The sequence below is a fragment of the Furipterus horrens genome, unplaced genomic scaffold (assembly GCF_987537825.1).
Source record: "Furipterus horrens unplaced genomic scaffold, mFurHor1.1.pri manual_scaffold_15, whole genome shotgun sequence".
Taxonomy (NCBI): Eukaryota; Metazoa; Chordata; class Mammalia; order Chiroptera; family Furipteridae; genus Furipterus; species Furipterus horrens.
The window spans coordinates 21,248,889-21,319,918 of NW_028327185.1; the positions used below are offsets into that span (position 1 = coordinate 21,248,889).

The 71,030-nt window shown below is 51.4% G+C and overlaps 2 long non-coding RNA genes across 3 annotated transcripts; one reads left to right on the plus strand and one right to left on the minus strand.

Annotated features, from left to right (window-relative positions):
• The first annotated feature begins 27,404 nt into the window (after window positions 1-27,404).
• LOC149992506 (uncharacterized) lies at window positions 27,405-30,250 on the plus strand. Its single transcript, XR_016508299.1, has 2 exons — window positions 27,405-27,754; window positions 29,212-30,250. It is a non-coding gene; the product is annotated as an uncharacterized LOC149992506 (long non-coding RNA).
• Window positions 30,251-32,459: 2,209 nt separating this feature from the next.
• LOC149992507 (uncharacterized) lies at window positions 32,460-33,866 on the minus strand. 2 transcript variants are annotated; one of them, XR_016508297.1, is made up of 2 exons: window positions 33,545-33,866; window positions 32,460-33,408 (listed from the first exon to the last, which is right to left on the minus strand). It is a non-coding gene; the product is annotated as an uncharacterized LOC149992507 (long non-coding RNA). The 2 variants fall into 2 exon arrangements; XR_016508298.1 differs by having other exon boundaries at window positions 33,512-33,866.
• Window positions 33,867-71,030: the final 37,164 nt, after the last annotated feature.

Here is a 71,030-nt window from a genome sequence, read left to right on the forward strand (position 1 = left end):
CGGTGTTGAGAATCAGGTGGCTCTGCCCAGAGCAGTTCTGAGAGAAACTGGCCTGGCCATGTGGAGCAGGACAGATGCACCCTAAATGAGGCGCATTCGTCAGCACTGCTGGGGGGGGAGGGCACCCGCAAAAAGGGAGTCAAGGTGACACTACTAACACGTGACAGCTGACACAGAGGTGGCATCGCTGAGGTGAATGGATGACTCAGAGGCGTTATTTATTATTGTTATTTTTGCCCTCCCTCCCAGTGGTTTATAGGAAGTGCTTTGTCAAGATCTCCAGGACACATGACATGAGGCTGGTCCTCAGTAGAGGTCCTTCGGTTGCAGGGCTGCAAGGTAGATGGCGGCGTCGATGGAAGCAAGAGGTAGTGAAGGGTCAGCCTGGCAGCACCAACCCAGAAAGGTGAATGATACCACAGCCCAGAGTGGGAGGTGGGGCTTGGGGGGCGGATGGGTCAGGATGAACCCTGCAACCCTATGGCTGAAAAGGAGTGAGCATCATCCAAGAGGACCAGGCCTGGAATGGTTTAAAAATATGGCAAGCCCAATGCGGCATTAGTGAGTTGCATCACACCTGGAAACACTTGCCAAGGGATTGGTGTATCCCGTGATACACCCAGATGATGGTTGGTGGTTATAGCCACAGAAATGGTATAAATTCCAGGCCACTGCATGGCAAGTTCGATGTCTGCGGTAAAGCTAGGCTCTTCTCACAGCATGACACAATGCTGTAAGGAGAGTGATACGCTCAGTTTTCTCCTCAAGACTTCCTCTCCGTCCATTATCAGCTATTGCTGGAGACCAGTGGACCAGGCAGGAGTAGGAGGTATTGCCATGGATGCATATCCATACATAGAAAAAGGGGCTTTCTAGAATCTTAGAATGTTCTCCTTAACTTGTATTTGTTCCATTGTTTCTTTTGTTTCTTAGCTTTTCATATCTTCCTGAGGCTCCAGGCCTTCTTCTAGGTTTGGAAACCCAAAAGAATGAGCGGTCGTATTAAGACTTGGACTTTTCATTCTCTAAATCGGAACATACTTATTAATATGCTACTGTTTGCCCAAATTACTTCTGCACAGAATTCACCACGGTTTTCCAGGAACCAAGGAAGCCAGAGTGGGTTTTGTGATGCTCACGAGCTAACTATGAATAAGATCGTTGAGCAATGCAGGCTTGCCTGAGCTATAAATATGTGGGGCCAGCTTCACGAGTCAGTAATATCCTGGGGACACAGCATCTTTGAGGGGACAAACCCACGATGAGAGGACCAGGGGTCGAGACATGCTTTCTGTTGGGCGCCATGGTGTGGTTGGCCAAATGTGTCTACCTGCATGGCCTCCCGATGAACAGGAAGTCACCTCCAGCAGCTCCTCAGGGACACTTGGCGCCTGCAGTCACCGGGAGAACAGTGAAGGAAGAGTGAGTGGCCCACAGGAAGCAGGGACTGGAGGTGGGGGAACAGAGGGGCCCATCTGCCAAAACTGACCTGAGGAGATTTTGAGAGTGATCCAGCTCCTTCTTATGGACCGGGTTTCCTTCCATGGGGCCCGGTCCAAACTGTGCTTCTCAGGATGGATAATGGGGCCTGAACTGCACACACACCTCCCTGAGCCTGTTGGGAGTGGAGCAGAGGAAGACCTTATGGAAAACCACAGTCCAGGCTGATGCTGCAGTGCAGCCCAGCGATCTCTCGGCTAAGGGGCTGGAGGGGGTGAGGCTGGGAGGAGAGGGAACAGAACTTGAGCTCATGGTACCAAAGGGACACAGCCTTAAGGACAGCAGTGTTCCAATCACATGATAACATGACAGGAAACAACAGATGACGAAGCCCATGAGAAGGCCCAGGACACTAACAAGGCCCTTGAGCATCAGCCAGGATTATACAGGGCTGTTCACAGTTGGCTGGAGAGTTGGCTCCAGGGAGAAGTCAGGATCAAACGCCGCCTGCATATGTGCTCAGAGCAATGATGAACACTTGTGATTCCGGAGCTGCTCTGGGGCCAAGCAGAGCTCCAAGGTCTCTGTGGTCCAAGTAAACAGGGAAGAGGGCCTCCCAAACTCCTGACCCCGGCACACAGGGAGCCTGTTGGCCCATGACTTCATTTTGGCTGGGCCACACTTCTCATAACATTCTGGACAGCTCTTCTTGGTGTTGCAGACAGTAGTCATCCCAGCTGGGCTAAGAAAAGGCAAACAGAGCCAGTGGAGAATTCAGGGTGCTGGGAGACATTAGAAGATAGGCCCCATCAGAGTAACCAGCGCTTTCCTGTTTTTAGGGCATTTAATTACAATGTCTGTATTCCGCGTGGGATCCTGCTTCCTGCACTGACTCAGGCCATATGGCCCGCCTCCCTCTGTATTTCTGCAGGTCATGTATTGCCTTGAATCATTCCTGAACACTTCCTGTCTATACCACACTCTTTCCATTTTCATAATTCTGCACTGTTCCTGCAATGGGATTCAAAGGCAAGTATATAATGTCAGTCTTTGTCCTCAAGGAACTTGAGGTCCAGTGGAGGAAACACGGCTGTGAAAGCAGAGGTAAGAGCCTGCGCCTGGCTTGGCCAGTGGGGTTCACAGAAGTCGAAGTGGACTATGATCTCTCCCCCGAGAGACGAGTATGCATTTACATACCAAACTAGAGGCATAAGCCAGGTGGAGAATCACTGTGGAAAAATCACAAGGATATCTAAAACCAATGAAGCCAGAGTAGCCAGAAATGGAAAATAAAGGGGGAGCCCAGGATAGGAATCGGGAAGCAGAGAACTGAGAACAATGAAGAGGGGCTCCTGCCTGACATAATGTCTGTTCACAGCTTTGGGGGTGGCGAAGACCAAGTGGGTGGTGGGTCAGCTGGACTGAATGGGTCAGGGGTGGAACTCCCAGAGGGAACAGATTTAAGAGATGATTAGGAAGCAGCTGGGTATGAGACACGAAGGAGAAGCAGGCATCACAATGACCCCAAGGTTCTGGCTTGGAGGCTGCCTGCTGGCTGGGTGACAATGACATGAACCACCATACCCACCAGGGGAGAGGTGGCTTCAGGAGGAAGGCAGTGAGTCCAGTGGGCATCTTGAGTTTCAGGTTTTCAGGATGGCCAGGCAGACTTGTTGCCAGGTGGGTAGTGGGGAATACAGTCTTTGGACCCCAGGATTTGGGTCTGGACTGGAGACCCGCTCTGGGAGTTACCAGCCAGGGGGTGAAAGGGATCACCCACAGAAAGTGGATGGCAGGTCTCCAGAGCAAATGTGAGCTCATCTACATCCCAAGAGCATGAGAGAGCCATCCAGTGGGTGCTGGGTGAAGCTGAACCACAGGGCAGGGGAACAGTGGAAGGTGGGGGGGTGGAGCCCGTGAACGTTTCCTTCAAAATGAAGATGAAAGGGAAAGCGTGAGAAGGAGCGCTAGTTTGAGAAGGAGGGTTTTAGAGTAGGGGGTCTTTGGCAGGTTTGAAGGACGTGGGAAAGAAGCCAATGAGGACATAGGATTGAAGGTTCAGAATAAAAAGATGATCAAAGAAAGCCAGAGGTCTCAGGGGAGGGACAGGGGTGGGGCCGGGTGGCAGGGCAGCTGTAAAGGGTCATGGCCCCTCCTCTTCTGGGGCAGAGAGAAAGCTTTCTGACAGGCGGGCAAGACGGTGGGTGAGACGGTGGGTAGGTGGTGGAACTGTCGGGCAAAAACTACAACCTTGTTCTCAGAACTGTGCCTGCGCACGTGCGTGTGTGCAGTGTCTGCGTGTGTATGTGCATATGTGTCTGTGTGATGCAGACCATGCTGTCTTGCACTTAGGAGTCAGTTTTCTCTGCATGTTTCAAACATGGAAATGTTCACCCCTTTAGAAAGTCAGCTCGTCGGAGGCGAGCGCCGAGTGAGCGGTGAGGGAGCGCGGCCCCGCCCATCACAGACGGCTTTTCTCTCCTGCTCTCTGTGCAAGTCAAGAAATGCTGAGTGCCAGGCACGCTTCACTCCTGAAATCTGAGCTGTGCCTTTAAAGGTTATTTTTATTGACTGGGAGCATTTGGCAAGCATTCATTTAATATGAATAAGAGGAGGAGAAAAACCCAACTTACCATTAAAAATAATAATAAGTACTTGGTGAAAAGAGAGGATATATTTAAAAGACAGTTTACTTTTCTCTCTTTTAAATTGCTGTCTTCTTTAGAGTCAGGCTGAGCTGTAAGGTCCCAAGGTGGCAATTTGGTCTCTGTTCTTCTAGCTTCTCTCCAGGTCTTGCTACTAGACATGACAGGGCACATGGCACACTGTCACCAACGTGTGACTTCAGGTCTGTGAGCCTTCAGCAGCCTCAGAGAGCAGGGCACGGGAGGGGCCTCATCACCTAGCTTTGGCTAGATGTTCAACACAGACCTGCAAGAAGTTTCCTCTGTATGGCCACTGGCCCTCGGCTGTTCCCCTCCGGCCCCTCACAGCCTTTGAGGTTCACCCTATTCATTTATAGGGCATACTTCAGTTAGCATCTTAATGGTGCTCACAGCTTCCTATCACCTTGTAGTTATTCATGTTCACTCACAGCTTACCTCCTTCACACATCGAACCCTAAGTTCCTCGAAACCAAGGTCCATGACTTATTGTCTTTATATTCCCATCACAGCAACCAAATTAGACTAGTTCTTAAAGAACTAAATGGTTCACTGTTTCAAGTGCTCATGCTTCTCTGAACTCGGCTTTCTCAGCTGGGAGATGGGGCAGCTGAACTAGATCCCATAAGGTCCTCGCAACTCCACATCCAAGTGTGTTATGGGTCTACAGTATTTCCGTTACTTGGTGCCAACAGAGTCATTGCTGAGAGTTAACCAGTGTTTTAGCCCTGTGCTAGGGGAGTGGATTTAGAATTTAAAATCTAATTGGAGACAGAAGTAACCCATCTTAGAATAGCCCCAAATGTGACAAGCTGCTTTTACTGAAGTTTGCATTGAGTGACAGACCCTGGAGGTAAGAGGACGAACAGGACACCAACGCCAGGGTTACATGGCAAACAGCGTCCCTTAGGGATTCTCTGTTGTCGCAGCCAATGCCCTGGGCAGGACAGCACTGCACGTGGCATCAGCCCTTGCTGGTTACAACTGCAGAGAAAGGAGAGGCTACAGTCGGTCATCAAACTTCTTTCTCAGTGGCAAGTGGAACTAGGACCTAGAACTGTTGTGTTTTGATGGCAGAATGGAGAGGGACTGGTCTGAGGAGCGTCTGGGTGTTGGGGGTTCTGGGAAGAGCCCAAGTGGCAAGAGGGTACTGGGACCTTGGGGGAGGGACACAGAAAGTCAGATGTCAGGGAGAGAAAAGGGAGTGACAGGGCACTACCAGGGCCAACGTCATTCATTCTGTACCTGCCTCTAGGGCTGACTGGCTCACCAAGGTCACGAGCAAGCTGGAACAGAACAGAAGTACTTACCTTACAATGTGGAGCCAGGAAGTGAGCTAGTGTCCCTGCCGCTGTCCTCCAGGGACCACATGGGATGGGTCCCAGGACCCTGAGGATACCCAAATCCACGAACGCTCAAGTCCCATATACAGACTGGCACAGAGCCCATATGTGCATACAGACTGCCACTGAGTGTGCCCCCCATCTCTTCATTCACGTGGACTGGCCTTGTGGTGCTGGCAGAGCAAATTCAAGGTTTGCTTTTTGGAACTTTCTGATTTTTTCTTCAAATGTTCTGCTCCACAGTTGGTTGAATCCACAGATGGGCAACCCACGGATACGGAGGGTTGGCTGTACAATGAGCAAGTACTCCCTGTGCCTCTGGGAAATGGAATGGATGTATGGGGTGGGCAAAGTAGGTTTACAGTTGAGAGTACACAGAACAGTTTATTCTTGTATTATTGTTCATTACTTATTGTATTATTTTCCATAGGAACAACTGGGGACCTACTTTTGCCCCACCCTGTACATGGGTGGACTAGGTTCCAGCTCCCTCCACCCCACCCCTCCTCCCACATATACCTCCCAAAAGCCTGCTGGAGTCAACCCCAAGGAAATTGTTTTTGGGTGGGCTGGTGTGACCATGGGCCCACGGCTTCTGCATCCCAGGCAAGGGAGCCAGTGCCCTCTTCCCCGTCAGTCTGAAGGCATCACAGTTCACCCGGGCTCCTCCTGGGCCCGGGAGTGAGACCGAGCAGCAGAGAGCGCAAGGGGAAGCCCCGTGAGAGGGTGGACTTTTCAGTTAGCAGGGAGGTCTTCTCAGGGGCTCTGGCTCTTCTTAATCAGGAGGCACTAATTTCAGCCTCTCCAGACCTCGGAGATTCTGCAGACAGCGCATGAGGTTGTTCTGCAGGCTTTGCTGAGATAGATCCGACGCTCCTTCTGCCTGGTGACCAGCGGTGGGCGCTGGGCCCAGTGGTCCGTGGCGCCAGGCCTCAGAGCGCGGGCCCGAGGCTGCGACCTCGTGCGTGGTCTCTCTTTGGGGGGAGAGTTTCTGTCTTGGATATTTTTTTTGTCTGTCTGTTTTCATAACCTATTTGGAGTGCCGTCTCATTCCCAGCTACCCTCCTTTGCTGGCGAAGGTTCACCAAAACAGCGTAAGAGGGAGACCGCGATCCCCGAGGCTGCGAGCTCTGCACTGGAGCCCGGCTGCCGGTCGTGGTCCCGAAGCGCTGCACAGCCCCAAGGGTGGCCCTGGCCGTGGGGAGGGAGGGAGTCTGAGACAGAGGGAAACACCACTGGCCACCAGTGCTTTCCCCTTGGGCCCGGTCCATTCTGTCCAACTCGCTGGGCACATTATGGTCACCTTGAGTCACTTGTGATATCCAGGAAGGGCCCTTGAGTCTTGGCCCAGGGCTTGTTCGGGCTCACTCCCGAAGCTCAAGTACTGAGGGCTTCCTTTGTGCAGGTATTTCCAACAGTGTGTCAAGTTCTTTTCAGCTCTGCAGATGTTTGGGTTTGGGGGCCAGGACTGTGTGTGTGTGTGTATAAATATATATATATAAATGTGTGTGTGTATATATATATGTATATATATATATAAAATATCACAAAGACTCTTTAACACAGAGTCCCAAGGCATTTGTAGTGCAGGTGAGGGAAGGTACTCATTAGAGTAGAGGTAGCTATGTAACTGTGACTCACACATTCACTCCACTTACATTCTGCTGGGGCACATACGGTCCCTGTCCTTGTCATGCCCACAGTCTAGTAAGGAGGTGGGAAGAACAGGAGTAAACAAAGAAGGAACTAGAACAGCGGTTCTCAACCTGTGGGTTGCGACCTCTTTGGGGGTTGAACGACCCTTTCACAGGGGTTGCCTAAGACCATCGGAAAACACACATATAATTACATATTGTTTTTGTGATTAATCACTATGCTTTATGTTCAATTTGTAACAATGAAGATACATTCTGCATATCAGATATTTACATCACGATTCATAACACTAGCAAAATTACAGTTATGAAGTAGCAACGAAATAATTTTATGGTTGGGGGTCGCCACAACATGAGGAACTGTATTAAAGGGCCGCGGCATTAGGAAGGTTGAGAACCACTGAACTAGAACAATGACTAATTGTGCTAAGTGCTATCATGAGCAATGATGGGACACCGCTTTTAGACACAGGAAGGCCCTTCTGAGGTGACATTTGAGCTGAGACCTGGGAGATCAGAAGTGAGAGTTCCGGGGACAGGAGGGGCATGTCCTGTGCGAAGGCCCTGAGGCATGGGGAAGAACTGAGGAAGTTCCAGGATCACCAGCAGGCCAATGGGGCTGTTGGGGGAGGAAGCAGGTGTGACGACAGTCAGCCAAGGGACACGGGGTGCAGGACTTCATGCCCGGTTTCAAATGATTGCTCTGGTCTTGTGTGGAGAATGAGCCAAAGGGAACAGAGATGGCGCACCCGCAGGTGCTGTGGTGGCCATTGGGCATGACAAGGCTGTAGTCATTGCTGTGACGGTGGTGGCAGTGAGGCCTGGGATGATCTGAGTACATATGCCCCACCCCCACCCCCAGGGCAGGAACTGGTAGCTGCGACAACCTCTCTGCCAGAGGCTCAGGAAGCTGTCACTTCAAAGAGCTCACCAGGAGAGATCCAGTGGGACACGCAGGCGTGTTAGACATCATACTTCACCTTTTTGGTTCCAAAAATGTCTATCATACATCTTTCTATTTTAATTTTTGCTAACTTACAGCATCGAGCTTGCACAGAAAAGGCAAATAATTATCTCCTGAGTATTAATTAATTGCACCATAGAAATACCTTCCAGATGAGTGAAGATTGACTTTAAAAGTAACTTGGTGTCGCAGCCGGTTCACTGGGGGCAAGTAGAGTTTGACAAAGGGCGAGATGCTGTCGCCAGAAAAGCTGGGGACCAGTGATCTGTGGTGGGACGGGCCTGAAGCCCAGCCATGACCCATTCAGGACATCGGCTTGCTCGAGGCACGGCCCAACTTCATATATTCTCCTCTTTCCATTTCCAAAGCTGATGCAAAGACTGATTTGAATGAACCGTGGTCATGGTGACAACCAGAATAGACCAAAGTTGAGATCATCCATTTTTAATAGTCAGTGTCCCTGTCTTAACGCTCTGGCTGGCTCGGCTTTCGTCACTAGCTAGGAGTTTGTCTGACTACCACTGAATGATACGTAAGTGTTGGCAGGAAATGCAGGATGGGAGAAACGTGCAGGTCATCAGATCACTAATATGGTCGCACACAGTGTTAGGTTTCGGGGGTCAGCGGAGGTAGAGAAGGCCAGCAGCCAAATGCTGAACAAGATGGTTTACTGTGTGTGAGACATGGCAGACTGGGGTCGGGGCAGACACCAGCAGCTCGGGTCAGGGCAGAGTAAGCTTTTAAGGAGTTCTGAGACGTGGAATACGTAAGCAGTACAGGATGGGCGGAGTTGCCCCCTTGTACAGCCAGCAGGTTGGCAGTTGTCCCAGTTGCCATCTCCTGATAGTCGTCTGAGTGTAGGGCAGCTAGGCAGGTGGTGGGGAGGTGAGCTGCCTCATAGGGGGCTTTTGAATGGCAAGCTTCTACCTCACATACAGCTCTTTCCCAGCTCAGGTGGCATCCTGTCAAATTCTGTTGAGTCTGCCACGTGTCTCCCTAACTATTCTATTCTTGTCTATAAGGCTGAGGAGGAAAGCAGTACTGTCCGCACCGGGGGAAGCTGAGGATGAAGTGCTTTAATAGCATGAGCAGCATACTCAATAAAGGTCAACAAGTAGTATTAGAAGAGGCTCGGTGTCCCCCTCTGGACAATGAAAGACAGAACCATTCGAGAGCCAGAAAAACCTCTGAACCGCTCATGTTTCTGAATGAGCCGTTGAGTTTCAATGGGAAGCAAAATTGTGTGCTGTTGTTTGTTTGTTTGTTTGTTTTTGGGCAGGAGGGAGGGGATGTGGAATAGACAGGGAGCAAACAGACTGGGACACCCAGGGCCAAGGATTTGCGTCTCCAAAGGTAAGAGAGATCTGTGTCTTAAACTTTCAGGACCTGGGATGGGCCAGGACTTTGTGGATTCTAGGGAAGACTGGGTCCCCAAAAGCTTGGTCTTTGGGTTCAGTCGCAGGGTTTGCAGAGAGGGAAGAAGATGACCATGAGGCAAATCTCTGTGCACCCCATCTCTGACCAGGAGTTGAGGGACCAACACAGTCTGCCCCACAGTCAACCTAGAGTTTTCCACAAGTTCTAAGCCAGACAATTGACTGAAAGACTTTCTAATCTGCTTTATTAGAAAGAGCTCAAACAGTCATGATTTGCTTTAGAGAAATAAAGAAAAGGGAAACATTTCTTAACCTTCAGTGTTTTAGAGGAATATATTACTTGTGTGTTACTATTGTGATCGAAATTAAAAATTCATTTAAAAACCACAAAAGTTGTAGCAATATTGTTAAAGTATATTTTATTGATTATGTTGTTACAGTAGTTCCAATTATTTTCCTCCTTGCTCTCCTCCACCCAGTACCCCCCTTCCCTCCAGCAGTCTCACTCCACCTTAGTTCATGTCCATGGGTCGTGCATATAAGTTCTTCAGCCTCACCCTTTCCTATATTATTCTTAATTTCCCCCTGTCTATTTTGTACCAATCAATTCTGCTTCTTAATCCCTGCACCGTATCCCCATTTCTCCCCTTCACCCCTCCCAGCTGATAACCCTCCAAATGATCCCCATACCTATGATGCTGTTCCTATTCTGGTTTGCTTAGTTGGATTTTGTTTTTATTTTTTAGATTCAGTTGTTGATAGTTGTGAGTCTGTTGTCATTTTAGTGTTCATAGTTTTGATCTTCTTTTTCTTAAGTAAGTCCCTTTGACATTTCATATAATAATGGCTTGGTGATGATGAACTCCTTTAGCTTTACCTTGCCTGGAAAGCACTTCATCTGCCCTTCCATTTTAAATGATAGCCTTGCTGGAAAGAGTAATCTTGGCTGTAGGTCCTTACTTTTCATCACATTGAATACTGCTTGCCAGTCCCTTCCTGCCTGCAAAGTGTCCTCTGAGAAATCAACTGATAGTCCTATAGGCACCCCCCTGTAGGCAACTCTCCACCTCTCTCTTGCTGCCCACAGGACTCTCTCTTTATCTTTCACCTTTGTCATCTCAATCCTGTTGTGTCCTGGTGTGGTCCCCTCTGGGTCCAGCTTATCTGGGACCCTCCATGCTTCCCGGACCTGTATGTCCATCTCCTTCACAAAATTTCGGAAGTTTTTCTCATTTTTTTCAATTCTTGCTTCCTCATTCTGCACTGGTTGACTTTTTTTTTCTTCCTTATGTTCCAAATCATTGATTTGAGCCCCAGTTTCCTTCCCTTCCCCATTGGTTTTGTGTGGATTTTCCTTCGTTTTACTTAACATAGCCTTCACTTCTTCCCTTATGCATCTGCCATAGTCAGGCATATCTGTCAAGCCTGTGAGCATCTTTATCACCAGTGTTTTGAATTCTGCATCTGTTAGGTTGTCTATCTCTTCATCTGTTAGGCTGGCTATCTCCTCATCGCTTAGTTCTCCCACTGGAACCTTGATCCGTTCCCCCTTTTGGGCCATACTTCTCTGTCTCCTCATTCTGACAGGCTCCTGTGTTTGTGTGCCTCCAAGTCCCAGGAAGCGCTGTTGCTCCTGTTATGTTGTAAGGGGCGGAGCCTTAGGGATGTGTCAGTACAGGGCGACCTGTTTCACCACATTGTGGTGCTGTATGTAGGGGAGGGGTCCAAGAGGGGACAATGCCGCCTGTCCAGCAGTGGCCCCTTTTCTGGGCACCTCTCCCACTTCTGCACCAGACTGGCACCCCTCTAGCTGCTGCCCTGGCTGTCATTCACAGAGTGGATGGGTCTGTGGACGTTCTAGGACTGTGGGGGCCCTTTAAACAAGCGGACTCTGCTGAGACACCGTCAGTTTCTTCCTCTGCCCTAGCCCCCACTGGTCTGCACAGTCAGAAGCAATGAGGCTTGATTTTCCTAGGTGCTGGGACTGTGAGTTTCGAGATCCGATGAGGAGCTGGGAATGGTCCCCAGGTGTCTCTCCTGACTTTTTAAAAAGTGTGACTGTGCTTTCCACTGGCCTGCCACTGCTGCTGCCACTGCTGCCACCACCACACTGCATCCTCTCTGCCCTGGCTCCACCCCTCCTACCTGTCTGGATGAGTATTTCTTCTTTATATCTTTGCTTGCTAGACTTCCATGCAGTTTGATTTTCTGGAACTTCTAGTTGTTTTTAGTTTTGAGGTAGTTGTATTCCTTCTTAGTTGGGGAGGGAGATGCAGTGTGTCTGTCTATACCTCTATCTTGGCCAGAAGTCCCACATCTTGTAGCAATATTTTTAGTTTATGTGCAGTTTCTCAGTCCGTGGTACCAAAAGTACTACTGTTACTGTACAAGGGCCTGAGAGAACTCTTTTCCCATAAATATGGGTCCTCAGTCTTGGACTGGTTAAGAATGACTAGCTTACAGGTCAGGTCAAAGTAACATGGTGCAGAATCCATCATGACAGGGCTCGGTTGGCCTCCTGGTGCTCCTGTGCCCTGGGGAAGGCCATGCTTGTGTGTTCATTCACTCATTCACTCATTCACTCACTCACTCATTCACTCATTCACTCACTCACTCACTCATTCACTCACTCACTCATTCACTCATTCACTCACTCATTCTCTCACTCACTCATTCACTCACTCACTCATTCACTCGCTCACTCACTCATTCACTTACTCACTCATTCACTCACTCACTCATTCACTCGCTCACTCGCTCACTCACTCACTCACTCACTCACTCACTCATTCACTCACTCACTCATTCACTCATTCATTCACTCACTCATTCACTCATTCACTCACTCATTCACTCACTCACTCATTCACTCACTCACTCATTCACTCACTCACTCATTCACTTACTCATTCACTCATTCACTCACTCACTCATTCACTCACTCATTCACTTACTCATTCACTCATTCACTCACTCACTCACTCATTCACTTACTCATTCACTCATTCACTCACTCACTCATTCACTCACTCACTCATTCACTCACTCATTCACTTACTCACTCATTCACTCATTCACTCACTCATTCACTCATTCACTCACTCACTCATTCACTCATTCACTCACTCATTCACTCATTCTACTAGCACTTGTGCACACCTGGTGGTGTCCAGCTCAGGTCCAGGCTCTCAGGAAAAAGCAGAAAAGACCCAGAGACCTTGCTCTCCTGGAGGTGGTATTCTAGTCTCCTGAAAAATGATGCTGCTTCACATCAGAACACTGTCCTTCCTGAAGAAATGTCTTGTGCCCCCTCTGTTTGCCTAAGTCCCACCAAAACACAAACCACTGAGGCACTAACCTTTGCAGTAATGTTTTCATGGCTCTCCCAGAGAGCAGAGTCCCTGCACTGTGCCCCCAAGTCATGTGCCTCTGCATGAACCTCAGAGCACAGCCAGGGGGTACAGAAATGGCCCTTTGTCTGTCTGTGTCCCTCCTGTCAGGTAGAGGTGCCCGTGCTCTGTGCCATATTGCCAAAGTCCAGGCACAGAGCCTGCAGAGTGAGCTCCTTAATGCTCTGAGAAGTGGCACAGGCATTGGCACGAAGCCACCTCTTCTCCCAGAGCTACAGCCACCGATCCAGCAGTCCTCAACCCAGACTGCATGTGAACATCATCTGGGGAGCTTTCTAAAAAACATTGTTGCCAGATATCCTTCTCAGAGACTGATGTACTTAGTCCAGGGTAGGGCAGGCACAGGTATCATTTAAAAGCTCCCTAAAGGATTCCACTTGGCAGTCAGAGTTAAGAGTAGCCGCTACAGAGGCACAAAAATAAAGGCCACATGATTTGGTCCTTCAGAAATCTCCTGCTGCTTTCACGGGCATATCGAGGACATGAACTGGACCATTGGGACAACATGGGACTTCAAAGCGCCTTGCCCAAATCGCTCAGGGGCCTGTCTTTGGCCTGAGTCTAGGTTAGCAGTGATGGAGCAAGGACAATGGCAACAAAGGACTGGGAGTCAGAGGCTGGTCCATCCCAAGGGGCAGTAGGCAGCAGCAGCAAATCCACACTAGCCTTGTTGCTGGGAGGAGAGTCAGTGAGGATATCACCACATGTGCCATCTTGTTGGGCATTTCTGGAATCTTCTAAGATGGGTCACATGCAGTTGCTCCATCTCAGAGTAGAGTAACTCTAGAGCCGGAGCCCAGAAAAACGTGATGTGCGTGGCACAGCCCAGCCCTGCTTACTGTCCACTGCTTGCTGCAGGGCGCCGACTGGGAAACCGGACATCAGGCCTTCCGAGCAGATCGAGAGCCCACGTTGGGCTGTGCTGCCAGGGACAGAGGAGAGTGGAGTCTTATTTAAAAGGAGCACAGAACAAAAAGTGTCCCAAGACCACCACCCTCTGCTCCATGGTATTGACCCTACACGATTAGAACAACTACAAGGAAGTGGTACACCTGCTTTTGCCCCAGTATCTTCTCCCTACCTCCAAAAAAATATTTAAAAATGCACTAAGCATTAGCTATTTTCAGGTATCTAACCCACATAGGTCTGGGGCATCTTAGTCTACTTTCATTTGTGCACATTTAGCGGTAAATGATGGTATATAACCTCAACATAACGCCTCATATGCTTGTGGACCAATTATTCCATCAGCCTCTGGTTCTTCAGACTAAACAATGTAACTTCAGTTTGCATGTGTTCACTGGGTTATTGCGAGAAAACCTGTTTTGGTGCGCTCGAAGGAGAGAAGAGTGATCATTTTTAAACCACAGTCAGTTGCCCAGCTTTCACTTGAATGAAATTCAGGTACCATTTAGTTCACAAGATCATTTTACTTCAAGATTTACAGAGGTGCCTCTCGTCTGAAGCAATCTCGCCCACCAGCCCCCAGCCCTATTTCTTCCTTATTGGCCCTGAGACCCACAAGGCTACCTTTAAAAATGATGAATCAAGACTCAAATATAGTGGAAATAGCTGCTGTATAAGAAACATGCACTAGGAATCTTTAAAACCCAGAAAGAATATATTATATGTTTCTTTTCTAACACAAGAAAAGGCAGCAGTGCGGTCTGTGCTGACGCGCACCTATGGGGCCTGCTCCTCAGGCCTGGGTGTGTCTTTGCCCTAAATGTTCATCATTGTTGGGGGAACAGGAGCAGCTCTCCTGGAAAGGCAAGCCACGTGGGGCCTCTGCTGAGGCCACACTACACAGCTCTTCCTGACCTTCGGTCAACACATAGGGACTGTCTTCTGCTATGACAACAAACTCAGGCTCGGGAGACAATCTGCTGCTCGTCAGATTTCCATTTCGTTTGTTGTCCTACTTTTGGCTGGTCATTTCCAGGTTCCACGTATGAAACGGAGACAGGTGCACTTGCTTCCCCACGGCAACAGGGGTATGAAAGGAAATACGAATGGAGAGTGGAAACCTCATGGTCTGGGGAAAACACCATCCTTGCCCTCAAGAATGTCACCATTCAGTGTGCCCAGAGACCGTTACAATGCAGCAGATGGAGAGGGCTCTAGTCCAGGTGTGTTATACTCAGGGCACCCAGAAAAAAAAAAGAAATACATTTTAAGTGAGGACTGAGGAAGGTCTCCATGAGAAAGCGGCATTTGACTCAAATCTTGAACAATGGCTCTAAAGACTAATGGGATGGCAGAGATGGTCATTTCAGGCAGAGCTGGCAACATTTTAAGGAGAAGCATCTGGACACACTACAGACGTTAGTGAAGGAGGAAGCATACAGAAAAAATTCGGAGTACAGTCAGACTTCCCAGAAAAATTACTTAAATCTAGGCCTCTCCTATACTTGCTAATCACCCAGATCCACGTTCCCTAACTGATCTTGGACAGAAGGCTGCCTCCATACCACAAAGAATGTTCTAACATTTTGTCTTCCATGGCATGTTCCCGTGGCTCCGTGACAACAGCGGTGGGACAAGCCTGCCCTTGTGTGTCCACATGTGTGTGCGTATTCATGACAAATCTACCTGTATTCTGTGACCTCCCCCCCAGTGTTCCTTGGGCAATTATATTACATTGGCATCAAGGAAAATAAAGCAAATATGTTAACCTGCACAGGATAAAGGCCATGGAGCAAACCTGCAATAAGCTCATGCTGTAAGGTTCTGTGTGTGACTTCCTCATGAAGATCACATACTGCCTCTTAAAGAGACCACATGCCTCGATCTGTGTTTGTTTTTGAAAACATTGTATGGTATTGAAAATATTGTAGAAAGATAGGCCTTGGTACAAAATATAGGAATGTGAGGTTTAAACATAGCTGCATAATTTTAAAAAATTATATCCCAACTTTAATTAAGGCAATGGATCTTAATTTAAACAAATATATGATTAGTGTGGACTACCAACTATAAACAAGACCATAATTATCAATGTAATTATCATTCTTCCCCTTTCAGACATCCTGGTCTGAATTCCTACTCTCTCCCTACAAGGGGCTCAGTGAGCTGAAGTGCTGGCCGGCTTCAGCAGCCACTTTTTTGGCAAACAGAATGCCCAGCAATGGGCCTGGACATGGTGGCGCAGCTTTGGGCCCACGTAAGCTTGGCCTGCGTTCTCCAGGGCATGAGCCTGGCACCTCTGTGGGTCAGTAAACAGCGTTTGGAACAGCCCAAACAAGCCATAAGGAAATCCTGCACTCTCAAACAAAATGTTTGAAAGCTACGTAAAGACACACAGTGCCATTGTTTGGTTTGCCAGGATGTGAGCCTTGTCCTGGCAAGAAAATCACATGAAAGACACCCTAATTGCAGGGCTGACACCATGAGGACAGGTCCCATGAAAACGGGACAAAAAATAGCAACAAAGACATGCTCCCGGCTTTCCACTGGGCCAGGCGGAAAAACCAAAAGAGCAACTAGCTCTTGAACTTGTTCAAGAAATGGGGAACCGGGGCGGAAAAGGAGAAAGGATACCAAAGCTGAGATCCAGTTTTCAGGAAAAATATAAGGGCTGGAGAGAGAGATAAAAAAAAAAAAAAGGCAGAGTATTTTAATGCCAGCCAAAAGGGAAGAGGGTGTGTTTTTATAAATATGTTTCCTTTTTTCCCTTTTATTTTTTGTTCAGGGGAGAGTGTAGAAAAGAAAAAAACGTGAGCCCATTTAATGAATGAGGAAGGAGTTGAAAGCTAAATGGCTCCACATTAGATGAGCTTTTAAACTGCTTTTTCAAAATTATCTTAAACAAGAAAAATGAAGATAAGGGTTAAGGACAATAGGGAAATAATGAAGATGGTGTCAGTAGACAACTGGTAAGGTGGGGTTCAGGGAGTATCCAGAGGAACTGAAGATGGGCAAAGGAGAGGTTGAAATAACATGAGTCCCAGGGTCTTTAGGGGGACTAGCTAAACAATTGGCAATGCCCCAGAGGCAATTATTCTTCAAGTGCCATTTAATATCTATGAGGTAGTAAGAACAGGAGTCTTAACATTAGATCACATCTCCCACTTGTGTGATAAATTCGCAGAGGCACGCATGGATCCTGTCTTCCCTCCTCTCTCAGTAGCCATGTGACAAGACTGATTAAAGCAAAAGATGTTTAAAGTACCTTTGGTATTAAATAGAAACAGAACACATCTTCCAATAAAAAGAAGGAAACTAAGGCATTGGGTAATCAAGGAAATTTTTGAGGATCAAAGTCCAAGTTAATGCCTAAGTTATGGCCCATTTTCTAGAATTCAGGTAGCTCAGTTCAAAAGAAGAGAGTGTAGAAGGTGACAGTTTCTCAGGTGTTAATAATGCAGGCTTGCCAATGGCAGTGGGGGGGGGGGGGTCTCACATTATAGCAGGAGCCACCCACCAGCACTGGCAGCAGTTGGGAATAAGACCACGTCTGCATTCCTAATGTGACCACGGCCTTAACTGTCTCCTTTCCGGCCATTTTCCCACTCCGAAACACACTCAGTCAAAGGCAGAGCTAGAACACCAATCACTCTTTCACTTCTTGCCCCAACACTTTTCAGAAGGATTCCCGATGTCCTTTGTGAATTGCAAAGCACACCTGTGCCTGCCTCTTTACGCTGCTAGAGCTGCACAGTCAAGAGAGGAGTGGAGTGTTTTATTGGTCTCTGCCCATAGACCCGACCAAGGGAGAGTTCACCTCGAGCAAGCAATAACCGAGCGCAGGTTGGGAGAGTTTAGATGGCCAGGAGGTGAGGGTGGACTGTGGGCGCCCCTGTACCCCGCATAAGCATCTCTTGCTGAATCACCCAGTCCTGAGCTGGCAGGAAAGAGATCCAGGCCTACACTGTGTCTCAGATTGGTCTCTGGGGCCCCTTCAGCTCCAGTCCTTACAAACTGGGCAGTGCATTTAGGGTCACCCTGCCTGCACCTCTCACTCATCCCAGCCACCCGATCAGAAGCTTCTCCAGGGTCAGAGTTTCCATTCTGCCTGCTGAGTTGTGCTGATGGGTCAGTGACAGTCAGCAAAGAACAAGCTGCCAAAGAAGAATGTCCTCTTCTTCTAGGCTGACTCAGCCTGGGACAGGAAGACACGGGGCAGCTGGCGTTGGGTGAAGCCCTTGATCGTCCCTATGAAATATTAACTGAAAAAGGCTTTGTGTTGGCCTGGTGCTAAGAAGGTCACCCAGGCTGAACTTGAAAGGCAGCGGCACTGTGTCAACAAAGGGAAGTGATAAGCAGCATTGCCGTTTCTCTGAGCTAACGTGGCTGATCGAGTGCCATGGAGGCCGGTTTTATGTATCTCTCAGATCCGTGTGTTTTATGACAACCATCTCCATGACAACCAGGTGTCTGGACACTAAATGGATCTCAGGGATATTAAATCCGAGCCTGGTGAGGGGAGCCCAGCTGACTGCAGCCTCCACAGAGCCATTCTTGCAGAGGCGGGTAGGTGGGCTCAGGAGAGTGTGGGGGGCTCCCCAGGGCCCAGCGGGAATAGGGAGGGACAGCATGAAGGGCGAGGAGCCTTTTCTTGATCATTTTTACTAATGAGCCAGAAGAAAGGGTAAATAGCAGGTAAATGAATCACATGAAATTAAATGCGAAAGTGTTACAAGCACCACAGAGGCTGGAGAAATGATGTCAATGGCCGTGGAAGAAATAGCAAAGTGAGAATTGTCCTGGAAAGCCCCAAATAGGTACATCTGGGCCGAATGTTCCCAAGCGAGAAGGGAGGACTCAGAAGGCAGGTTGAGGGGGAGAGAAAGAAGATGATGAAGTTTAAAGCAGGGACACCACGCAGGAGCACAGAGCAAAGAGCCAAGGTCCACACCCTTCCCCCTTCCCTTCTCCCCAGGTTGTTCAGGTGACCCAGAGAGATGGCCCAGCAAAGCACAGCAGGAGGTGGCAGGCACGTGGGAGGGGATGTGGGGAGCCCAGGAAGCGGCGTCTTCCTAACGCAGCTCCATTGCTAGAGGCAGCGAGACCACGAGTCACATCAACTTCTCCCCAAAAGCAAGCTGAGCCCTGCTCGCACCCTACAGTCACGCTGGGGCTGGGGCTTGTTTTGCTTTGAAGTGATGCCCAGGCTCTAAGTGCACAGGACAGGGCAGCGCCATTCCAGGCAGAGCTGATAGAAAGGAAAGGAGGAAGGAAAGAAGGAAGGAAGGAAGGAAGGAAGGAAGGAAGGAAGGAAGGAAGGAAGGAAGGAAGGAAGGAAGGAAGGGAGGGAGGGAGGGAGGGAGGGAGGGAGGGAGGAAGGAAGGAAGGAAGGAGGGAGGGAGGGAGGGAGGGAGGGAAGCAGGTCTGATGAAGTGGAACAAAGGGCTGGCTATGCAGTTGGGGCCCCAGTGACACCCGAATAGGCTGCAAATGGCCTTTTGGAGGGAACTCCCATTCCTGTCATAATCTAAACCAGGACAGGACAGGCGGCGGGGACACGGGATAGTAACCCATGGGTGTCAGAGAGGGAGGGGTATGACCTGCCGTTCACAGAGCTGAGTTTTAAATGTGGGGTTCATCTGCTGCGTGAAGGCATGGCCCCCCAGAGCTGGTGTGTTCAGTGGGGAAAGCTGCCAAAGGAAAGGGAGGGTCAAACCTGTAACCGTCAGCACGTCTGGCAGCAAAATAAAAGGAAACCACATTCTCTATGAATGGAGGAAGAAGCAGGGGGAAGGTAGTGGTTTCTTTTTCTTTTTTAAAAACATGAGTAAGATCCTCAATATGTTTGAAATTATTTAGCAAATTCCCTGAAAGGGGCCTCTGGTCACTAACCGGCCGATCACAGAGGCAGAGACCACAGCCTTCCTTCCGCCTTCCCGTCTCTCCCAACCCCAGAGATAGCAAGCTGGGCATCATGGGGGTCTCTTTTTAGTTAACCATTAACAAGTCGTAAAAGTCCAGACCCCAGCATGATCAGTCCAGTCCTTGGAATGTTATTAGAAAATCCTATTTCTGGTCTGTTATGAAACAGAGGTTTTGATGCACTGCCAGGTTTATGGGGAATTCTGGAAACGGCACGCTGGCTGCTCCAGAAGCCCAGGCCAGTGGGTGTTACATAAAGCCTTCCTAGCAACTCAGGTTTATCACAGAATGTGAGGCTGCAGTGGGAAAAAGCTAATGGGTTAATGCAAAATACAAGCCAACCACTATTCCCATTTGCTCTGAGGCCAGCAGGGAAAGCGGGGGGGGGGGGGGGGGGGACAATTTAACCCTTGGCACCCTGGCAGCCCGAGCGGAAGGGCACCTTCACGCAGACCTCACAGAACACAAGCCAGCTCTGTTGGCCTCTGAAGCGACTGCTCTCCCCTCTTGGGCTGCTCCCCGTGCACTGCAGAAATACAAGCAGTAAGGTCACGTCATCCCATCCCTGCCAAGAGAAATGCATCTGCCGACGAGGCTGTGTGTCTGAACTCCGGAGATGAAAATCTCACTTTTGAAAGCTTGGATCCAAAATCATGCCGACCAGGATCAAGGCCTTTTCTGGTAGTGGCTCTGCCCACTTTTGTGGGGTTTCTGAAAAGCACATGTGGTCAGTTGTTTTACATCCCTCAGGGCTAGAGGGGGAGCAGTGGTCCTGGAGACCTGGGAGCAGGAACCACACAAAACATCATTTCAAGGCTGCAGATCAAGGCCATGATGCGACCTGCTGACACATGACAGACAGCTCGAACTGCAGGGTTATGAGTCTCACGTGCTGGGCTGGGTGGGGACTCAGGCAGACGGAAGAGAGGCCTTTGGAGACAGGCAGGGGCGTGTGGTCAGCTGTTGGAGGCCCCTCTGGCCAGTGCCCACTTCCTCCACCATCAGGGAGAAAAGTGTCACTTCGCTTGGGAAGGAACAGAGTGATTTTATAAGTGCCAGAGCCCTGGGACTGTATGAAGGCGGTCACCCAGTGGGTGGGCCACCTTTCCTGGCTTAAGTCAGATCACCACAGATCTGGAGGGTCCGTACCCCGGTCCTTCTTTGCTGAAGAGATTGCCAGGGGTGGAAAGGGTAAAAGCTACTTCTGTACTTTAAAACAAAGAAACAAACCCAAGACATTCCAGTTGGATATGAAGTTGAATCCACTTAGTAGGAGATACATTTTTACTTTAGACTGTCCTTGAGAAGTCACCAGAAATCCAGAAAACAGTTTGCACTGAGATGCCTCTTAGAAGATTAGACATGAAAACACTAGATGGAGAGGACTAAAAGAAGGCCACAGACCCGTCCAAGGAGGACAGTGGGGTCCAGGCACAGTCCCTTCCAACAGTAGATCTTACTATACCCACTGGATACTAGTGAGAAGGGGGCCCCCAGCCTGCCCGCGGGTGGGCGCCTGCCTGCAGACCTTGGCACTGGCGTGCCCCGGTCTCAGAAAGCTGTCCACAGTCAGCATGGCCATTGTTGAGCCAATTTCCATTGAAATGAGATCAATACTACTCATTTTTCTCTAGCTGGCTCCCGAGTGATTCATGAATCTGAAAACTAGTTCATGAATCAGAGCGGCGGGGCTGGGCGGGGAGCGTTTGTGCCGCCGGGAACCTCCGTCGCTCCGTGAACCCAGCCATCAGTTGCATAATGCTCGCCTGCCTGCGCGGCCGACCGGCCTTTTCAGAAGCAGCTTTTGGCTTTTACTAATTCACCGACTTTCTTCCTCAAAAGGGGAAGAATGACACTGGATACAGACTGTGTGTCCTTCTGTCTTGGTGGGAGTCTTCCTGCCCTTTGTCTGTGTGGCTCTGAGTACCCGTACAACGGTGTTTGTATGCACACCATGTGTGTGTGCGCGTGTGCGCGCGCATGTGTGTCCCCCCCGCCCCCCCGGCTGTGGGCCCTTTAAACCTGAATGGAAGCCAAGTTCATTTCTCAGCGGAGCTTCGCGAGGAAGCAGGAGACGGGCAGTTGGAAACCACAGGCTTGCAAGTGCTGATTACAGCCTGCTAAGGAAAATGAGATTTCTATCTCACAGGAATTCAGTTATAAAAATAAAATACAACGTCTGGCTTGATTCAGCTAAATGGACAAGCACCAGGGCGTTTTAATTTAACAGCAAAGCTGGACAAGAAGAATGACCTAAAACATTGCGTTTAGAGAAAGTCAGGGGAGAGGGGGCGGCTACAGGAAGGAAGTGGGAGTGTGCATGCGTGTGTGTGTGTGTGTGTGTGTGTGTGTGTGTCTGAGAGGCAGAGTCAGAGAGCTGGGGAGAGAGAGGGACAGAGGGAGGGAGAGGAAGGGAGGGAGGGAGAGGAAGGGAGCGAGGGAGGGAGGGAGAAAAAACCACCCTGCTGGCAAGTGCGTGCAGCAGGGATGATGTCATTGGAACAGTTGGAGGAGAGAGCAGAAAAACAGCTCGGGCTGTGCTAATCCTGTTTGCTGCCCTGAAGGGAATGGACTGCGGCCAAGGCAGGGAGTTCTGGGAAACCATATAAGGCTGCCAAACAAGCTTTGCCGCCAACGTGAGGAACTGACAGCTTTGTTCTTTGTAACCTGGCTGCCCGCCAGAGGCCTCATTTCGGCTCTGCGGCGTGATTAGCCTGGCCGGCCGCCAGCCCCGCGCTGAGAGCTCCTTTTCTTCTCTCTGCGCTTTCGCTCCCCCCTCTTTCCCTTTGCCAAACATGCAGCAGTTACCATGGCAGTCGAAAGTAAAGTTTAAAAAAAACACAGCCAAGTGGGAGGCACGCCTTTATCCAGATGTGCCACATGAGCAGAGAGAAAAGGCAGGGGGCCTATTCGCCAGGCTTTGCCTGAGGAAGAAAACACTGGCCTAGCTGTCAGCTCGGCAAGGTGACTCCGGGGTAAACAGAGGACGGTGGCAGAGCCGCCGCCTGGCTGTTTACAGAGAGGGGCTGGCTCCCAGGCCTTGTTTCCCTTCTCTCTCTTCCTGAGGCATTGTGCAGTACGTAATGTGAAACGGAAAATGTCATGATTTCCACTGGGAATGTGTCCACAATTTTGAGAAAGCTCTAGAAACACAGGTCCATAAGCACTTGGAAAGCAGGAAGGAGGGGAGAGGGTGTGGATGGTTGCAGTGGCCCCTGGTCACCAAGGTGACCCTAGTGTGCAAGAGCTGGCCCGTGGCCATGGCCCAAAGGGCTCTGCTAGCTGCTGGAGCCCTGCCGGCCATGACCCTGGGGCTCTGGGCTGTGCTGGGTCTGGGGTGCAGCAGAGGGGTGTGCCGGGTCTCGGGTGCAGCAGAGAGTGTGCTGGATCTGGGGTGCAGCAGAGTGTGCTGGATCTGGGGTGCAGTAGAGGGCTGTGCTGGGTCGGGGGTGCAGCAGAGGCATGTGCTGAGTCTCGGGTACAGCAGAAGGCTGTGCTGGGTCGGGGGTGCAGCAGAGGGGTGTGCTGGGTCTAGGGTGCAGCAGGAATCTGATTGGCCCACGGAGTCCTGCCACCCGAGCGACAAGGCAGTCTTTTCTGCCATTTGCAGCAGCACCAATAGTTTCAAGTTACAAGGGGACCCTGTGAAGAATCCACCCCACTACTTTTAATACGGTTCGTTTTTCACCTGCTTGGAAAGTGGAACATCTCCTGGGAGGTGACAAGTCGTGATCAAAGGCAAGTCTCCAGGCGGTTAGCTGGCAGGTTCCAAGGCAAAGGTTACTTAGAAGGGGAGGCTGGTTGCCAGCTTCCCCCCAATGCAAAATTTGACACTCCTCACCCTTGGGGTTCAGCGAGATTCTCGGAAAGACGTCTTCTGGTTCTAGAAGTTGCCTCAGCAGGGGCTGACTGGGCTGTTTCCTGGCTCATCAGAAGATGGAAAGGCCAGAGCAGGGCTGTTCTAACGAGCTCCCCGGCTCTGCCCCGTGACACAGACAGACCACAACTGTCCCTCTGAAGGGCCTCCTTCGCCTGTTGAGCGCATGTGTGATCACTGCTGGGTCCAGGGAGAGGATGGAGGTGGCAGAAGGAAATAGCTCAAGGTCGTGGGGGGAATACCGGCAAACAGGAGCCCCTGACGCTGCTCCTGCTCCTGCCGCTCCCATCACAGAGCCACTGCCTGGCTCGGGAAGCCTAGTGACCTGTTTGGGGGTGCTCCCGAGGCAGAGTGGCGCCAGTGCCCTCCGAGGGCAGTTGCCTTCCCCATCCCTGCCTCTTCCAGGCCCCCCGGGCCTCACGTCCCCACGCCCAGCTGTCACCTACGCTAAAGACAGGCTGAGGAGACCTGGAGTGAAGACAGAGTGTGCAGTCTGGGAGGGTGGGCACTGCAGGCTGACAAGGACACGCTGCCCCTCATGGGGGACACCAGCGCGTGAACCTGCTGCTAGGCAGAACCCATCCGATGACAAATCTCAGTTTCTTACGGAGTAGGAAGGGACGACTGGCCTGGGGGCAGAACCATGGCGTCCCTCACCTCCCCTCTCCTTAAGCAGTGGCTCCACACCCTTGAGCCCGAGCCGAGCTGGGGCGAGCTCCTGGAGTCCTGGAGTCTGCCCAGGCAGCCACCTGCATAATAAGGGGGTCACCCTGCTCAAGGCCTGGCGAGCCACATTCCCGTCCTCCGGGCTGACTCCCATGAAGGAAACACTTATAGAAGGTGACCTTCTAGAAGCAACGCTGAGTCAGAGGGCTTCGTGTCTATATTGGCACGTGGGAGACACAGTGACACCGTATGTGTCAGTCTATGAAACCCTGAAGCTCCCCCAGGTACTGCCCAGACCTGCCCTGCGTTGCCCTGCCCTGCCCTGCCCACCTCAGATGAGGGTGGGAATCTGCCTTGTTTACAGAGCTCCTGAGCTCTACTCTGCAGTCCCAGGAGCCGGAGAGGTCCAGGGTGGGGGAGGGGCTGTTTCCTGGCGCTGGGCTGGGGGGAGGGGCAGGTGGCTAGGCCCTGCAGAGGTACTTTTGGCTTCCCCTGGCTCCTCTTTCCCCAGTATCCGTGTATTTGACGTAGCATGCATGAAACAGCAGAAAAACCATTTCCCCTCACTTACAGATTAATGTCGGTTTCCTATTAGGTTTGTCAGGCAGACAGAACAGGGGGACCCTGGAGGATTTTCTTTCCTGAGAAACCAAGAGAAAGCAAAAACAGACCTAGGGGTGGGAGGGGGGGGGGGTAAATGCATTTTCAGCAGCAACAGAGACTGACAGCCAGACAGCATCTGTGACCAGGCTACCTGCTCCAGTTCTCCTGTGATCCTCCATTTCTGGTGCTGGTTTTCCCCTCGTTCAAGAGCCCGGTTTAATTTCGTGCTTCACCTGCATGGTGAAAGTAATTACACACAGACATTAAGCCTGCAGTAAAAATCAATGTGCAGAGAGATTCCGCCTTTGCCTTCGGTCACCGTAAGCCTTCGCAGACATAAATAGAAAGCTGTGAAATACTTCTCTTTATACACAGACAAGTGGAACTTGTCGCTAGTGTGTGTGTGCTGGTGACAGTCAAGGTCAGGAATTCAGATACAGCTCACAGTCAAGGGCTGTCGGCTTGCGACGGGAAGGGTGCTGGGAGCATCATGTGATAAAGTGCTCACTCCAGATGTGGCCTTAATGGGCATGAGGGTTTGTCTTCCTTGCCTGGAGCTCAAGCCTGAACCAGAGAGAGAGGTGTCAAGGGAACCTAGGGAGGCCCCGTCAGCCCCAGCACCCGACCCCCACCGACCTGCCAGCTAACCCCACACGGCAGGGACCCCCATCTACGCAGCCTGCTGGGCCCCAGAAGCTTGCTCTATTTCCAGCAGGAGTGAGTAGAAAAACTGCCATTTAGGAAGCTGGTTTTGACGATTTTTAAGAGACTTAGGGTTTGTACTGACTGACGTTGGAATGTTCCTGACGCGAGGCATGGAATCTCGCACCTTCATGGCTGACGCACACACAGCGGGTCTTTGGCAGGTCATGTTTAAAGTCGTGCCACCCAGACACCTCCAGGGTTAGCCAGCAGTGCATTGTTTTTATCTGCATGGCTTGTCTGAGTGTACAACGAGGCCTCCCGCTGCAACAGAGGAGGAGCTCAGCAGCTCTGTCGAGGTCACCGGCAGCCTGCTGTCATTCCCGCCTCTCGGGTGAGCGAGCACTGGCCACTCCGTTGGCTGGGCCAAGGCCACAGAGCTCGTGAGTGGCCACAGAGAGGCTCCTGCAGTGGGCCCAAGTGCAGACCTACAGGGGACACTTAGAAGCCCTCCAAGGCGCTGCTTCTTCCTTCGGGAAGCCCAGCCCAGAGTGCTGGTGCTAGATTCCCTCCTGCCTTTTCTGTTGACACAAGAAGGCCTCTGTTGGAACGAGGGATGTCTTTTCTTGCCACACAGAGTGAGTCCCGGTGCATAAATCTGTGCTGACATAACCACAGCACTTCCACCCTGGGCTGTGGGAACACCTGGAGGGAAAGAGTGATGTGTCTTTTCCTTGCTTGTCTGCAGAGAGGGGCCATGGGGCTCTCGAGGCCCAGATGAGGGGGCGACTAAGGTAACCTCCCCAAAGGGCAGGGCCACTGCTCTTTCCTCTGACTGACTGAGGGCTTCTTGAGCCTCTGGATGAATGCGAAACCTGGTGGCCTTGGGCAAGTCACATACATTTCCAAGTGTCTTGGTTTCCCCACTTTGGTAGATCACACCTCTAGAATACTTGATGATTCCACAATCAAGTAGGAGCTATGGGAGATAAACTTGAAAAACAGCCATGACTCATGGCAAGGCATGGCAGTGGTAAGGAAGAGTGACAGAGGCAGCCGCCACCAGTGTTCTGAAGGGGAGCACGTGAGCATGCACTGGCTGCCAGCAGGGTGCTGGGTCCCAAAGTCTGCTCCGCTGGGTCAAGGGCTCAGTTTCCAGACATTCCACGCACCCAGAGATGCAGCCAGGCTGCCTAAGCATGTGTAACCAGTGCCCTGGGCTCCTGTGCCTCCTCCTTTCCACCAGTGGGTGAGCTCTGCGAGGGCCAAGGCTGCGTGTTGGGGGCCCCGTGGCCTCCATGGAACCTGGCGGGATGTGGCCTTGTCAGACATACCAACATCTCTTCTCAGCAGAGGGACATTGAGGGAAAGAATGAGGGCCCGAGAGGCACGTGGTCATAGCAGCACAGTGTAGCCTCAGGGAGTCCCTACCATCGGCTTGAGCACAGCTCCTGGGACGAGCGGAGCTTACTTCGCCTTACAGATGGCGGGACGCACGGCCGCCTCAGGCCACGTGGACTCCCTAGCAGCGGTGACGCAATGCTCACCTGGCGTCCACCCTCCCCTGGAGGAAGAAGCCTGTCAGCAGACCAGAAAACGACCTAGTCAGTCATGATGCTTAGTCATGGCCCAAATCTGGAGCATTTAATTCTGAAACTGGGGCTTTTATTGCAGCAGTGAGCACATTCACAGCACTTTAGAGGCAATAACTGTGGAGAGGCTGTCTTTTTTCTTTGTTTTGAAAGATAATGAGAAAAGTCTCTAATATTCAGCCAGAATGTATCCTTGCAACTGGTGTAGATTTTTAGTCAAGTGATATTGTATGTAATCAGGAAAAAGCAAACATGTACACTATCTACATCTCCTCATAACTGCTGGAGATAACATAAAACTGCAGGAAGTATCATGCAAAAAGAATAAAGCCGTCTGCTCCACCCGCGGCACACCGTCCCCTGCCTGTGCTGGGAACACCCTTCCGCAGATTAGGACGGCCTGGCTGCGAAACACACCTTGTCAGGGCTGGACCGGGCCGTTTCCTGAGCTGCTGGTCTCCTGAGCACCGGTGATGCATCTGCTGGAGTTTAGGTCAGATAGGTGAAACGATTCCAGAAAAAGGCACGAACTGGCATGGGCTGGGGGCATTTTATCCAGTCCACACACATGTAGTGGACATTACCTGTGTGCACATACCACGTGGAGGAGCTGTGGTCTCAGGAGCTCACAATCAAGTAGAGGTCTCCGAAGTGAAGGGGACAGCCCGCCTTGATTCTTTGGGAGAACTCTGATTGTAAGTAGGTGCTGTGATTAGGGGTAATGATGCCTTACTTCCAGGTGGGGACTCCTGCCCACTCCTGCCAGCTACAAATGTGTTTTCTGCACGCCCTGTACAATGGTTCACGGCAACCCAGTGCTGTCCTCCTGAGCTCAGCTTCTCCAAGGCAGCAGAGAGGTGGGCAGGAGGGGATCTCTAGGCATAATGAACCCAGAGAGAGTCACCCTGCCTCCAAGGGCACAAGCTACAGTTATATTTTAAACCATAGTTAGGTTATTTAAGGTGACTGTTGGATGAACTAAGTGAGATGCGGAAATTGGATCCAACTTAAAGGTAGGGAAGCCACTCTGCTCTGCAGCCCTCTGCAGACCAGCAGACGTGGGCTTCTGAGCTAAGGACTGGAGATCAATGGAGGTATGTCTGCTCTGTCCAGGTCAGCCTTGCTGCCAGTGTAGGCACACCCATCTGGGCACCAGACAGCGCTGGGGGCTGAGGCTTCGTGCCCAGCACAGGCCGGGGAAGCCCGAGAGCCCCTTCTCCAGAGACATAAGGCCCTGGAGTGGACGGGCAGGGAAGCCTGGGACCTCTACAGAGCAGAGAAGAACCAGGCAACTTCCCTTCGGAAGGAACCACCAACAACAAGAGTCCTCACATTGCGTGTGCTTTCCAAGTTCCAGAGCATCCTCATAGCAATGACCGCAAAGGAAGCAGGGACACATGCTCATGGGTACCGTTTCTGATGTTCAAAACCCAATCACCCAAACCATAAAGAGAAAACAAAAGCAGCCAGCCCCAGCTTTTCACTGCAGACCCAGCGCCAACAACTGTAACAATGAAGACAAGATAGACCGTCTGCCACCCTCAGTCTGGTCATTCCACTGTCAAAGGACAGTGTGGCAAGAGCAGTGGGAGCAGAACAGAAACAGAATGAACATGAGTGGCTAGGGGCAGCTCGGGCAGCGTGGGCCTGGGGCTCCGTCTTGCTTTTACAGTGACCCAGGCCTGGGGCCTCAGCTGATGGCAAGCGATGACAATCCAGCGGCCAGTGTTTCTGTCATTCTCACTGGTGAATAAACACAAGAACTGGTATATTTGTGCATATTTACATCTATAGGATCCATTGGGACTCACAAAAGTATTTAAATGCTCAACTGGTAATAACAACCGACCACCACAAAGTTAGAATTGCGTGGCAAACAGTAATTTCACATTTTAAATGAAAAAGCATTCTCCCTGTGCCTCTTGAGATGGCAGCGGGTGTGTGTGTGTTGAGAGTGCTGGGACAGGAAGGGACCCTGGGCTGGACTTCAAGCCACCAGCCATCCAGCCAGGTGCAGGTGGCTGGCAGTGCTGGGGCTAGAGGGCCTCTTGGGCCTCCTCGCTTTGCTCTCCTCTTTTCTCCATCTTGTCCCTTGCTGCTGGGTTCCTACACCTTCCTGGTTCCTGACCTCAACCTTTTCTCCCATTTTCAGGTCTCCTTCTGAAAAGCAGGCTTCTTTGTGTCCTTGAATCCTTCCTAGGACTCCGAGGATGGGATGCTGTCCCTGCTCCAGGCCACCGAGGAGAACAGCCCTGGGACCTAGGGGACCATCAGCAGCTCCTCCAGCAGGGCATCCTCCTTCACGTGGCGGGATAAGGAGCACCGCCCTCTGCCAGGCCACCCTTGGCCTGCTCCAGTGAGCCCCGAGCCTAGCAGGCAGAGATGGAGGGCACATGAATAGCCATAGATGTGACCTGGGACATCGTACTGTGACCTCTGCTCTGCAGAGATCCATGTAGACCAGAGAGAGCACCTGGTGGTCAGTGAAGGCCCCTCTGGAGAGGTGGCCTCCCCACTTGGACGGCAGGCGCCAACTCTTCAAGGTTGGGGGACAGTTGGTTCAAGGCCTCGGGTCAGGCGTGGCCCAAGTGTGAGGGAGGAGCAGGAGTGGTGTGGGGAAGGACGGGAACGTGGGAGCCTTTGGAATGGACGGGAAGCAGCGAGGGCTTGGTTCACCACCTGACTGTCGTGTGGAGAACGTACCTGGGGGGAACCCCAGGGAGGGGGAAGACTGACGAGGAGGCCCATCTGGGGTCCCAACAAGGGGGACGTTGCTGCCGTGCGGCCTGCAGCCCCAGGTTTGACGGTGCCCCACTCAGTCTGGGGTGTGGTTCCCCAAGGATCCTCATCACTGATCAGGCAGGGCTTCCCCCCACCACGTGGTGCTCCTACTGCAGAGCCTGATCTAACCCACTGTGACAGACACACTGTGCGGCAAAGCCACAGGCCCCGGAACCCGGCAGGCCAGGCTCAGGCCTTGCCTTGGCCACTTTCTAACTAAGGGGTTCTGGTCAAGTGGCTCAACTCCCTTGAGCCTCAGTTTCCTCATATGTGAAAACAAGGAGAGCCATTGCCTCCTAGGGCTCCGTGTGAACTAATTCGTTAACTCCCAGAGCACAGAGGCTGGCGCACAGTAGGTCAGCAGCACAGTCTTCAGTAGTTGTAGTAATAAAATGATATTCATTCAACAACTATGTATCAAGTGCTTCTTATATGCCCAGTCCTGTTCTAGGATGTGCCAGGGCACAAAATAAGCCCAAATTCCTGCCCTATGGAGCTTTCGTTCTAAAGGGAACACACACACACAAATAACCAATGTTTTAAAGAAAATTAATAGTTTGTTAAAAGATGACAATTGCAATAGAAAACATGGAGCAAAATAAAGGGGGAGAAGTACCTACCTCCAAGCAGGGTGGTCAGAGGTGTGCTTCTTGGTAAAGGTGACAGTTGAGCAAAGACTTCAAGGAGGTCATTTTTTTAAGTATAGTTTTTGATTATGCTGTTACAGTTAGTTGTCCCAGTATGTCTCCCTTTGCCCCCTCCACCCAGTACCTCCCTTCCCTCCAGAAATCCCCCCCCTTAGTTCATGTCCATGGGTCATGCATGTAAGTTCGTTGGCTTCTCCCTTTCCTATACTGTCCTTCACATCCCCCTGTCTACTTTGTACCTACCAGTTATGCACCTTTTCCCTATGTCTTGATCCCTGCACCTTTTCCCATTCTCCCCCTTCCCCATTCCAGCTGATAACCCTCCATATGATCTCCATATCTATGGTACATATTTAAGAAAAGGAAGATCAAAATTAGGAAGAGGAAAATGATAACAAACTCACAACTATCAACAAATGAGTCTAAAAAGCAAAAGCAAACCAAGCAAACAACCAGAACAGGAGCAGAACCACGAAGGTGATCGATTGAACGTGTGGGTCTCCGGCGGACCCGGCTGCAGGGGCGTGGGCAGAGGCCAGGCAGGAGGCTGGGGCAGTAATTCGGGGCAGGGATAATGATGGTTGGGGCAGCTGGCAGCCATGCAGTGGTAGCAAAATTAACAAAGCAACTTTATCCTACTTATTAGACATTATCTTCAAAGACAGACCTGGTCAGTGAGAGCCCTTCAGTCGTTACCGTCTTTAAATGGCCCAAAGCTTCCCTGAACCATAAGATCACTTCTCAGCATCCTGGACCTCAGTCCTGCCCACGCCCTGACCCCCCTGCCAGCTCCCCTCCTGCCTCTGACCCTTGTCTCCCTCAGCCCAGAGGCTCCCAGGACAGAACATGCAGTCAGACCCTCCTGTTTGACTCGGCCCAGTGGCGCCCACGCTGGGCACCGGCCATGAGGGCAGATCTCCCCAGGCTGGCCTCACAGGTAGGCAGCCTTCTGACCGAAGTCCGCAGGCTGGGTTCAGGGGCAGACAAGGATCAGGGAAGGGGCTCACTGATGAAGACGGAGGTGATCAAGGAGCAAGGTGCTTTTCCTTACGGATCCCTGGAGGGTGGGGCTGAAGAGCACTTGCAGGAATAATAATAAACGCAGCCACCGATGGAGGCCACCCTGGGCCCACACCAGGCAGGCGTGTGCGACCTCTGATCTCAGCACTATTGTAAGGTGCAGGGACTGTCCCCCCAATGAGGAATGAGGACGCTTGGCTTCAGAGAGCTTTTGAAACCTGTCAAGAGAACCACACACCCAGCATGCGGAGATGCCACTGCCTGCAGAGCCCATCATGGCAGGTGGAGCCTGCCCCCTCCCTGATGGCAGGGCGGTCAGACAGCCCATGCAGCTGGGACGGGCAGGGGTAGGCCCAAGGGACATGATGGCCTTTCCCAAGAGGATCAGGATAATAGGCTTGTCTCCGCCCTGCTGGACCATTGTCAGGAGAAGCCTGTGCGGCCACTTGTCCCGGCATCTGGCTTCTGCACTGTGATGATGGGTTCTTGAGTCATTCCCAGGTGTGTCTGTCTTTTCTGACTGCCTGTTTCTGTGCCCCAGCTCTGGGTTCTGTGCCCTGGTATCAACAGGGCTGACTCAGGCCCTGTCTGCCCACACGAGCCATTTTGAGCAGCAATGGCTGAAATACGGACGGAGTTGGTTAAAGACAAATAAGCTGCCTGGTCGACTCTCTTCCCCTCCCACCCTGTTCCAAATGCCTCCTCTCCTTCTCTAGGAGAGTCAGGTGCACCCCAACTCTCTAATGCGAGCCAGCCTGGGCTGGGGATAGTCCTTTCTCCACCAGGCCTGCCATCTCTGTCTTTACCTGACAAGTATTTTTGAACACCTGTTACATACCAGGCAGAAAGGAACAACCATCACCTGGTTCTCTGTGTCCCTTCTCTGTCATTCTGGGAAATGACAAGGGAAAGGAGTGAGTCTTAAAATTAAAAAAAAAAAAAAAAAAAGGTCTGTGATTACCCAAGAATTTACTTACTTAGCCCATTCACAGACACATGAACAAAGTACAGACTTCATTAGTAAAATTAACTGGATACAGAACAAGCAGGGCACGTTCACCAGGTCAGATCATCTCAATCCAGAAACCCTACTTTTTCGGAATCGGTATTAAAAGAGAAGAGAAAATAAACTACACACGTGCGTTTGCTTGGGAATACAGTAAATGCTTCTGATACAAAGCTTTATTCAACTTGCGTCTTCACTTCTGCTGCACTTGACCTTGCGTCTTGGAACATGCACTGCCCAAATTTCCCGGGTCCATGATATTTACACATTGGTGTGAGCCCTCTGAGCACTTCTGTTCAGTGTCACAAAGCGCTGTTGGCTGGCCCTTGGATGGGGAGATATGAGTGGGAAGGAGGCTTTGACGTGACCTTTTTGGAATATGTTAAATGTTGATAATATGAATAGATTGTTTATTTGAGGAACAAATAGATACAATTTTTTAAAAGCAAGAACAGGAAAAGCAAAGGCAAGAAATAACCTAGCTCTAGACCACGCCAACCAAGGACTGCCCAACAAGCCCACCACCCCAGGGACAGCCCCGCCACGTGTGGAATTGGGTGGCATTTACAAGTAGCATTTTCTATGGGGTTCAACTCTAAGAGTTGATGGGCACTTTATTGTGTTCCATTAGACACAGACAAGAACGTAAGGACAGTTAATCTTATAGGAAGGAAAAGCGGTGAAGAAGAGGTCGAGGGTTGACCTTGAACTATTGTTTGTATCCTCAGAGAATTTAGCAAGAGTAGAGCAGGAGGAGGGAGGCATGGGCCAGGCCATCCAGAACCATCCCTCCTCCAACTGGCCTCCCACGAATCAGCTCTGAATGCCCATCCTCGGCTCAGCCCGTTCAGCCATCCGTTGCTTTGGGCCTTGGCAGAGAAGGCAGGCAGGGAATCTAAAAACAAGAAAAGAAAGAAAAAGAACAGGATGAGAGGCGAGAGAAAGAAGTCAAGGGGAAGGTATAGACACACCTTGGGGGTTGGAAGTGCTAATCTCACCTGCCTGGCCCCCATCCACCCTTCTGACCCCACCTGAAGTCCAAGGGGGCTTTCAAAAGCCTGCAGGGTAACTCCTTAGCTTCCAAAGAAGAACCTCCTTGTAGCAGCAAACGGCAGAGGCTTCGGCTGGTTCCCAACCCTCCCTGGAGGGCCCCATCCCTTCAGCTCCTTCCACTGCTCAGTGAGAGAGTACAACCCATGGAGAGGAAAAAAGGATTCTGGGAGGGGGGAATCTCCCCGCAAAAAGAAAATCTCCTCTTCCCTTCTTCCGGGAACTGTCAGCTTCGAGGTGGCGTCACCCACGAGCTGCTTTCCATTTACAGATGAAAAGAGAGGGGAGAAAGGAGAGGGTGAGAGGCAGCGCAAATGTGAATTACTGGGTGATGCTGAGTGGCTCCCCTATTGAGCCCGTTGCCATGGCAACACACTCTGGCTCTGGACCACTTTGGGAGGGAGTGCAAAGAACTGCAGGGAAACATCACGAAAAACAGCAGCGTTTGGGCCTTGGCTTTCCGTGTCTCTGGAAGCGTTCTTTGCACAGATGCATTTTACCCCTGCCCCTGGCTCTCCCGGCACGTTCAGCAGTCATGGAGCGTGTCCTAAACTCTCACACTTTTCAGAGGGGCCGGCATTTTCCCATCTTCTTGTCTCCCCTCGCACCTTTCCATCACACAGGGTGCCTCTCTAAGCCTGTCTTCCCTAATAAAGCGGAGGCTGTTGCATGGCTGCTCCAGGTGTGCTTTGTTCAGCTTGGGACTTCGCTTCTGCTACACTTGACCTTGCATCTTGAAACATGCATTGCCCAAATTTCCTGGGCCTACCACATTTACACTTTAGTGTGAGTCTTCTGAGCACCTCTCTGTTCGGTGTCACTCCAGAGTGCGACCTGGGAGAAGGCGAGCTCTGCTTCTGCAAGGCCAGAGGCCTGGTGCCGTTTACAGTGGGGGCCAGCTCCCCGCAGCCACAAACCCCTCAGGGAATGTCCCCTCACTGATCTGTTAAGAAGTTGCCCATTTCCTTCTTGAATACCTCTAGGTATAGTTACCTCACTCCCCCAGGAGAAACTCCTTATTCAGTTATTCAGCAATTTTTTTCTGAAAAACTCTCAGGGTGCTTGCAGGCTTGTCCTCTTGTGCCACCAGACTCTCCTACGATACACTGAACACCTCATGAGTGCAAGGCACGCCCATTTTATTTAATTCTTGCATGAATTCCATTGGGGAATGTATTATTATCTCCACTTTACAGATGAAAAAGGTGAGGTGCAGAGACACACACCCAGAGCCACTCACGGAGCACATGGTTGAGCTGAGATTGCCCCCCCCCCCCGACCTGCCATGTCTGCCTCTCGGGGTGGTGAGGACGAGGCTGCCAGCCCTGGCTGCCCTCAGAGTGCAATTTCAGTGATGTGGGTTGGATGGAGTTCAATGTCACTGAGCAGACTATTGCCGTGGCAGTTACGCACCTTCTGCCACCTCCCTCTTGCTAAACAGAGCAACCGCAGGCACAGGCGGACGGAAGCATGGGAGGTGCGAACCCAGGCCTCTGTTTATGGTCCTGCCCGAGAAGCGGGGCCTAAGCAGGTGCTTCTTGACGGTTATTGCCCTGTTACAGCAGGTATCGGCATGTACAGCCGCAATGACACCACCACTAACTACCGTTTACTGAGTGTTTAAATACATCAGAACCCAACTTGGTTGATTTATAGTCATGATTTTATATCCCTGGCTCTAAAAGTTAAAGTGACCTGCCCAAGGTCCCGCAGGCAGGAAGTGGCAGGACTTCTGTCTGGCCCCCTGGTTACAAACCCATGCTCCTCTCAACACTGTGTGCTGCCTCCCTGAGCCATTGGTTCATGTGACATATTTATTGATGAGCCGCTGCGGCAAGCACTGCTCTGGGTGCTAGGTGTACCCGTGTGAATCACACAAAGATCCTGGGCCTCATGGGAAGTGAAGAAAACAAAAACCAGAGAAGGAGATGAGGGACCAGGAGGCTAGTGACACAGGCAAGGTCAACAGAGGTCAGGGTGGGCTCACTGAGCAGGTGAGAGCAGGGACAGCGCTGGGCGAGGCCCTGGGCCAAGGCCCTGTTGGGACAGAGCCCCGGACACAAAGGCCCTGCAGGGGCGGAGTGCCTGGCCGGCTGGGAGCGCAGTGAGGAGGCTGGTATGGCCAACATGGAGTGAAGTCACAGGTCAGGTTGGAGAGGCGGTGGAGGTGGGTGTGAGGAGCTGAGCAGGGTGCTGAGCAGGTGCAGTGCCACCTGCCTGCTGCGTCTCAAGAGTCACTCTGGCTGGCGTGTTGAGGGGAGAGCGTGGAGGCGAGAACACCTACTGGAGGCCCCTGCTGCGCTCCAGGGTAGGATGGTGGTGGCTTAGGGTGACAGCAGGGTAGTTGATGAGCAGTGGCCAGAGGTTGGACAGCTTTTGAGGAAGTTAAGTGGGATTTCCTGACAGTGCCAATGTCAAAGATGACGCCAAGTTTGGGACCTGAACAGCTGAAAGAAAGATGGTCCCTGCCGCTGAGAGGGGCAGGTGTGGGCGGGAGAGGCCCGAGTGGGAGGAGCTCAGGTTCAAACATGTTGCGTTTGAGGTGTTCATTAGCTTCATGGCGATGTCAAGTCCTGTGTATATATTTTGAGTATGAGAAATATTTTATTTTATTTTATCTTATCTTATTTTATTTTATTTGGTGGTCTGTCACGTTGATTGATTTGTAGATGTTGAATCATCCTTGTGTGCTTGGAATGAACCCCACTTGATTGTGAAGTATGATCCTTTTAATATATTGTTGTATTTGATTTGTATTTGTGTGAGGATTTTTGCATCTATGATCATCAGTAATATTGGCCTGTAATTTTCTTTTTTAATGTGTTGTCCTTGTGTGGTTTGGTATCAAGGTAATGTTGGCCTTGTGAGGTGAATTAGGAGGTATTCCTTCCTCTTCGACTTTTTGGAGGAAGTTTAGAAGGATTGGCACTAAATCTTCTTAGAATTCACCGGTGAAGCCATCTGGTTCTGGACTTTTGCTTTTGGGGGGGTTTTGATTACTCTTTTAAGTTCTTTACTAGGTTTTCCAATTCTTCATGATTTAGTCTAGAAAGGTTATCTATTTCTAGAGTGGCGGAAAAATATTTTAGAACATCTAAAAATAAATCTGATTGCAGGTTGTAAGCTTCATTCATCAGGGGAACAAAAACAGGTATCAAAGTCTGGTTTCCCATAAGACACCTGGCTGATTAAGTGCTCAATACAGTAGACATTCCCGGCCTAGGCAGGGGGCAGGAAAGAGGAGGGAAGTAGCCCAGAGCACGTGAGGAAGCTGTTCTAGGACTAGTAACTTTTGCTCTGGACTGTCAAGAGCTGGCTGAAAGTATTCAAAGAAACCTTATCTGAGGAGCAAAATGAATTTGAAATAAGTACCTTATCTGAATCGAGAATTCAAATGTATGTATAGATCTGGAAACAAAAGCCTGATTAACTTCACATCAGGTTAACAAAACTCTGGGACCTAAGAGTTGAGCAGAAGTTAACCAGAGGGCCAGAAGGAGCCTGACTGGTGATTCTTCCCTGAACTTGTGAGGCAGGAGCAGCAGAATTGTTCTTCTATCTGCTATGCTCCACACCAAATTTACTTTCAAATGTTACCAGATTTCTTGGGCAGTTACTCCAAGTCTCAAGAAAAGGACAAGATTGTCACCCAATGACGGGAGCCCTGAGTTAGAACAGTCGCTGCTCAGGGCGCCTGTCTTCCTGAGCCGGGGCGACCCCCTTGGCTTCGGCTGTGTCTCCCATCTGATGTGTGCAAACGAGGCTCCTCCATTCATTCAGTTCCCGGGGAATCACCAGCCAGCGAGGGCAGTGTCGTTCTGAGTATCAGGTCACCATGGAGATGTTGGGAGGAACCTGCCCAATCCCAGCCTGAGCAGAGTTCAGAGAGTCCCTCTAAAATGCTGAGGCAGAAGGGAGACTTGCATGTGAGAAGCAGGACTTGAAGTCTTGTTGGAGAAAACTGGGGCCTCGGTGTGAACCCGCTGCAGACACCTCGACACGCTCCCTGCTTCTGCCTCCTGGGCTCTGCTCTGTTGCAGCCTCTCATCACTGTGGGTAGCAGCGTTTAAGGTTAAACCTGGGGTCTGCGTGCACTGAGCTAAACCAAGACAGCCCAGGCCCTCGTGGGTGCTGGCAAGGGAACATGCAAGGACTTCCTCTTGGCGTCTCCACACACAATAGTGGTAGCTTCACTGTCACTGGAGATGACCGCCTTTGTCACCGTGAGCTGGCCGAGAACATGGAAGTGGGTGTGCAGGCTCCTGAGGAACCAGGGTGCACTGCTGACAGAGGTGACCGTGTCAGAACATGCACACACATATGCACGTGTGTATGTGCACACGCATACACCCACACACAAAATGTTCCACTTGAATGCAAAATGTCCACTGATATTACCCCCATTAGTTCCATTTTGGGGTGCCAATTAAAACAATTCCATTAGATAAACACTATATAAATATGCTTTACATACAATAATAACCGTCTGTTTCCTCACCAGATTCTAAGTTCCTTAAGGACAAGGATGGGGCCTTTCGATGTTATATTCACAGCCAGAGGCCCTCAGCTTGGTGCCCAATAAACATTAATTGACTGAATGAGGAAACCGAGGCACAGGTCTTGCCCTTGGGGTTGTTGTGAGATTGGGGTCCGGCAACAAGTTCAGAATTCCCATTCTGCCCGAGGGTGAGTGAAGGCCTGCATGCCGAGCTCTGCAGGACCCCTGGAGCTTTCTCTGAGCTCACTTCTCAGAAAGGGCCCAGGCGATAGGCGTCTCTGTCCCTGGGACCCAGGCCTCTGCCTGGAGGATGCAGCTTGTCGCCATGAAGGTGAGGCGCCCCCATCATCTGTTTGGAATGTCATGGCCGTTGCTGTCCCCTGCCCCGCTGGCTGCAGCATGAATGTCAGAGAAGAGGGGATGCTCGCTGCTGCCTCGCTGAATCACATGCTACTCATTCGGCGGAGGGTCATGCTTTGAAAATATCTCTAATTTTGTTTTCATAGCTTGTTAACCTTTTCCTTCCCAAAACAATGCCCGTGTTTGTTTTGGCTCCTTTCACGGGCTGAGGACGGGTCTGAGTTGGATGCACAAAAGCATTTTTCCCTTAATCTCATTACAAGGGCGCCCCAGTCTAGCATTCTTCCCAGGGCTCGCTTGCTGTGAAGTGATTTCCTCTTGGAATCAGTTCCTCTTTGTGAAGCCGGGAGAGCAAGTATGTTTGGTTTTGCCGGGAACAGGAGAGAAAGCCAAGACAAAGGCAACAAAAGAAAAAGAAAACGGGCGATGCTGTGATGTTCTGGGGAATTCTGGGATTACTGGACCCAACTGCGAATGTCTGCAGCATGGAGCAGTGAGACCCAAATTCTAACCCGAGTTAGGATGTCCCCCCAAGGCCTGTCGTCCACTGCTGTCTCTCATCTACCTGAAGTTTATGAGACTGTGTGAACCGAAGGGCTGGCCCATGTCTTCCCAGCTGGTATTTCTCAAGAGGCAGAGTATCTCATTTCATCCTTTCCTCCCTTGAATGCTGTCCACCTGTTTGCTTGGCCGTCCCGACTGGGCTCTCCCAGGCATGGGACGCTTCCCTCACGTTCCTTCTAGGCACTGTGGGCAACTTCATACGGAGTTGCTATTCTTAGGTTTTAATGTTCATCCTCAATCCTTGAAGGAATTTTAAGCTTAACCAGTGTTTTGTTAATTTTTCTGTCCTCCCTCACTACAATATTTCTTTTCCCTTTGAGTGGCTTCAAAGATTGCACCTGCAAATATAAAACTAAAACGAGGGACAGAGGATTCTGGAACATGAATGCGGACGGGAGGGGAAACCACCACCACCACCAAAACGAATCCGCCATAGCCTGAACCACCGACCAAGGACAAGGAAGACACGTTTTCCCTGCCGCATGAACTGTTTGCTCAGCGCATGCACCTGGCTGCATTCCCCCCCACCCCCACACCAACTACTGTACAATGTATCCAGCTCGCATATGTGCTATCCTATAGGACAGGAAGACCTGCCTTCCTCTTTCTTAGGCCCACATTTTTCTTTCCAAGTTAAATAGAGGAATGGAGCTACCGACCCCTCGAGCAGCGGGGCAGGCAGTGGTTAGAGCAGGCATCTTTCTGAGACTGAGCTCTGGCTCCTTCTCTCACTAGCAAGTTACTTCCTATCACCTTTGGCTGAGATTAATAACAGTACCTACCAGAGAGCGTCCTTTCTTCTCCCCTTAAGCATGAGTTTGGACAAGGACTGGAAGAGAAGAAACATACAGCTCAGCTTCTGCTCTTCAGTAGCTTAGAATCCAGGGAAACACAAATATAAAGGACGGAAGCCCGCAAACTCTTGATAGCACCTCCGTGGCCTCACACACTGTCTCCCACTGCCTCTTTATTACAGTTTCATGTGAAAATGTGTATGGTGAGGAAAGGATTCTGGGAGGCTTCAAGTCCTGGTCCTTTAGCAACTTATCAATCACCATTAGCCTGGGAGGCTCACAGCCCCGGCGCCTGTTTGCTAAAGAGGGATGACTCGCCCTGACTCCAACAGCAGTGCTGATGCTTCTCTGAATTCCGGGGCTAACGGGTCTTCCTACCCAGAGCAATTCTTCCCATCTTCCTGCTCAGGGTCCAAGGTGCTCGAAGCAAGGCTGCTGTGTTTACAGCAGGGGCGGGGGTGTCGGGGGGTGGGGAGAGAGACCCTGTTTTTCAAGCGATTGAAGGGTCACTTCTGTGCGTAAGATTTCACTTCTCTTTGATTCTCAGGCTTAGAACTTATGCAAATTGGTCCAGGAGAAAAGAACCAGAAAATTGCTAGTAGCGTCTTTCTCCGAGGCACGGGGCAGTGACAGACCAGCCTGGGTGCCGTAACTGACAAGAAGCTGACTCTTCTTTTAATAATCTTTTATGTTCCCAGCAATGACCAAGGGCGGTCGTTATTTGCTGAGTGCCTGGTTGCTGTTTAGGGGAATGATTAACGCATGTGCAGAAAATTTCACTGAGGAAAGATCTACTTCTAGAATCCCTCCACAACACGTGCAGATTTCAAGAGGAGAGGGAGCCAGACAGTTCTTCTGCTTGGGGCATCGGGACTGGGTGACAGGGTTAATGGGCCTAACGGAAGGCAGCTCTGCGGATTAAGGAAGGAGCAGGAGGCTCACAAATGGGCAGCAGTCGATGATTTATTCAACTGGTTCAGCAAACTGTCTTAGAGGACACGGGCACATGAGGGCGAACAAACTTTTTGGGAGATTCCAAATTCGTCAATGGGGTCTGGGAAATAGAACCCCAATGTGAGAGTGTCAGCCCCTCCACGTGGTTCTCAGATACTCTGTTTTACGGCAGTGGTTCCTCATGGTTGGTCATTGGCCCATTCTCCCCAGTTCCCGGTTATACAGGACTTACCTGAGGCAGAATGGTGGCTTAGGCCAGCTCCTCCTAGCTGTCCGCTCTTGAAGTCCTGTGTCTCCAGCTGGGCCTGGGTCGTAATACACAGCCTCCCGGCACCCAGCCCAGGCTGAGAGCTCACATCAGGCAGCAGACAGCAGCTTCAGGCCTGGGGGTCGAGGGGGCCAGTACGGACCGGCTGGCTGTGGTCCATACTCACACCCTTGCAGAAATGGCCTGGGGGTCCCTCCCAGTTCTTACTCCCTGACTATGGCCCTGAATGATGGAAAAGGACACCTGTCTACACTGGCAGAAAGCTTAGTAGCCACATTTTCAACCCCCTCTTGTTACAGAAGAAATAGCTGACTCCCATGTGTCCCTAGCGAAACTCTGGATTAGATCCCTATCTTGACTCTTCTAAGTTCTTCTCAGGCCATTCACAGGCCATCTGTGGGACAGGGTGGGAGAGACCACGAGAGCTGACCGACCTTGGCAGCTCTTGGCTTCTAGACACTTCTGTCCAGTAGAAACTTCCATCTTAGTCTTCAGTAGCAGGTGGTAGAAATTCATTTAAGAGATGCGGATTTGAGTCCTGGCTAATGAGCTAAGTTTCCTCTAGAGAGGTTCTTAATGCCTTTAGGTCTTGGTTATCTTCCCTTGGGCACTCTGGAATAATAGTGGTAATAATAATAATAATAATAATAATAATAGCAATGATACCTGGCTTGTTGAGCTGTCAGGATTACCATGAGTCTCTAAAGTCATAATGACTATGAGATAACTTGAAAAGCATAAAGCATGTGTAGTGTTATTGATGATAATAATTTCACTGCTTTTCTATCCCTTAAAAACAAACAAAGCAAATTCTGTCTCTATGACTTTCACAGAGAAAGGCTCTTTCTGACCTCTGGGCTGTTCGTGTCTCACATGCATGTGTCCCCCCACCCCCACCCCGCTGTGCATAAAGACCACAGTTATCACAAACTGGGCTGAGTCTGGTCACCTTCAGTGGGACCTAGCCAAGCCACTTACCCCCCTGAGCTTCAGCTGTCCCTGTCACGTTGATGTAATGACTCAGAGATGGAGAGGCTCGCCCACAGAGGGCAGATGCTAACCTATCACAGTAGAATCACCGTCACCCGCGGGTGTTTGATGGGCATGTGATATATGTTTGACCCTGCGCATGAGATCAAACGCAGCTTGGCATTCAAGGCCCTCTGTGGTCCAAGTCTGTCCTGCTGTCCCCGCCCCCATTGTCACATCGCTTGTCACTCTCTGCCTGTGCCTTAGACATTCACGAGCATGTTCTCTCTCCTCTAAAATAAATGCTTGGTAAATGCATGGGGAAATGTGTTGCCTTGGAATGATTGATTATGTTTATAGCTGCTGCCATAATTAGATTATGAGTCTTAACAGGCAGGGACCACGTCTCATCCACAAATAAAATTCAATTAACCGAGACATTTCAGAATCCAGTCTGACACAGCCATGGTGAGGTGTTTCAGGGGTGGGGACAAAGTAGATGGGATACATCCCTTCCCCTAAGCTCACAATCTAGTTGGAAAGTCAAGACAAACAAACAAATAAATAAAACATGGAGTAAACAACCCAAATGACCGTGAACAGCATTCGTGCGATGCACTGCTGCTCCGTAACGAACACACAGACCACGGTTACGCCGAGCATCAATGAGCCTCTATTGCGTACAGAAGGCTCTTCCATTTGACTCCATTCACACGACATTCGGCAGGAGGGAAAACTGAGCTATGATAATAGAAGTCAGATCAGTGGCTGCCTGGGCTGTCTGGTGGGAGTTGGAGGGGCTGAGGGCCAAGGGGCCCGTGGGCACTTTCTGGGGTGACGGGAATGTTTTATCCTGTTGGGGCAGGGTTATGTGTACACATTTGTCATCCAACTTCACAGGCTTCCATTCTGTGCCTTTTACTCGATGTAAATTCTCTTCCAATTAAATTGATTTAAAAATTAATAGAGAACTAAGTAGTACTTTAATCTTTTATCTGCGGATTCACTTTACGTGGTTTCAGTTACCAGCGGTCAACTGTGGTGCAAAAATATTGAATGGAAAATTCTAGAAATAAACAATTTGTAAGTTTTTTAAAAAAATCCTTAGCCAAGGACATTTTTTTTTTCATTCCTTTTAGAAAGAGAGAAAGGGAGAGGGGAAGGGAGAGAGAGAAACATTGATTGGTTGCCTCTTGCATGTGCCTGGACCCAGGGTTATACGCACCCAGACCAGGGATCAAGCCCTGACTGGGAATTGAACTTGCAACTTTAACAGTAAAGTTTAATTATATAGATGATAATTGTGTTGAGAGTTCAAAGGGGCACCTTCAGGCCATGTGGTCTTGAGAGCCCAGATTACAGAAGGACCTTGAGAATAATACGGGGAAGAAGGAAGACTGTACACCCCTCAGGGTATCTTGTGTTTCTTCTGTGTTGATCAGACCTAGAACCCCAGAAAGCACTTCGCAAATAATTTTTTAATAAATAGGTGAGTTTGGAAGAATGAGCTCTCTCACTATCTGTTTAGAAAGCATGGACACACATCCGGGGCCATGTGCATCCACGGGTCAGCGGACACTTGTATCTCTGTGCTTTGTCCAAGGTGCTCTCTGCCTGCAATGCCCTCCCCTCTGCACCTGGAGGAATCTCGCCCATTTCTCAAGAGAGGCTTCTCTTCCTCGCAGCCTTTAAGGACATTCCCTTCCGTCCTTCCAGGCAGGGTTCTCTCTCCCAAGGTCATGCTCCCATAATGGCTAATTCTTTCAGCTTCCCTCATACTCTCCTGTTGTACCATGGCTACTATTCTCTAAGGTGGCTGTAAACAATTCCTAACGAGGTGCTTGCCAAGTAACCATTTACTTTCCTAACTAAAGTTATGTCTTTAAATGTGCAAGGAACTACCACATATTCAGGGCCAGCTAAGGGCCAGTCTAGTTTCATAGCATTCTACCTTCTGCTGTCGGGCGGGACACTCAACCCTTTAACTGTCCATCTTGGCAGTGGGGCTGGACCCTGTGCATTCCTGACCCTCAGTCAGCCCAGTGACCTGAAAAGAGAGTTCTCTAGAAGGTTCCCTGGGTGCCCAGCAACATGAACCCAGAGGGCTGTGAACCGGCTGTCAGCATGCAGGTCTGCAAGTAGGACTTGGCACGTGGCTAAATTTCCAGGTGGTAAATCCTCCTGTCAATCATTCCTGGCTACCTTGGGGCAGGAGATCAGAAAAGGGGTGACTGCCCACAGAATCCGAGGGAGTCTAACAGTACAAGAACCTTAAATGATCATCTAGTCCAACAGATGGAGAGACGGTTTAAAAAGTGAAACAAGAGTCTTACTATGGGGACCTTAAAAAGGAACAGAGAAAGGAAGAACCCCCTTTGGCCTCCTCTAAACACAAGGGGTTGCAAGGAATAAAAAATCAATCAATCAAAGTCACCTGGAACCAAACCCATCAGTGAGGAAAGACATGCTATTTCTAGGTTTTTCAAAAGATATTAGTAACAGTGGGGGTGGGGAGACCCACATAGAAACTGCCCTTGATCAAGGCCTTTTGAAAGCAGATAAAGGTGTGTTTTGCTGCCTGGTGGCCTTGAGTCTTTCACTCGGTTCTGTCCAGCTGGGTTTAGAGATTGAGGTCTGGGAGCGTGATTGTGTGTTTGTTCCAACTGATACCAGAGTTGTTTGCTCTGAACAATGTGACTTTGTTCCTTTGTTGGCTGTGGCCGGAAGCATAGCTGTTGCTTAGGAAAGGAGCAAACATGTTAGGAGCTTGCGGAAAGTGAAATGAGGCTTTTGTATGTTGTGTGTTGATTGGTGCAAGTGCCGTGGTGCTGGCTGAGTGTGGCTCTCCAGGTGGAGACTCGGGGACCCTGGTGGCAAGAAGGGCACCACTGCCAATGACATGCTCTTTTCAGAGCTGCCCCAAGGCATGTGCACTGGCCCTGGGTTATTTCCAAGAAGACGCTCAGAGCAATTTATCAGAAGTCAGTAAAGAGAGACTCACATTATTTTAAAATCATTTGCAATTTCCTTCTTCCAGAAAAGGAGGTCCATTAGCAGCTGCTTTCTGAAGGGCAGGGAGGCCGCCAGCTGAGAGCCCTGGCTGGAGGCAGCCACAGCTGTGTGCCAGGCCCCACACTGAGCTCTGTCTTGGCCTCACCCAGATAAAGCACCCCAAGGCCTCCCTGAACGGGCTCGGGGTGGGCTGCAGCCCGCTCGCAAATCCCATCACAAGCACGTCCTCCCAAGTCCATGGTCAGTGACGTCATGGTACCAGCTTGAAATGGACCACGAGGGAAGTATTTACACCATGACAACTGACAAACACCATAAAAGCAGAAGTTTCTTTTTGTTCACTTTTCTGAGAGCTAGTAATCCAATATTTGCCAGCACACCACTAAATAGATATAGGAATATCCCCTCTTTACAGATGAGAAACTGTGGCCTTAAATTACTTGTCAACAGGGTCACACAGGTTTCTGGTCCAAGTTAGCCTTCTGCCAAGAACTCCTGCATTGTGCGTCTGGGTCCCAGGAGGACGCTTAGAAGAGGCTGGGGAGGTGGCAGGGGCAGAGTAGCAGAGGGGCCTTCTGAAAGGAGGCCCAATGGCTGCAGAGGCTGCCCTGAGAGCGTGGAGGAAAGGAGAAGCAAGGGCCCGAGGCTCCCTGGGGAGCTCGTCCACGGAGCCCACTCTCGGGGCCCTGCAAGGGGACGGGCGTGCTCAGAAGTGAGTCCGTCCTGACATCAGTCCACTGGCCTTGCTATGATGCTCAGGGACCAGCCCTCCTCACTTCTGACCTTTGCCCTTTCTCCTTCTGAACAAGAAACCAATATTCCACCCCAATAGCGCTCGTAGCTCTCTGGCTGTTCCTGGGATCACCAGTATCTCAGAAGGAACGAGGCTGAGGTGCAGTGTGCCCTCCACATTTGCAGACCTTTGTGCTGGCTGGGGCAGGGGGTGGCAGGGTGTCCGCTGTAGATGGTCCGAAGTCTGCCCAGAGAAGCCTCAGGGACCCAGACTATGTGGTATGATTTCAGGGTCACCTATGTGGACTTGGGACATTGGGGAGGGAGGGGAGTGAAGTTGAGGGTGACGAAAGAAAAACTCTGAGGTGTCCTAAATTAAATTACACTCCCCCGAGAGTGAGAGAAAGAGAGGAATCGTCTTCCAGTTAATAGCTAACAAAGACTGCTCACATTTCTGAGTGTTTGCTGGAGCTTTGAATCGACCTCCTGGCATCCATTAGTGACCCCCAGACCCCACTGCATCCTGCACGCACATGAATGTTCTACTGTTGCCTGTAACCAATCAAAAGTGATGACGATTTCTTCCTCAGACTGTGCACCTGTCCTAGAACTGCCCCCCTTCAGCTTCCTCCTGCTCCCATACCTGTAGCCAATGCGAATTCTTTCAGAACGACTTACACCTTCCTTCCCCAAATGTAAGGTATCAAAGCGCCGCCACCCACAGGACGGTAGGCATGCTGTCTCCTCCGTCCAGCCCTGCTGCTGCTGGTTTAGACCGCATGCCCCAGGACCCGGTGCTTTTCCAAGCCTACGGCTCAACAAACACTTCCTTTCAGAAAAGCTTTTGACTATGAAGGTTTTTTGTTTAACAAGGGAACTGAGGGGCATTGGCAGAACCTGTGTGTCTGAGAGGATGGAGGGGACCCCCTCAGCACTGCTGATCGTGTGGGAAGGGGGAGCTGCCCCCCATCTCTCTCCTGCATCTCCTTCATCTGCTCCTGCAGACGCTTCCCTGGCTCCCGCCTTCCCGGCTCGTCACAGCTCAAGCGTGGAGAGTGGCTGCTGAACTGATTGGCAAGTTTCAATTGCTTTTCCACCAGAGACCTCAGATCATCTCAGGGGCCACGTTGGATGCCCACAGCATACGTGTGTGGTATTTGCTTTCCAGGCAAAATGGGGCTCTAGAAACCCCAGATTTTTGATCATAGAGAAAAACCACTGCACTTCCAGCGAAGCCCGTGACAACTGCGCATGGCACGGAACCCCGGCGTGGCACCACATTGCCCTTGCGTGTGTAAATCAGAACAGTCACAGGCACCGTGGTAAGCTGCCGTGGGGGCATCAGCGAACTTTACAAGATAGTGGAGAGGGAGCAGTGACATTGCTGGGGGGTTTTCCCCTCCGTTCTTAACTTTCTAAATCTTCACTGGCTTTGTGGAATCGCCGCCCAGCATGGCAGTAAATGAGGTATGAAATGAAGCATCGCTTCCCCCCAGCCAGGCGGTGACTTTGCCATCATTGCTCCAATATTTATTATTTGGAGTGACGTTTGGGTTGACAATAGTCAAAAAAGTCCATCAATTAAAAAAAAAAATAAAAGACCAAAAAGAAAGGTGGGGAAGCAGAAAAGCAAGAAAGAGTTTTATAATAAGGAAGGACAGACTGGGTCTATGATACGAGACATTGGGTCGGCTGACTTCTCCCTAGTGTTTTTCACCCAAACACAGAGAAGAGGCCTCCCCAAGGCTGCACCCTCTCTGGGGGGCCCGCCCTTCTCTCCTGGCCCTGCCAGTCTCAGCAGGAGGCTTGTTTCACTTGGTGCAAACACATGCGTATCTGGTTGTATTCACTGTTTAACAAAAAATCACAAAGCTGTGCAACTATGCATCAGAATACAGGGAAAGCCATGGTGGTTCCCACCCCCTTTCCATGGTGCTGATCTTTCTGCGTTTGTTGTTAATGCCCACATAATTAGCCTCTTATTAGAGCTTCCATTCTGAAAGTATCTACATATAAAAGTGATCCCATTTTTGTCGATGTACAATGTCATCTCTTGTCCCCTCTTTATTTCTAGAAAGACTCTTGGAGCGGCAGTCTGAGCACAAATCCCAGTTTTGCTTTTTATTAGTTGTGTGACCTGAAAAAAGTTCACTTCCCTGTGCCTGAGTTTCTTCCATGTGGAAGCATATTGTAGAATATCATGTGTTTGCAGAAGCTGTTTATTTTTTAGGTGACTTCAAATACAGTGCTTTCTCCCTCATGCCGAGTGGGACCTTCATGAAGTCAAGAATCGTTTTGTGTATTTCTTGTACTGGTTGTAGGCTCTAGCACACTGTTGGGTGTTTTTTGATTGACGATCTGTTGCCCCAGCTTGGAAATAGTGGAAATTATTTCCCAAACTCTCCTTTTCCCCCCAAATCTCTTCTTCTTCTGTCGGTTTGGGTTTTAGCCGGGGTATTCTTATTAGCCAAACAGTTACTAGCATTACTAGAAACAACACCAACTATGCTCCTCGGTTCAACAAGAAAGAGCAATAGATCTAAATGACAAGCACCATGTACCAGAAGAGGCCCCCATTCATCTTTCTGTGTGTTCAATTTTGGGCAGATGTGATATCACTTTTCTTGTAAAACAAGCAGTGATTTTGTGTTCCACGTAATGGATGTATTCTATTTCTACATTTTGAATCAACATGGGCTTTCTGTGTGTTTACTATAATAGCTTTGTTTATCGATGCCTCTGATGTGAGGGAGTGCTGATACATAGGCTCTCGGTAGGGGGTGGGGGCGGAGCCTGCTTTGCAGCATTTGCTGATTTCCATGGAGAAAATGCTCTTGCCTTGGCCAATTTCAAGCTACCAGGGTAACATCACGAGCACTCACCCAAACAGCCCTTGCCTGCAGTGGGAGCCACTCCTGCGGGCTCCCCCACGCTAGCTGGTGCTATGCATGTGTTAGCAACCATTTTCACAACAGCCCCACAGGAAGACATTACGTTCTCATCCTGCTGATGCAGAAACAGATCTCAAAAATACTTTGCCCCAAAGTGCAGAGCTAGTGAGAGGTGACTTGGGGTTTGAAACGAGGCTCCATGACTCCCACCCCATTGTCTCCCTGGTATCCCACATCCCCTATCCCTACCATGCAGGAACAGTTGAAGCTGGTGTTCACCAGCCACAGGTCTGGCAGGCCTGGGTGGGCAGGATGCCGTGTGGGCAAAGATCCGTGCCGTCCAGGAACTCCAAACCCAAGCATGAGACACGGGTTTCTAACAGCCTGCAAGATGGGGCGGTGGGGTCAGATGGGCACATTGTCACCTCGTCTAGTGCAGACACATTTCCATGTGATGTAATCAACACAGCCACATGGTACCCGCAAGTGTCCCAGGGCACTCGGGGTGGTCAGTGTGTCCGGAGGAGGCTGGAGGAGGAGACTGTCCTCAAAGCGGTCAGTGGTTGAAAGGGACACACCAATCCCGCCCTTCCCGGAGCTGCTGGGCCAGCAAAGGATGTCAGCTTTCAGTGACCCTGCTGTGTGCCCAGAAGGCATCTTCAGCATCCCTGAGGGGGTGTCAAGTAAGCCTTGCAACCTGAGGGTTCTTTCTTCTGGTACCTCCAGGTCTGCCAATGTCTCCTTCTCTTGAAAACAAGGCAATAGTGTTCAACTCTTCTAGCCCCTGGGGGGTTGATGAATTGCTGTCTGTGAAGGCTGTAAACCCTTGGAAGACAAGGGCATGCAAATCCACCGTGCCTCTATTTCCTTCCTGAGACTAAAGAACTGCTTTCCACACTTACTGCTGTTTTAAAAGGGACCTGTGTTACAAAAAAGTTAATAATGACTAAAATAATAGAAACTTCTATTAGAAAGCACCTTTATTCTGAGGAGCTCAGAGTACTTCACAGACACAAGGAAAGCAGTCGACGGATAATTTACAGTGAAGAACATTGACTTGTGTTTCGTGAAGTTGTTCCGTGGTGCATAATGGTTCTGTTATTTTCACAAACCAACAGGCAAACATAATATGTATTTCTAGTTAAAACCAGGAACAAAAATGCCGAGTAGGAGGGAAGCATGGAAGCAGGGGGACTTGGGGTGAGCAAGGAGATCTGAGGGCCCCTCCCCGGTCATTTCTCTGGACAGTTCTGACCCGAGTGGCCCAGTGACAAAAGGCTGGATGGTAATGGGAAGGGACGGCTCACTGCTTTGTAGACCTTCCTCAGGGCTTCTCTCTGGATCCCTATAGAGCCCCTGGGTCATCCCAGTGGATCCTCAGAAGGTGATGAATCTGAGAACTGTACCCAGAACACCTCTCCTAAATGACAGTAGCCTCACCCTGCCTCAGGGGCTCTGCAGAGAGAATGCTGGGGTGCATTTCCGTGAGGGGTCAAAGAGAGAGAGGACAGAGATGACCCAAGCCAGGGGGTCCTGGTTTTAGCTGAGTCTAGAACGCCTGTGCCACTCAAATGAAAGCCCCTTCCCCTGGAAAATGCACGGGGCCCACTCCCAAACACTCAGGGGCTTGCTGGTCGCAGGTGAGGGACCCTCGCTCGCGAAGGAGCCTAAAGGAACAGGAACATCAATCGGTACCAGTATATTTGGCTCAGAGGGTTGTCAAGACCATTGCACATTTGTCTTCAGAGAAGAGAGAAATTAGAAGTTTAGAACCTCATTTATTTTTAAAGAAAAGGCCCCTTTCCTTTTCTGTTTAACTTCTGGAGACCTGAAGGCAGGGTACTCACAGACACTACTTGCTTCCCAAATCCACAGATTCTCCAAGGGTTGGAGATGCCTCTTCACCACAGGATGCAAATCTATTACTGGAGGTGAACCATTTGGGGAACAAAGGTCAAAAATCAGGGGGACAAGGTGAGTCCAAAGATGCTCTGGAAAAGCTCAGGTCTCAGATGCTCCAGGAATGTGAACCCTTAACAGCCCCGTAAGCTGTGGGCATCCAGGACACAGAACGTGTTTGCAACTCTGGGCAGTTCCACAGAAAATGCTACTTAAATCCTTGAGAAAGGCACGGGGTGGGGCAGAGGTGGACTGGGAAGAGAGAGGGGGCACTTGGAGGCCCCTGGCAGGTCCTATCTTACCCTGGCGACAAAAAAGAGGGAACAAAGGAAAGAGAAGCAAAGGCGCCTGGTGAGGATGGCAGGAAGGTGTGCGGCAGCCCTTTCTATCTGCCAGGAGGAGAAAGGAAGGGTCCGCACACCCACCCTGCACCCCTCGATGCTTCCCCGCCTCAGCGTGGGCACTGCCTGGGCAGCTGGGGCAGGTGCAGGAGCTTCCCCCAGGTGCCACCAGCACTGTCCCCTCAGGGGACTAAAATCCAGGGGCAGAAGAGGGACCGCCCAACCCAGCCTCTCATGCTTCTGTGGTTTCCGCGGGAACACTCCTGTCCCCGTGCACCCACGCACTCGGGCCTGAACGAGGCCCACCACCCACTCGCTTCTCCAGCGTGGCTCCTGGGTGGACAGTCCTTCAGAGTTTTGGTGCGGGTGGGAGACAAGCTTGCTGCGTGAGCTCAGCGCCCTGCCTGGCTCCGCACTCCATGCGGCTGTGTGTGTGTGTGTGTATGCGCGCACGCGTGTGTGCACGTTGGGCGTGTGCCGGCCCTCGCGGTGGGCAAGGACCTGAGGCTTTCGTCACTGAGACCCAGAGTTCCTGTTGATAAACATTTGCTCACTGTTTGTGTCTGTGGGGGAAGAAGCACAAAACGCAACTCGCGCCCTCAGGTGCCCGTTCCACCCCCTTCCCACCACAGGCGCTTTCTCTCTCTGCCTCAGAGTCTCGAGGGGAAACTGATTTCTCCACATCAGAGTCTGATCAGAGCAGGAAAGCACTGAGAACCGCCTCTGCACAGGCTTGGGGGCCGCAGAGGGGGTCAAGGAGACCCTCCTGCCGGTGGTGACCGGCCCAGGGGCTAACTCTGGGGAAAGTTGTCAAAGGGTCCTGTCCCCCAACTACTGTTTGAAATACTTTGTATGGGGGGGGGTAACTACATGTCATATGTCTTAAGGAGGTGATGATGACATAGGACATTACTCCTTCCAGATCTTGTTGAAGCCTCAAACATGTTGAGACCCAACAAACATACCTCAGTCAAATTTGAGGCCCTGTTTGAGAGGGGGATAAAGCTCTCCTTTGCAGGGAGGGAAGCCCAGAGCCGGGTGAGGTGCCGGAAGTCTGTTTATGTCCCCGGCACCTCCAGGGGGTGCCCTGCTGATGCCCCCACACCAGGCTTCCCCTACTGCCACCCGCTCAATGTTACAGAGCTGGCCCAGGACAGGCCTCACCCCCACCTCAGCAGATCTGGCCACATGGGACCAAATAATCCCAAACTAGGCTGCTTTTCTAACGGTTTGTAGTGAGGCCATTTAATGGGGACATCCTAGAAAAAAATAAATGCAAGTGGACATTGTGCATTTAATATATCCCAGATTTGGTGCCTAGTGTTTTATATACATTTTGCCCCTAAATGAGATATACATCTCATTTTGCCCCTAAAACAGCCTTGTGAGAGAAATGCTATTACTATCCCTATGGTATGATTCACGGAATGTGGAGAAGTTTAGTAACTTGCCCCGAGTCTGTCAGTCAGTCAGCAGCAGAGCTGGGACTTGAGTGAGTCTGTCTGATTCCAAAGTCTGCTTGTCACTTATCTTCCACTGCACACAAATTTATCGTTTTTCTGGAAGTTTCCAAGTCTTTCCTGCTTTCCGTCCTAGGTAACGCATAGCAAAGCCTCTTCCACGACAGAACCTGGAAGCTGCAGAGGCACAAAATGCACAGCAAACGGGAGACGGGTGGCATCGGGGAAGGGACAGGAACCAGCCCACACTCAGCGGAACAGCCCCTCACCGGGGACCCTGCGGGCCTGGTGAGCAGCCTCCTCGCCGGAAGGGTGGGGATGGGAAGACGGTCCTCAGGAGGAGGACTCCGCTCTGGACCGTGCCCTCAAGTGCTTCTTGCCAGTCCTCTCCTGCGTCTGTCCTGCCTTCCTCCTGTGTTCCTGTCCCCTTCGCCGCGCCTGAGGACACGGCTTCGCTGGACGACCTTGGGAAATTTGCTCCTCTGGGTGCCTCCTCACTGGGTCTGTGACGGGAGCTGAGCAGCGCCTGCCTCCAGAGTGCTCGTGTGATAAATGTGGCGCAAAAGTGCGCGCAGGGCGCCGAGCCGGAGCGGGGGTCGGAAACCATCGGGGCTTCTCCCTGCTCTCGCCTCCTCGCCTCCTCCGCGTTCTCTCTGCTTCCGCGGACAGTGGACGGTGATGGCGCCTCCACTCACTTCTGCAATGCTGGGGGCCACGGCGGGGCGGGGCGGGGGGTCCGCCGTGGCCGCCCCCTGGCCCCTTCCTTCTGTAGCTGGTGAATCTTGCTCTCTGGGGGCTGAACGCGCTCTGACTGCTGACAGGACACACACGCTATAAAGAGGTGCATTTTTTAAACTACCCTCTGAAATAATTTTTGATTTTGAATAGGAAGGAAGCCCCCAAGGCTCCCTCGGTTTCCTGGGGCTCTGCTGGGAAGGACGGTTCAGAGCTCAGCGCCGGTAGCCCGCTCAGAAGCAGCGGCCTCCCTCCCTGGCCAGGCGGCGTCCAGGCTGGAGGGTAGCCTTCCACCCGTCCCAGCCACGTCTGCAGAGCCTGCGGGCTCCCGGCTGTGCCTGTCAGCCTCGTCATTGGAGGCAGGAAAGTTCAATGTCACAATGGCCACCCTGGGGCTCCGCTGGTCCCTGGAGACTGGAATGACCCAGGGGAAGGGGTTTGCCTGCCAACCACAGGAGGAGAATGAGGCTGAGACCTGAGGGGGAGACAGAGAGGGCCTGCCGGCGCCCAGCTGGGGAAGACTCTGGGGGACTGAAAGCGACTTGAGGTGCAGGGCTCTGGAGGGAGGGCTGTGGTTTGTGGGCCACCCTGGGACTAGTGGCCCGGCTCTTTTTGATGCTGACTGAGCCTGCGGGGTTTCCAGCTGGGTTGGGGGCACGCAGAAGCCAGGCCATGAGTCCTGGGTACTAGTGTCAGCTCAGGAGCCCATGGCAGGTCTGGGGTCGCCCTTGACCTTTGGGAGCCTCCTCTCCCCCACCCAACCCCCCTCTGTCTTCACAGACAGAGCAGTCCCTCCTTCTGCTTTGGGTCTCCTCCCTGGACTTCACAATAGAAAGAACTCTCATCACCAGGAGGAGTGTGGGAGCCTCTGGCTGGACGACACCAAAGCCTCCGACCCCGGTGGGAAGGTGACCCGGGCCTCTGTGCCCCATGGTCCCTCCTTGGGCAGGGGCGCAGTCAGCCCCAGGGCCTTGCCGGGCTCACAGCTGGCAGAGGCTGGGTGGGAGGCAGGGGACTCCAGTGGCAGCTCTGCAGGCCCTCAGGGCAAAAGCTGCACTTTCCAATTTACCAAACTTGAGAAAAAATAGGCCAGGGTAAAAGTGAAGGAGCCGCGCCTAAGGGTTGCTGTGTTAACTGCAGCCTGCACGCTCCTGAGCCCCGAGGAAGGATCCTGGGAGGAGGTGAGGAAAACCCCACACGTGCCACCACGTGCCACCACGTGCCGTGTCCTGGGAGTGTGTCCTCCTGTGGAGACATGCCTGTCATTACCCCCCCCCATGCTCACCTGCATGGTGAAGCTTCGAGCTCTGTGTGTGCATATGTGTGTGTGTGTGTGTGTGTGTGTGTAGGGAGAACACACCTTCAGTTCTACTCTTCTGAAAGTGACCTACAGAAGCTCCCCAGGGCTAGAGCTTAGAGAAGAGGGTTGTCCAGGCTCAGAATAGGAGTCCCAGCCTGGCAGAGACTCCTCAGGACACCGAGGAGCCAGGTGGTGGTGCAGGGTCGCTGCGTCTCCTCCTGAGGTGCTGCCCTGCGTCTGGACTAGAGCTGCCTGCGTTGGCACAATCAGTGGCACTGCCACGGCCAGCTCTGTGTGCAGGGCTAGACAGAGCAGTGATTACCCCAAAAGCAAACTCCTTCCTACTCCCCGGGGCCCACAGTTCTCCAGGACTCCCAGAGGTGGTGACATCTCAGCCATGCGTACCCCAACATGCACCTTCTTTTCCCACCTCATGCATCGTACTCTTGAAACTCTGCTCCCATTGTGTGGCCATCCCAGGTCTTAACAACGGGCATCTTCTCCTTTCTTCCAAGAGAAACAGGTGTAAGTGCTGGAAAGAGGAAAGCGAGGTGCACGTCTGGAAGGACTGGTGAGAGAGGGGGGGTGGGAGGGGGAAGAGAAAGAGAGAGAGGGAAGGGGGAAAGGGTGGCATCATAGGGCTGGAGTTGACATTCTAGGGCAGAGGACAGGGGAGGGAGGAGATGCACCGGGTGTGTCAGGCGGTGGAGCTGGGATGGGGTCTCTGCACAGGGCCGGGCCCAGGCACCGCAGTGCAGGCCACTCAGAGGTTCCCACACCCAGAGCACAGTCTCCAGCTTCCTTCACTCGGCATTCAAGGCCAACGTGGGATACCTTTCTTCTTCTTATGACTTCTACGTGGCAAATATGTGTGTATTACATGTGCACTCACGTGTGTGTGTGCCCTTACAATCACAACTTATCCTCTGTAGTGAAAAAATGAAACAGTATTAATTACGTTTGGATTGACTTCACAGAGATCTGGGAGCATAATTTAAATAAAACCACACTCATGACTCCAGTGCTATTATTCTTATTTGAATTTTAACCCTCAGAATTTTCCATCCTGTCAGCCAAACCTGCTCCTGGGCAGATTTACAGTTTTCGAAAGCTAAAACCATTCCGGTCTTCTCCCACCTACGAGGAGAGGTTTGGGGCCTAGAGCTCATTGGGACTGTGTCCCAGCCCGCAGGCCCCTCCCCATTTCCTGTGCCTCCTGACTCCCTTCCAGCCTCTGATGGGCGATGCTCTTGACCGAGTCCGCAGACCCGCCTCTGAGTGGGTGTGTATTTGGATGCTGCTCGCTCTTTGCTTCTCCCCGTGAGCCTGGGTCCCCAGCCTGGCTCACAGAGCACAGAGCAATCCCTGTTCCTTTCTCCTGCCCTCCCTGTGCATTAGCCATGGTGCCTCCCTCTGGCCCTTGCTTGTAAGCCCCTTCCACCACTGGGAAGATCAAACCGTCCCTGAGACCTTCAGGGCAGGGGCAGGGGGACAGGGAAATTCCTGTCAGTTGATGGACTGACTGAAAACCTCAAGTTCCATAGGCTCCCTTGGCTTCTTTTTTGCTGTAGAATAAAATTCTATGTCTATATTATACAATATCTCCTAATTTATGCATATGGCACATATATGTATATATACTGTACAGTGCACACATATATGCATATACACAATATATACACACAAAACATATGTTAAGATGGTGTGTTCCAACACAGAGACCACAACCTACCACACAGCCACAGACCTCTAAGGGTTCTGTGACCACCACTGGCTCCACGGTGACTGCCCCACCCCCCCAAACCTGCCTCTGTAAGTCCGCTCTGCACAGTCCCGTTGTATTTGCTGCATTGCTGGGTATATTCCTGGCAGGCGAGAACTTCCATTTTGACAAGGTTTCAAAGGAAACAGAATTTTCTTCTTATGATTTTGCACATCTGATGGCTGAATCTCTCCATGGACCAGATTTGGCTTCTGTTTCCCAGAGACCTGGCTCTGGACACAGATGCTATAGTGCCTGTCTGTATTGTGATGTGGGCCCAGGCCCTGCGCCTGCGGGTGACCATGCCACATGAGCCAGCTCCGGAAGCCGCTTCTGCACCGGAACAGCTGGTAATGACTTAGCATACGCTGAAGAGACTGCAAACTATGCGAACATCGCACTAAACCAAAACTCAGTATCTCACCAGTTTAGTTTCCCCTTCGCCAGATCCTCAAACTGCTCAAAGCCAGAAGAAACGAGTGAAGCACGTGGAGCAGAGCTGGGATGGAAAGAAGCCCAGTCTCCACCTACTTACCTTGACTGTACAAAGTTACAAATCATGTGCCCGCGTGAACTCTGCTCTGGTGCCCCCTGGTCCACAGAAAGGACGTGCACAGGAGGGGCTCTGATATTTAAATGTTATTTAATCTACCTCTGCCAATAGGACCGGGCAACTATTGATAAAAGGGCTAAAGGGAATCAAGTACCCAGCTGAAAGGCAGAGCCTGAGCAAAGCGGTGGACCACTCAGGCCTGTGTGACAGACAGGAAGAAGCCCACATCTGTGGGCAGACGATGTCAATCTGAAAGGCAGGCTGAGTGCACGCTGCACGGGTTGCGAATGTTGGGCTAAGACAACTCGATGCCGACCACCCAGCAAGAGGCTCTGAAGACTAAGGCAGGGACTGCCCTTCTCAGAGCCGAGCATTAGAGAAAAGAATTTGGGGTGAATTGCTCACCAAGGTACCTGCTACAGCTGGACCCATTCTTTATGGCCAATCCCTTGGTATATCTATGGCTGTAAGCCCTGGCTGGTTTAGCTCAGTGGATTGAGCGTCGGCCTGCGAGCTAAGTGTCGCTGGTTCGATCTTCCAGTCAGGGTACATCAGAGAAGGAAAACTCTGACACCAAAAAACCTCCGCTGCCTTGCGGCATACCTCTTCAGGGGAAAGGCTAAGGGAGTAAACCCCGACAGAAAATCCGGAGCCGGAGTCCCTAAGGCGGTTTGACATTGTAGTCAACACCGGCAACTCCTGCGGCGCACCTGAACCCAAGCTGTATTGACTCCGTCTTTCCCTTGGATCCTTCAGCTGCGAAGAGAGGGGGGGTCTGCTGCATGGGCAACAGCAGACCCTCCATATTACCCTGCCCAGGCTCTGTAGCTTCAGCGTCATCGCAAGATGTCGATTCAACACGGGAGGAGACAGATACTACCATGTCACTCCCGAGTCGGACTGCACAGCCATTCTCGGCGGTGCAGATAGACTCTTAAGAAGCTACACCATCGTCTCTCGAGATGGACGGCTGCCGACGATCTATGGCTGAATTCCTTTAATTGTGGTAAATATGCATAACACAATATTTACCATTTTAATATCCAGTTCAGTGACATTAAGTCCATGAAACTGACCTGCAGCCATGACCACCATCCATCTCCAGAGCCTCTCCTCCTTCCCAGACTGGACCTCTGTCCCCATAAAACACTAATGCGCTCTCCGTCTCCCTCTCTCCCAGCCCCCAGCCGCACTCTTCTGCTGTCTCTCTCTGTGAAGTTGACACCTCTAAGTGCCTCAGGTGAGGTATTTGTCCTTTTGTGATGGTTTTACTTCACTCAGCATAATGTCTGCAAGGCCATGACACAGACTTTTGGAATTCCCTTTCTTTTTAAGGCAGTATAACATTGCATTGTATATATTACCACATTTTGTTGATCCATTCATCTGCTCATGGGCACTTGGTTTGTTTCTACCTCTTGGCGCTTATGAATAATGCTGCTATAAACGTATACAAATATCTGTTCATATTCCAGCTTTCAGTTCTTTTGGGCATGTGCCCAGGAGTAAACTTGCTGGATCATATGGTAATTCTATGTTTTATTTTTATTTTTTTGAGGAACTGTTGAATATTTTTAATATCACACCTGTTATAAAATGTATACAACTGCTACTAAACATCTCCACTTGGGTGTCTAGTTCCTGTCTCAAAGTCAAAATATCCAAAACCAAACTCCTGATGTCCCCAGTGTTCCCACCTCCGTAAATGGAATCGCTGCTCAGCCAGGGCTAAGGTGCTTAGCATCATCAGCCACTCCCCTCTTCCTCCCACTCTCTGTATCCAGCCAATTGGCAAATCCTGAAGCTCTACCCTCAAAATATAGCCAAGACCATGTCCCTTGTCACAGCATCTGCCGCAACCCCTGGACCAGCTCACCACTGTCCCTCACCCCAGCTGTTACAATCACCCCCTAAAGCTTCTTCTCTTGCCCTTCCGCCATCTGATTTTCATACAGTTGCTAGAATGATCCATTTAAAATGTCAATTGGATTGCTTCACTCCTCTGACCAAAGCTTCCAATGACTTCCCATCACAACTGGAAAAAAGCCCACAAACCCCAAAGTCGGTACCATGGTGTATGAGATGACCCATCAGCTGGTCTTTGGTCCCACCGTTCTTGCTCCCACCTCCATGTCTGGTTCCTGTGGCCTTGACTCTCATGTAGGTGTGGATTAGGGCCCACCTTGGGGCCTTTACCCTGGCAGGTGCTTCTCATAAATTATCACTTATTCCAAGTGACACCTCCCTCAGGAAGGCTCATCCAATGATCCCATCTAAGGTAGCGAGCAGCCAGCATTACCTGGCCTTATGCCACCTGCTTGTCATCTTGCCTTCTGGACAGTGAGCTCCATGAGGACAGGGAGAGGTTCTGGTGGTCGCCGTCCCCAGGACACAGAACAGGCACTGTACCACAACCTTGACGGGAACAGAGCACTTCAGTCCAACACAAGGCGCATCAGCACATCTCCGTCTCAGCCAGTTCAGTTCTGTGGACACAGGAAAGGGAAAGTGGGAACATTCCACACTTCAGGGTTCCCAGAGCCTATGCCCAGTGGCTCGTGGCTGGCGGGGTCAGAGCCAGCCTCACCCGCAGAGGAGGGGATGCGTGCAGAGGTGACTGCAGGTGCTTTAGGAAGCCCGTGGGCCCCCAGGGCTCCGCCACCAACGGCCTTATCACCACTCGTGATGCTTGTCTGGGTTTAGTGCGCTCAGCAGCATGATGCCCGTGGGCCTGCAGAGGATCCGGGCCTTCAGTCATCCGGCCAGCGCGGCAGGACCGGAGCTCTGGAGCCCTTGCCACGTCGGGCTGCCTCCTGAGGCTCTGTGGTGTCTTTTGAGCTCAGTAATTGTGCGACAGCCCTGGGCAGTGGTCCCTGAATAAGGCGCATCCTTCAGGGCACCGAGATCACGGGGGATGGGCCTGAGAGAGGGCTGTTTAAGGCGGCGTGGAGGGGGCAGTGGCCAGACATCCACAGTGCGGCCTCGTTATTTTGGGTCTGAAAGCTCTTCATTCTAAAGATGGGAACTGTGCTGCAGACCTGGCGATGGGAAGCGGTAAGACCCAGGACAGAGCGTCCTCGCCGGGAAGCCCTCGGAGCGTCCTGGAGAGAAACTGCTGCCTGTGGGGCTCTTCTCAGTCGTGCCATGGAAGCTGCGTTATTCTTGCAGAAACCTGTGTTCCCTAACCAGCCACTTGAACTTTCAGATTGGTCATTTGGCTCAGCTCTGCAAAGGTGACAGTATAATATACTGTTCAAATAAGTGCCCCTTCACAGTTATGCCCGGCCAGCAGTGGGGTCGGACCTGGGGGTCTCCTCTCACTCACTGTGCAGAATTAGGTTGTGACTCAGCCTTTTAATGCACTGAACGAGGACATGAGATCTCCCAGCCCCTTCTCAGGGTGCAGCCTCACCCACCATTGCTCCTGGTCTTCCTGCTCCTTCCTCCAGCCCGAGTCTAATTAATGCCTTTTCCCAGAAGGTCCACATTCTCCTTTAGGTCTTTTCCATCACATACCAGCAGGGGAAATGCCTACTTCAGCCACTCCTGCTGGATTATCACCGGTGTTCCTCTTTAAAAGGGCATCTTCCCAGTGCTTGTGCGTGGTTGCTTGTGCTCCGGGGTGCTGCCCGAGTCCCTGACCACTGTCTCTGGAACAATCTCCTCATCAGGGTGCACTGATGGGCTGCTACCCCGGTTCCCACGCCCTGAGGACAGGCTGCGCACAGCCGAGCTGCAGATGAGCTCCCGAGATCAAAGTGTGAACTTGCTGAGGCCTCTGTGGGCATCGCTGTGAGCAGAGGGACATAAGCGAGTGTGCAGAGCCCGGCAGATGCGCAGCCCAGAGGAGCGCTTTCCGCATCTGCGTGTTTCCTCTGTCAGCGGACAGGACGAGGGCTTCCATGCCACTGCAGCCGGGCGCCCCTGCTCAGTGACCATCTGCTGAGTCACTAAGAGGTGTCCTCCATGGACCACACTGAGCCTGATGTGGCTAAGTCAGCACAGTGGGCCCTGGTCTAGGGCTTCAGAGCGATTTCTGGAATGTTACCACTGCAAGAGATCTTAGGAAACACCCAACCAGCCCCCTCGTTTTGGGTGAAAAACCCAGGTGAGGGCGCCGAGGGGTAAGATGGCCTGTCCAAACTTTGCTTATGTCAGAGGCAGCACTGGGCCAGGCATCCTGAGGGCTGCCCTCTGCTCCTCCGTCTTCACCCGCTGGCCAGGGACCGCGCTGACTTGCCTGATGTCTCAGAGCCATGACCCGGACGCTTGACCTCAGTACCAGTTTGAGGCTGTGACCTTAGTGCCCTGGTTGACCATTTTCCCTCAAACTCCCTGCCCAGCAAAACCAGTCTCTCCTGCCGCGGGGTGTGATTCATAGCTCTCGAAAGCCACTAACCTGTCCCCTCCCCCACTGCATTCCTTGGGCTCAGGATGTAGCTGCCTTCCTTCTCTATGATTTTACCAGGAACGACATCTTTTTCATCTTTGTGTCTCTAATGCCTGCGTGATACCTAACACACGTCTAATATGTAAATGAATGACTTGCTGTGTGACCGCAGGCGAGTGGTTCCCGTCTCTGGGCCGCTCTGGGGTCTGTGCGATACACACAGTGCTGCTGGGCTGCAGCTGTGCTCTGAAGTTGTTGCAGGAAGGCCTTGGAAACGCAGAGTCCAGCAACAGTGCTCAGCTGCACACGCCTGTGCCGAGAAGAGTTCTTGGCAAACTCGGAAGGGGACTTTTCCGTGTGTGATGAAAGGGGTGGAAGGTGGCTGTGAGCAGCTCTATGCTTCTGCATACCCTGCACGTCTGAGCACCCCGAGTCAGCCTCGTGGGGGAGGGAGAGACGGCCTGTGGAGAGGGCCTGATGAAACCCTGACCCCTCTCTTTGAGGGCCTGTGCAGGCCGCCTGCGCAGGGCGCCAGCCAGCAGGGGAGCAGCTGGCCTCCTGGCCGCTGATGCAGCTGGGCCCTGGCTGCTTTCAATTAGAGGCGCTCCTTTCCTGGTTTCCACTGGCGGCCAGTTTCTGAGTTTCCCGCATCCTCTGCTCCTTCCCAAAAGCAATTTTTTTTTTTTTAAAGAAGCCAAACTGTTTGGAATAAGAAAGGGGAAAGCTATCATTATGGGAGTTGCGTGGTAGCTTCCGCTGGCTTCCCAGACACTTGGAGGTTGCCAGAGGGATGGCCCCACAGTCTGGGCATGACCCAGGGAGACTGGCGTTCCTCTCCTTCCAGGCCACAGCTCTGACGGCACTTCCTGAGCACCTGTCGCATGCCAGGCCTGCAGGTGGACAAGCATGGCCTCAGCCAGGAGAGGCTCCTGGGTCTAGAAGCAGGACTAATAACGCCAGTGCCATGGCAGACAGAGGTGTGACCACAGCAGGACGAAGGGAGGCGGCAAGGAACATCTGGGCCTGGGGGTGGCAGGTGAGCACAGCCCCACAGGCTCTCTCACTGGGCGGTGCCGCCCACAGTCACGTAGAACACAAGGGGCTCCAAACAACGGCCAGATCGAGCAAACAAGCTATAGGACGCCGGTTACCTGTGAACCTCCAATAAACAACAAGCACAGTTTTAGTCTAAGTGTGCCCTAAATATTGTATGAACATGCTTTTCAATATAACATGTAGGGCAGATTTGCACCAAAGAAATGACTCGTGGTTCATCTAAAATTCACATTGAACTTGGTGTCCTGCATTTTTTATCTGGTTTGTTCTTTTCTAAGGTCAACAGAGAGTCCACATCATAAATCAAAAAGTCTGCTCTACCCAACAGTGGGTCATGTGGAATGTATCACATTTGGGGAGACCAGGAAACCAGGCAGAAAAATGAGAAGGATGCTTTCTTGTGCCCCAAAGCCCTAAATCCACATTGCAGGCACCTGGGCTTGTCTTACAACATCAGCATCCAAAGGGCAGATGACAGGGGTGGCCCCAGGCCCCAGTGGCCTGTGACTTGATCAAGGACAAAGGAAGGCTGTGGCCACTTACAGACCCAGATCTCAGGCCAGCCCTAGCCCTGCCCAAATATGTGCCACCTGGCTTACGTTGTCAATGTTTGTTTAGCTCAAGTTTGATTTAATTTGAGAATGGTTTATGACTAGAGACCTCCCTGACATCAAAAATAATAATACTAATAAGATTAAGAATCTCCACACCGGAAGCTAGAAAGTTCTAGAAGATTACTGAAGGACAGGCAGGAATGGGAGCTCAGACAGGAGTGCACAGTCTCAACACCAGGGTCGTTTTCCGGAGGAAACGGCTGAGTGGTGTCTGGAACAAGAGGAGGACCGGAAAGCTGGCCCAGGCTGGAGGGCTGCGCAGGAGAGGCCCTGGCCACCTAGCCCAGGGCCGGCAGACACAGCTGCTCTCTCCGGAGGAAGGAGCAGACTGCTGTTATTTATAACCTGCTGTTTAGATTGTGCATCTCTGCACGTTTCCTCTCCTGTAAATGATCACGAACAATGCTCTGGGCCCGTGGGTTTTGTAAACCAGGCCTGACACTTCAAAACCTCTGCTTTGTCCGCAGAGCCTTTTGTGGGGCGATTGGAAGATCTGCATGTGGCCCCCTGGGACGGGGAGCTGGAGCAGCTCTAGGACGCCGCCCCCAGCCCCGCACAGCCGGGTCTCCTCCCAGATATCAATTATGGGCTTTTATATAAGAAGGCTAATGCATTTTCAAAGCGGGCAGATCACCCTCCCATGTTTTGACAGTTTGGCTTTAGTTGAAATACAATTAAACTTTTCAAAAACAAGGGCTTTGAAACTCAATCCCCACACTGTTTACACACTGGGTTTTTTTTTTTTTTTTTTTCCTTCTCTTTTCTCAAGGGTTTGGTTTTTACTTGCTGCAGTACAATTAATTCGTCCTCCACTTTCTGCACTCAAAACAAACACTGGTTTTAAGCATTCTGCTTTTAGAGCTCTGCATAGCCAAGAGTGGAAAAAATAACAGCGGGGCCGGGACGGGCTTCTCGTGACACCTCCTATGACAGATGACTTGAAAACCGCCGCTGGTGAGGCTGGCACCCTGCGCACAGCCTCTGCGAGGAGCAGGAAGTGTGGGTATTTTAAACCCCGAGGCCGCGACAAGTTTTCAGATGCGGCCTGCGGCGCTCAGCCAACAGTGAGCACGGGGCCTCGCTGAGCGCGGCCGGCCTCTGCCAGCCTGTTTGTTTGCTCTCCTCACCCTGGTTCTGCTTTCCTGTGATCCGGCCAGGTCTAAAAAGCACAGAGCTAGCGAATTTATAAAACCAACAAAAACTTGAAAAAAAAAATCAGCAACAACAATCCGAGCCGGGTGGCTGGCAGGCCGCAGGGGCAGGCAGATGGTGCAAGATGTCCTCAGTGGCTCGTGGGGACCCAGCCTTGTGGCTCTGTGGCCAGAGAGAGAGAGAGAAATCGGGCCCCAGCCAGCGCTTTCACTTCTAACCCAAGTCGTTAGCTGTGGGTAATGTCCTCACTCCTCTGCTCACTATCTCCAAAGGTTAAAACAACACAGGCCTGGGGGCGGGGGGGCAGAAGACACAAAACTGAACTGAAATGAAATGACTTTAGATGGAAGATTTTTTTTTAAGAAGAAGGACGTGAGGGAAACGAGCCAGATATTGCCATGAACAGTTATAAATCCTGACCTTGTTTGGTAAAGGAAGGAGGCCTGGGGAGGGGGTTGGCTCTGGGCGCTGCGCTCCTGCCAGGGGCGATGGCGAGCCCCCAGAGGGAGGCGGCCAAACTGGCAAGTCATCCAGCCTGAGTGGGAGGCCTCAGCTCCCTCTGTGTGGAGGGACATCTCCCCAGAACATGGGCCTCTGGTGTCGCCGGCGGGTGGTGTGCCGGGCGGTGTGCGTGTGCAAGAACCCATTCTGCACTAGTTTTCATTGTCATGAACAGCTTTCTTATGGAGATGGAGTCTTTTGGGAAAAGGAAGCCCAGCCTTAAGGATTCTTCGTTCCATAACAGGGTAGGAGCCCTGGCTGGCTGGGAGCAGTGCAGGCCACAGAAACATCCCAGACATTACTTCCACTGCCACGAATGCCCACAGCCTCCCAATCCTAAGAGAACCTAAAGAATTTGTGGGTGGAAGAAAATTCTGGAGTCTTAATAAGCAGCTCCAGAAGCGATTCAATGGCTGGTAGCATCACACATTCTTGGAGAGTTTATCAAGAAACGTGCATTCCGCAGAAAGGCACGTGCATGACTGTGGGTACCCCATGCATGGCACGGCACCTGGGATCACTTACAGCAGCAGCGGGTGGACATGCTCTGTGCATGAGACCCCTCCTGCTGCTACTGCAGCAGCAAGAGAACACACACCTGGCCCGCCTTATGGGGCCAACATCGAGGGACAGCAGGGCTGGGGCCCTCAGAAGCTCTAGGGGAGGATTCGTGCACTTGCAGCTCTCAGAGATCACCTTGGCTCCTGGTCTTCATACTCCACCAAGGCCACCTCTCTCTGCACCTTCTTCTGAAGGCACATGGTCTCTCTCCTCTTCTGCCCCCATCTTCCACCTGTAAGGATCCTTGTGATCATATTGGGTCCACTTGGATCACCCAGGATAATCTTCCTAACTTAAAGTCAGCTGATGAGCAGCCCTAATTCCTTCCAGAGTATTCATTCCCCTTGGCCATGTAGCCTGTGATGAGGACGTGGGCATCTTTGGGGGTCACGATTCTCTGAGGGTCTGCGCTCTCCTTTGTCTGTGAGTCCCGCTGAACATGAGACAGTTTCTTGTTTATAATCATGTAATTGACAAAATACATGTGTACCATCTGCCGGGCATTGTTCTCAGCACCTCCCATGTATTTAATCTTCATGACAATTCCACACAACAGATGAATGTCCATGGCTGGTGGAGGGTAGTGACCAGGTGAGTACCCAGCCTCTGGCCCAGACTCCAGGTGCTTCACTGTCAGTCGGTAAATATAGGGATTGCCTTCCAAATACCAAATAAAGAAGCCTTCCCGACCCCTTGTCCCCTGTCAGCCCCACTGGGTAGAGAGGAAACTTCCTCTGTTAAGTCACAGGCCTGGCAGAGCAGGTGAGGGTGTGTTACACGAAGTTCTTTCTGTTCATCCTGTTCACCTCAACACCATCCAAGTCCTGACCACGTGAAGCTGAGTTTCCAGCTAAGAGCTTAGAGGAGCCAGAAACACATCCAGCCTTACGTGCTGGGCTTAGAGTGTGACAGGCTGGCAGTACAGGCCCAGCGACAGCTGACACGTGGAAATGGTCTTGCTGTTTTCCGTGTGTAGAGAGGCCCTTCTACAGAGAAGAAACAGTGTCATAAATTGAAGTGTTGGCCCACCCTTCAGAGGACCCTGAGTCATTGGGTCAAAGGGGAGAGAATGAACTTGCCCAAGGGGACGTTGGCTGTCACTTGCGTCCCCGCAGCAGTCTAGCTCTGTGGGAAGGAGCAGGGCTGGTCTCTCAGGTGGGACCCCCCCTGCCCACCTCCACCTAGGGGCTGCTTGACTCCCCTGCAGTGACAGAGGGAAAGCAGGGCCGGACACCCAGACTGGATGGCCTTCTGGAGCCCTTGACTGCCTTAGAGCTCATGGCCTCTTTGGTCCAAGAGGCCGTGGCCAGGCCCCAGTGGGGCCATCAACTCTAAGCCGCAGAGAACAGGAGACAAGTTGAAGCTCCTCCGGGCCGCAGGGAAGTGGGACTGAGAGAACCTCAACCGCCAAGTTCCGCAAATTTCACAAGTTTATTACAAACCCCACAGTGTTGTTCGATTGCTTAAAAACGATTTAATTTTTGCAATTTCCCAGAGAGAGGGTGCCCCAAATTAAAGCTGATGTTTGACAGATAGCGGCGAGGCGGGACGAAGACGGTTCTCCTCCAGGAAGAGGAGCCCGCAGGCTTGAGGAGCGCCCTGGTGTCAAGGCCGCAGGAAACCCTTGGCTCAGACTCCAGAGCCCTAACATGTCTGCTCCCGAGACGGAGCCAAAGCCCCCCTCATGCGACTAGAACCGTCACGCCCTGTGGGTCACCCAGAAGCCTGTCTGACTCTCGTCAGAACTTCGAGCCCCGTGCGAGGGGCCTCCTGTCGGGAGGGAGAAGGGGATGAGCTCCGGCATCAGACAGGCCTGGGCTTGTCCCAGAGCAGCCACCGGCTTACTTCACACCTGTGACAAGGTGCGCTGCTTAGCTGAGCCTCAGTCCCCTCAAGGGCGACGCGAAGGTGAATGGCGCTGACCCCACGTGGTTGAGACGAGATGGTTGTACTGTTAGGGACATGGCCGCCCGGCAGCTCAATGGCAGTCACTGCCACCCCTGTTGCTGCTCATATCACAACGGCCAGCCGAAGCACCATCGCCAGGATGGCTTTCTTAAAGAAGAGGTCACCTACAGGCCAGGGCCCTTCTGACCACACACCCATGGGACAAAGGGCCTGGCTGCTTGGAGCTCTGTTCAGGTCTAGAAGTGGGGCACAGCATGGCCCCAGCATCAACTGTCTGTCCCTAGGGACCAAAGCCTTGACTGATGGCCCAGCTGCCCCTGCAACACCCGTGTCCCCAGGAGTCCCTCTCATGGCACTTTCACAGCACTGGAGGGACGGCGCCCACCTCGTGGTGAAGTCAGCACTTGCACCGTGGGAGCTGCTGAGAGAGAGGCTGCAGCGACTGCCACCAGGGACGCCCTGGGGGCGTGGCCAGTGGTCGTCCTTTCCAAACGCTCTGCTCGAATGAAGCGCTTATGGCCATACCGTGTCCCCACGTCGTACAGCTTAACACCAGCTGGCTGTGCTGACTGAGTTGCTTCTGACAAACGTCTATGGCTTCGGCTATCTAACATCATTCAGGTCCCCTGTGTTTCCCCCTCACTGGCCCTGCGCACACGAGGTTTGGGTGTTTGCGCAAGGACAGCCCACCTGGCCTGCGGAAGTTGCAGCTGGCTGAGCAGCAGGCTCAGGGTGGGTTCAGCAGCTGCGGGGGTGGACCCGGGCTAAGGCGGGTGGCGGGAGTCAGTGTGCACTGGGTCTCCCACAGGAAACCAAGTCACTTCCCACCTGGGGTGCTCAGCGCACTGACCTCTCACCCAGGAGCAGACAGGATGAACACGGGAACTGTGATGGGGGATGTCAGGAGAATATAAGACGTGGTCCCAGTACTGGAACTCTTGTGGCTTGTCCCCAGTGATCAACAATGCCGGCTCAGTTGGGAATAGAAAATTGCAGAATTATCTGCCTTGAGACCTAGGCCCGTGGATCACAGAGCCGCACACCTGCCCGTGGTGGCTCCTCCCTGGGCAACGCAGGGGCCCTCGCTGCAGCGCCCACCCAGTGTCCGGCTCTCAGCGGCCTTCCTCAGTGAACAGTTCTTGGGCACCTCATTACCACCTGCACAGTGCAGCTTCTGGGAGTAGGAGTAAGGGGAATAAGCCATTTTAACAAAAGGGCTTTTGAAACGCAGATGAGTTCGAATTCTCAAAGAAGGGTGCTTGGCAGGATCCTACAGCTCCTGTTGTCCGATGCTTCCATTATCCAGCCCCTTCCACCTCCCTAAGCATCAGCTCCCAGGGGAGCAACGCCCCCCAGGGCTCTCTGGACAAGCACTGCTGGAGGGCCCATCCAATCAGCACTTGGCATGCAGACTCTGAGGGAGGGCAGTGCCCGTGCGAAGGTTTGCTTCTCTTCTCTCCATGGTTTCTCTAACAACAGGTTACACACGCGCGTGCACATGCCCGAGAGCCAGTGCAGCTAAGCATGTTCCCCAGCAGTTGACAACACTAGATCCCTCACCCGGATGCCGAGAAGTCTCCTTACCTGGGACTCCGGAAGCCCCTACCTGTAGGGGCCACTGGAGGCTGTGGCACAAGCAGCCAGTCCTAAGTGGCTCCACCAAGGGACATTCTTCCGCACTTGGTTCCCCAGCCATTCTCTGCATGCACTTCATTCTTGGCTTGTGGTGCCCGAGAACCCCACGCCAAAAAGATGCCTGCCCTCATCCTCTCTGGTTCCAGGCTTCCTTACCACCCCTCCCCTGCTCACCCCAGTTTATAACCAGGTTGCAGGAAAACACAACCTGACCCTGCCTATGACTGGCTGTCATCCAGCGGCCAGACAAGTCAACCTACTGGGACTTCTATTTCATTAGTCAACACAGAGGGTTCTGGGTAAATGCTACCAAGCTAAGCGAGACCTCGCTCACGCCTCCCAGGGCGGGAGGCTGGATGTCCCTGCCAGGCCCCTCCTGGACGTCCGGCTGCAGGCACAGGCTGTGTGCTCCCACACCCTCAGGGTCCCTGAGGAGGCCCCAGGCCAAAAGTTCGGGCTTAGGCCCATGGACCCAAATGGGTGGGCTTTCATCATAGGGAAAATGTATAAAATTCAGTGGGTGTTTTTTATTTGTTTTTGTTTTTAATAGGGTTTAATACTGTTGTTTTGAGGGTTTAGCACAGAAAGGCATGTCTCGCGTAGTTCTTGGCGCCTGGCGGGAACTCAGTATGCGCCAGGGCCTGACCCAGGGAACCTGCTACATTTTCCAGAGGACGCTGCCCCGCCCCGCACTCAGGCCAGACGCACGCTCTCCCCAGGAACGGTCGGGTCTGGCTTACAGGCCTTGTACTCAGCAGCGGGAACCAAATGGGGGTGTTTGTTGCAGCCAGGGCTGCCCAAGCTCCTGCTCCTTCCTGGCGTGCTTGATCCGTGTAAGGCGATCCAGCTCCCCACGGGGTTTCAGTGTCACCGAGAGTCCCTGCACTCCGCGGCGGGCTTGCATTCACTGAGGACAAGGCAGAACGGGCCGCAGCTCACGTTTCCAATCACGTGGCCACCGCGCGAGGCCACTGCAGCCCGGGCCTTTCTGTGCAGTGCTCCACCCATGGAGCTCAAAGGCCTTAAACAAAACCCGCTCTGTGTTGGGAAGTATTATTACTCGGGTTTTACAGAGTGTGATCCCAACAGGTGAGGTGACCTGCTTTCCAACTGCAGAATAAGAAGGGGCCGGGGACCACAAACAGAAGGCTGCTGGCTGGAGCCTGGCCGAGGAGATTGGTGACAGAGGCCAGTGCAGAGAACACTGAAGGGCACCAGGCCGAGGGAAGGCGAGCAGAGAACTGACTCATCCCTGAGAAAGCAGAGGGCAGGACATGCAGCTGGGGACAGGCTCAGACTCCCAAACTCAGGTTAGTAGGTGTTTCCTCAGCACTTACCGGTGCCCAGTATGTGCCTCCTCTGCACTGACCCCAGAGAGGGCATTCTGTCACCCCTAGTCCCATATGACAACATTATTTTCAGTAGTAACCACAAATGCAACAACAATAATAATGGATGAAAAAGAAAAGCAGATAGTAAGAGTTCTCTTTCTCTTACCTTTCTAGAGGTGGGCGTGCCTGTCAAAAGGTTAAAAACTACAATAAATATTAGGGTGTCAAAACTGCAATGATCAGTATTTTTAATTACACTAATTACATTTTAGTTACATTAATGTATTTTTGAAAAAAGAAAAACACATATTTATATATTGGTTTATTGCAATAACAAATAATACATTATAGTTCCTGTTTCAACTCTTAAGTTCTTCATTTTATCCATAATTTTATAAACTTGTCATGTTTTCATGCTCAGTGAATAGTACTGCCAGATTTGTTCATCTGACTTTGCTCCTGGTTAATCAAAGAACACTGTTTATTAATTTTAATTTTGAAGTGTCTTTCACATAAAACAATAGATACATAGTTATGAAAAATTTAAACAACAGAACACATGTGGCAAAGATTCATAAAATCCAACTTCACAATAAGTTCTAGAAATTTCAAAAAAATAAATTGCAATATTGCCCATATCTTTGTTTCTCAAGGATCCTTTCTGTTGTCTTTCAAATGTCTCCATAGTTGAAAAATTTTAAACACAAATAGAACTGTAAGTGGTTATACAGATTGACAAGTGAAGTAACTCAGTTTCATATAAAGTCACACACACACACACAGACAGTAACATGGTAAAATATATTAAAATGTTTTTTTTTAATTCAGAACTAGGGAAAAGAGAAATAAGAAGTCCAGCCAGGAAGGGAAAGTCACATTCAGTCTCTGCTCAGACATAGTTGCTAAAGTTGAACCGTAAATTTAGCTCTGCCCTCTGGGCTTCCTGGCAGTCAAGGGAAAAAGGGAGATGTGGCCGGTCTTGGCACTCACACTGACTGAAAAGAGCTGCTGTGGGAGAGCTCCTCGTGAAGCCCTGCAGAGGATCCCCCTCAGAGGCCAGCCAAGTCTGCCTAGGGAGATGAAGAATTACCAGAGAGTTTGATTCTGCTTTTGTTCCCCATGTGTGGTTTCAGACCAGGATGAGCTGAGAGAAGAGACAGCAGGGGTCCCAGAGGCACCGTGAACAACCGTCAGAACGTAAGCGACCCAAAAAGATGAATTTTATTA